We start from the raw sequence: 72,089 nt of genomic DNA on the forward strand, positions 1-72,089 counted from the left end.
CATGAGATGGTTAGAGACTGCACACTGCAGTTTTCTTGACCTTTCTTGCACTAAAGGTGCCAATAATGGCAAACAATAAATTTATATTAATTTAAATTGATGATATTAATTAAAAAGTTGAATATAATACAATTATATATAAAAATATAATTTTTTCAGTATCGATTTCGGTTATCGGCCTAATGCATCCTTCATTTTCAGTATCGGTTTCGGCACCAAAATTTCCATTCGGTGCACCCCTACTAGTAAAACAAAAACAATTTATAATAAAAATGCCATAAATATATCCCCTATATTGTAGATACTATAACATTTGCACAAACCAATCAATAAGCGCTTATTGTGATTTTTTTTTTTACCAAAAATATGTCGAAGAATACATATTGGCCTAAACTGATGAAGAAATTTGTTTTTGTTTTGTTTTTTAAATTTGGAATATTTATTATAGCAAAAAGTTAAAAAAATATTGTTTTTCTTTTTAAAATTGGCGGTCTTTTTTTGTTTATAGCGCAAAAACAAACAAAAAAACAAGGTGATCAAATACCACCAAAATAAATCTTTATTTGTGTTAAAAAATGACATTGATTTTGTTAGGGTAAAGCGTTGCAATTGCCAGTTAAAGTGACGCAGTGCCGTGTCGCCCAAAAGGGCCTGGTCATTAAGGGGGTAAATCCTTCCGGGGCTAAAGTGATTAAAAAAATAAAATAAAATAAAAAGTGTCCTGCGATGTCCATCTATCTTCAATCACGCCGCCCGACGGACCGTAAAAATAGAAAAAATGTAAAAAGCGCTGCCTCCATGCCCAGCGACTGCTGTCTCTTGGCTTTGACATTTTTTCCTTTACAAATTCCATTATTTATGTGGCATCGTTCTCCACATCGCACAGATGCACCACTTTACAGGCAAACTAAAGGGATCCCCATTTTTATTGTTTCACTTTAGGCATTATTGAAATCACTGCTCCTGAAAAAACAGTAGTTTAAAAATGTTTGTTTGCATTGATACCTGTCCCCTGGGTCAATCAGGGCTGGTGCAAGGATTTTTGACACTCTAGGTGAAACCTAATTTTGCTGCCCCCACATTGGCTCCACCAATGACTCCACCCCTTTGCCCTGGCTATGTATACCCCACCTTTTTAATGAAGCGCCCATAAAATGCAGCCCACCAGCGATCAAATGCAGCCTCACCAGCGCCCATCAATGCAGTCTCACCAGCCCCCATCAAATGCAGCCTCATCAGCACCCATCTAATGCATCCTATCAGCACCCATCAATTAATGTTTGCTTGCTTCCATTCATTTGGGAGTCAGGAAACAGACACAGTCCTCCACTGGCGTTGCGCCTCTGACACTATGTGCAAATGGAGTGACGGGTGCCTGCTGATGCTGAGATGTTGGAACACCAGTGGCTTGGCACCCTAGGCGGCTGCCTAGTTTGCCTAGTGGTAGCACTGCCCCTGGGGGCAGTATCCAGGTCCCCATACACTTTTTATGGCAATAATAAGCTTCTAAATTGAGGACTTTTGATTTTTCATGTTTGCGTCCCATAGACTTTAATAGGGTTCACATGTTCACTAGAACTTTTTGGCTGTTTGAGGTGTTCTGGTGCAAACCGAACCGGGGGGTGTTCGGCTCATCCCTAGCCGGGACACTGGTGCTGAAGAACCATTCGAGGATCCTTTGAGCCAGAACAGCTTGTGAGCCAGAACAGCTTGGTTATTCAGAATATGGTCACTAGTCCAGCAGAGACCATCATTTGGTAACATAACTGTCATTTATACTACAGTGGGCTGTACTGATACTGTCTTATGCCGCGTACACACGACCGGACTTCGACAGCAAAGGTCCGACGGAACAAATCCGTCAGACAATTCGATCGTGTGTGGGCTCCATCGGACCTTTGCTGTACAAAAATCTGACGGACTTTAGAAATAGAACATGTTCAAATTTTTTTTGCCGGAATTCCGCCGGAACTGGGTCCCAGTTCCTATTGAGAAATCTGCTCGTCTGTATGCTAGTCCAACGGACAAAAAACTACGCTAGGGCAGCTATTAAGCTACTGGCTATGAACTTCCTTATTGTAGTCCGGTCATACGTCATCACGTTCGAATCCGTCTGACATTGGTGTGATTGTGCGTGGCCAAGTCCGTTCATTTGGAAAGTCCGTCGGAACTCCGCCGAGAGTCCGTCGGGAAGATCGTCGGACCTAGTCCGTAGGAAAGTCCGGTCGTGTGTACGTGGCATAACTCACCAGTGTGCCATAACCTCCTTCCATTTTAAGTGCCGCAATTATAAACTGATATGAAAAAAAAATCCTACAGTGCTAAGACTAGGGTTGCCACTTTTTCTTCAAGCCAAACTCGAACACTTAAGCGGCACACAGTAGCATTTTTCTTTTTGTATACACTATAGGATTGAAACAGCCCTGGGACACCTTTGGGCACTCCAAAGAGGATAGTAATGTGGCGCACATAGTGCCCCCTCACCCTCCTGTCAAGCCCGGTTCCGTGTCACATTGCTGTTTGAATAATATGTGGACTGAAACCCGGACACATGATTCAAATCCCAGACTGTCCGGGTGAATCCTGGACAGGTGGCAACCCTAGCTAAGACCCTGTGTGTGTGTGTGGTTCCTTCCGAGCAGGTACCCATTCTGAAGCCCCATCCACAGATGAGAAAGCTCACAAGTAAGTGACCTTGTTACTTTTCAATGCATGCGCAAAAAACAGGTTCACTTTAAGGGGGCCAACCAAACCCTTTGCATTGGGCTTTCGAGCACATGAAGAGGTCACTTCACTTGCTATGCAATTTTGAGTGACTGAAATAAACTGCTGAAATCAGAGAATCAGAATGACAGACCACATTTTTAGAGGCTAGCTTACGTTCTTCATGTGACTAATTTAGTTATATCCTTCTATTGCCCTTATTGTGTAATGATTACATGTTATTCATTTATTGTGCAGAATCAGCAAAACATGGCTGCTCTATAGATGGAGTGACCGTCCTTCTCCGGACAGTATATTTGGATTATGATGAATTCTTCTCTACCCAGATAGTGAACCAACCGGAGGACAGCACAGAGAGGGTACATCCAAATCTCTGTTTCGTTATGTGTTCAGTAGATGTCACTATTGTAACTGCAGCCTTATCATTAGAAAAAAACACAGTACATAGAATGACTTTCATTATTAAAGGGTCAGTCCACTTAAAGTGTCAATGTCAAGGCAAAATAAACATAAAAAACACACATATGCAGCAATACATGCACATTTACCATATTTTATTCCTTTAGAAGACAAGTATGTTTTTTTGTTTTTTTTTAAAGAATCATACTTACCTAGGTGGATGCAGCATCTGTCGACGGGGGCCTCTAACAATGAGAAGTGAGTGATCGTACACTACTGATCGCTCAGTTCTCAGGGCTCCGTGAGCAGAGAGCTGCTGACTGTCAGTCACAGCTCTCTACTCTGCCCCCTCCTCGCTCACTATAGCACTGGGCTGTGGAGGGGGTGGGAGCGGCTGGCTCAGGTTCTCAGCGATTTGCTGAGAGGCTGAGCCGGGTGTCAGTCCAGGGATCTGGCAGATTCCGACTCTGTGGTCGTGATGACGCGAAGCATGGAGTGACTTCTGTGACGTCAGCCCAATCTCTGCTGAAAATGGGTCACAGGAGTGCAAAAGGAACCGCACTCCTGTGACCCAGAAGAGAAGTACAGCCAAATGAGCCCTCCATTCCTCCTTCTAACACAAATCCCCCTCCATTCCTCCGTCTAGCACAAATCCCCCTCCATTCCTCATTCTAGCACAAATCCCCCTCCATTCCTCATTCTAGCACAAATCCCCCTCCATTCCTCCTTCTAGCACAAATCCCCCCCATTCCTCATTCTAGCACAAATCCCCCCTCCATTCCACCTTCTAGCACAACCCCCCTACATTCCTCCTTCTAGCACAAATCCCCCCCATCCCTCCTTCTAGCACAAATCCCCCCATCCATTCCTCCTTCCAGCACAAATCCCCCCCATCCCTCCTTCTAGCCCAACCCCCCCATCCATTCCTCCATATAGCACAAACCCCCCCTCCATTTCTCCTTCTAGCACAAATCCCCCCTTCATTCCTTCTTCTAGCACAACCCCCCATCCCTCCTAGCACAACCCATCCACCCATTTCTCCTTCTAGCACAAATCCCCCCCTTCCTCATTCTAGCACAAATTCCCCCTCCATTCCTCCTTCTAGCACAAATCCCCCCATTCCTCCTTCTAGCACAAATCCCCCCCATTCCTCATTCTAGCACAAATCCCCCCCCCCCCCCATTCCTCATTCTAGCACAAATCCCCCCTCCATTCCACCTTCTAGCACAAACCCCTCCATTCCTCCTTCTAGCACAGATCCCCCCTTCTAGCACAGTACAGAAAAATACATGTTTTTTTGCCAGAAATGCAGTCAGCTTATAATTTCCTGGTCTGGCCTGACAACACCTTTTGTGCCTTTTCTGTGCCTTTTCTCGACTGAATTGTAGGAAATGCTGTATTTTTTTCTAAATCACACAATCCCTGCCCCTCTCATTATCATAACCAGGGCTGTTTTTTAAGGCAGGGCAAAAGGGGCAGCTGCCCTGGATCCTGTCATTGTTGTGGGGCCCAAAGCAGCTGCCCCATACCTGCCAACTATCCTGGTTTAAATTCCCTCGTCCCTTGAGGTTTTAGTCCTGTGCTGTATCCCAATATCTCAGTGTGAAGGGCTGCTACTAATGTCGCCCAGCTCTGCCCTATTATTGTGTACAGATGACTCACCCGCAGACCCTGTGTTTACATGTCAATTACCGGCATTCATATGTAAATATCGGCAGCCAGCGGCATTGATATGTATGTTAGGCCCCCCTGAGGTCATATGCACAGTAATCTCTAGTAACCAATCAACAAGCAGAAATCATGTGCTGTAACCACTAGCAACTAATCAGTGAGCCGTAATATGTGCTGCAACCTCTAGCAACCAGTCAGAGAGTAGTAATGATACACTGGAACCTCTGGCAACCAAACGCATTAGCTGCCTGATCTGATTCAGTAAACTGATTTTGAGTCTAGCTGCTATTTATTGTATGTCTCAAAGCAGGTGGAGAACAAAACCGCATGGGGGGGGGGCAAGAAAAGTTTTGCCCAGGGTCCAATCAATATTAAAGACAGCCCTGATCATAACATAGAGAGTAATCGTTCTGTAGTCCAGGATAAGAATTAAGAGGGCCGATTAGACTCCTTGGGATAACACAGGAAGTGTGCAGATGACAAGGGACAGCTCTGGATTTCTGACAAGATCAATAGGAATTTTGATGGTATATTAAATTACCCAAAAGGTGCAAATAAGAGATGTTCACTGTTAGCTTTTAGTAGAAAGCAGAAAAGTTTAAACAACTGTTAAGCTATCTACACACAGACAGGAAACCGCCAGAAAAACGTTTGGTTTTTTGGCAGTCCAACATTCAGCTGACAGAAGCCGAATGAGCATGCTGGAAAACCAGCAGCTGATCGGCGCCCAATCAGCGATTTCAGCAAATGGCTGTGAGCCCTGACCGGTGTGTTCTGACGGGTGGGCAGTCCCCCTGTCAGAACACAATTGCTCAGCAGAGAGATCACTGTACTAACATCGCCTAGTTAGTATAGCGATCTCTTCAGTTTTTTTGTTCAGCGTGCTGCTGGGTTGAACAAAAAATAAAAAACTTCCAGTGCGTACCATATATTAGATTATTGAGGCTGTCTGTGTCCCTGTTAAAGTCATTCCTGTCTCTTCCTGTACGAGTGACCACACAGGAAGTATGAGAGAAGGGACAGAGAAAAATAAGGACTTTAATTCACTTAACCACTTCAGCCCCGGAAGGATTTACCCCCTTCCTGACCAGATTGTTTTTTGGGATTCGGCACTGCGTCGATTTAAAGCGATTGTAAAGTGAATAATTTTTTTTTTAAATAACAAACATGTTATACTTACCTCCACTGTGCAGCTCGTTTTGCACAGAGTGGCCCCGAACCTGCTTTTCTGGGGTCCCTCGGCGGCTGTCTCGGCTTCCTCCTGCAGGTACTTCTCACGTTCATGCGAACTCCCTCGCATGGTGAGAAGCACCTGCGGGCGCGCTCCCGTGATACAGCCGGCGGCTATAGCCGCTCGCTGTATCACACAGCCCCGCCCCCCCGGTGCTCCATGTCAGTGGATGTGATTGACAGCAGCGTCAGCCAATGGCTGCGCTGCTTTCCATCCATCCACTCCAGGCAATCAGCAGCCAGGCTGAATGGTGAAAAGGACGGCGCGGGATTTTCGAGGGGTGAGGTAAGTAAAACGGGGTGGGGGGGAGGGCAGTGTCAGATGTTTTTCACATTAATGCATAGAATGCATTAAGGTGAAAAAACATTTACCTTTACAACCCCTTTAACTGACAATTGCACGGTCGTGTGACGTGGCTCCCAAACAAAATTGGCTTCCTTTTTTCCCCACAAATAGAGCTTTCTTTTGGTGGTATTTGATTGCCCCTGCGGATTTTATTTTTTTCGCTATAAACAAAAAAAGAGCGACAATTTTGAAAAAAAACGCATTATTTTTTACTTTTTGCTATAATAAATATCCCCCAAAAATATATAAAAAAAAATGTTTTCTCTCAGTTTAGGCCGATATGTATTCTTCTACATATTTTTGGTAAAAAAAAAATCGCAATAAGCGTTTATTGATTGGTTTGCGCAAAAGTTATAGCGTCTACAAAATAGGGGATAGTTTTATGGCATTTTTATAAAAAAATTTTTGCTAGTAATGGCGGCGATCAGCGATTTTTTTTTTATCGTGACTGCGACATTTTGGCGGACACATCAGACAATTTTGACACATTTTTGCGACCATTGGCATTTATACAGCGATCGATGCTGTAAAATTGCATTGATTACTGTAAAAATGTCACTGGCAGTGAAGGGGTTAACCGCTAGGTGGCAGTGTTGGGGTTAAGTGTTCCTAGGGGCGTGTTTCTAACTGTATTGGGGCGTGGCTGTGTGTGACACACGGATGACAGGGAGCAGATGATCAATGAGCTCCATGACACGATCGCGGGTGTCCCCGCAGCGATCGAGTCCACGGGACCCGCGGCCGCGGTCACTGAGCTCTCGCCAGGCGTGCCCGCGCACGGCAGGAAATTCAAAGTATGGTACGGGTACGTTACTTTGCCCAGCCGTGCCATTCTGTAAACGTATATGTACAGTAGCCGGTCGGGAACCGGTTAAAATATACGTATACTCTCACCTTGTAAAACAACCCATTCAGTTTAAAATAGAAATGAAAGGCAAAACATTTGTATGTATATATATATATATATATATATATATATATATATATATATACTGTATATGTGTATAAGCTGGTCAGGGGAGTGCACATCCAGCAAAAAACAGATTCTTCATGTGCACAGCAGAAAAAGGAGATCACCCAAACTCCAATGTATAGAAAAACAAAAACGTCCAATCTGCAGCACCTTGTAGATTTATTAAGAGAGTTAGGCCTCATGTACACTGCTGCTGGTAAACGCACGTTCAGAGGCAGTTGGACGCTTTTTTCAACTGTCCCTGAACTCCTCCAATGTTATCTTTTGTGTTATCTTTTGTGTACATGTACACAGGTTTGTTTAATGTCGTTTTTAGGCAGTTAGGCTTTTCTTTGAAGGCAAAAAAATGAGTTCAGACGCCAAAGTTTACGTTTTTTTCACCTTAATACATAGGATACATTAGGAGAAAAAACACGAGGGTGTAAATGAGGGTGTAAATGATATCATCAAACAAATTTTATTATTACACAAAGATAACCCGCGTAAATACAAAATGCAGTTTTTAAATTATGATTTAATTTATCAAGGCAAAAAAGCGGTCCAAACCTGTCCAAAGCTTTATGTGAAAAAGTAATTGCCCCCTAAACCTAATAACAGGTTGTGCCACTCTTGGTGGCGGCAACAACTGCAATCAAACGTTTGCGATAACTGGCAACGAGTCCTTCACATTGCTGTGTAGCAATTTTGGCCCACTCTTCTTTGTTTTCATTCAGCCACATTGGAGGGTTTTCCAGCATGAACGGCCTGTGTAATAAGGCCATGATACAGCATCTCAATTGGATTTATTTCCGGGCTTTGACAAGGCCACTCCAAAACCTAAATTTTGCTATGTTTGAACCATTTGGAGGTGGACTTGCTGTTGTGTTTTGGATCATTGTCCTGCTGCATAACTCAAGTTCTCTTGAGCTTGAGGTCACAAACTGATGGCCAGACATTGTCCGATTTTCTTGTACAGGCATACCCCACTTTTAAGCACATAATGGGGTTTATTTACTCAAGCTTGAAAGTGCCAAATCAGGTTCAGTTCTGCATAGACACCAATGAGCTTCTAACCCCAGCTTGTTCAATTAAACTTTGGTAATAAAACCTGGAAGCTCATTGGTTTCTATGCAGAAGTGAGCCTGATTTTGCACTTTCAAGCTTTAGTAAATAAACCCCATTGTGTACTTAAAAGTGGGGTATGCCTGTAGAGCTCAGAATTCATGGTTCCATCAATTATGTTAAGTCGTTCAGGTCCTGAAGCTGCAAAGCAGCCCCAGGCCATCACGCTACCACCACCATGTCTGACTGTTAGTATGATGTTCTTGTTATGAAATGCTGTATTAGTTTTATGCCAGATGTAACGGGACGCACACCTTCCAAAATTTAAATTTTTGACTCATCAGTCCACAGAATATTTGCCTAAAAGTCTTGGGAATAATCAGGATGTTTTTTGGTAAATGTGAGCCTTTTTGGTCAGCTGTGGCTTTGGCCTTGGAACTCTCCTATGGATGCCATTTTTGCCCAGTCTCTTTTTTATTGTTGGAATCATGAACACTGATCTTACCCAAGTCAAGTGAGGCCTGCAGTACTTTAGATGTTGTTCTGGGTTATTTTATGACCTCCTGGATGAGTCGTCGTTGTGCTCTTATGCCGCGTACACGCGGTCAGAATATCGGCCCACAAAAGACCGATGAGAGCTTTTCATCGGAAAATGCGACCGTGTGTATGCTCCATCGGAATTTTGCTGGCCGAATTTCCGCCAGCAAAAGAATGAGAGCAGGTTCTCAATTTTTCCAACGGAAAAAGTTTCTATTGGAAATTCCAATCGTATGTATGCAATTCCGACGTGCAAAAACTCACGCATGCTCAGATTCAACTACGATGAGACGGAAGCTATTGGTGTTCTTGACGGTCAGAATTTGGTGTGACCGTATGTATGCAAGACAGCTTGAGGGAAATCCCGTCAGAATTCCGTCAGGAAAACCATCAGAGCTTTTTCCAACCAAAATTCCGATCGTATGTACGCAGCATTAGAGTCATTTTGGTTGGCCGGCCACTCCTGGTAAGGTTCACCAGTGTTACAAGTTTTCCCAATTTATGGATAATGGCTCTCTGTCGGATTTTTTCATCGATAAAGTCGAAACCATCAGGAAAACAATTTGACAGAAGAAAACATCTAACCTTAGCCATCAAAAACAAAAAGAGGATTTCTACACCAACATTCCACAACCGCCGAAATTTTCACTGACCCCAATTACCGCGGACCCCACAAAAAACATCATCAATAAACTTCGTGACAGTACCTCACCAATTGACATCATCCCCACAAAACTACTGAAAGAATGTTCCGACATTGTGGCTCCCACTATAACGCACCTCATAAACCGATCATTCCAAGAAGGGATCGTTCCTAGCACCTTCAAACAAGGCATCGTCAAACCTCTGCTAAAGAAACCTAACCTCGACCCTCAGGACCCAAACAACCGTAGGCCAATTACAAGCCTTAACACCATTTCGAAGATCATGGAGAAAGCTGTAGTACAACAGTTACAACTTCACCTACACACACAAACTCCTAGACCCGCTGCAATCAGGCTTCCGCCCGGGTCATGGAACAGAAACAGCACTCCTTAAGATTTGGGACGACGCCCTCAAAGCAGCGGATGACGGAGAGTCATGTCTCCTGGTACTGTTAGACCTCAGCGCAGCGTTTGATACAGTAGACCACAATACTCTACTCGTCCGCCTCACAGAGTCCAAGACGCAGATCTCCAATGGTTCGCGTCCTTCCTAGGAAATCATTCACAGACAGTGAAACTAGGAAAATTCTTCTCTGAATCCCAGGCAGTCACCTGCGGAGTCCTTCAAGGATCACCTTTGTCACCAGTTCTCTTCAACATTTACATCCGCCCACTCCTCCAAATCATCAGATGTTCAGACCTTTGCTTCCACTCGTACGCAGACGACACGCAACTTTATTTCCGTATCACTGGACAAAGAGATCACCACCAACAACTAGAAAACTGCCTCAATTCAGTAGAAGACTAGATGACCACCAACTCCCTCAAACTCAAGGAATCAAAGACAGAGCTTCTTATTCTACACCCAAATCATAATTCCGTAACCAAACCCACCGTCTTTGGGCAGACTATCTCCCCAAAGACCAAAGCGAAGAGTCTCGGGGTTATTTTAGACTCACAAATGTCAATGGATGTACAAATAGGAGCAGTAGTCAGTGGATCTCACCATCTGCTGCGCATGCTTCACAGACTCATCCCTTTTATCCCAAAGAATGATAAAGCAGTTGTAGTTGGAACAATCATTAATTCACGACTGGACTACGCAAACTCGCTTTACATAGGATTACCACAATATCAACTTGCGCGATTACAACTGATCCAAAACACAGCAGCAAGGCTGATAACAGGAAAAAAAAACCTGGGAATCCATCTCTCCTTCCCTGAGGAGCTTACATTGGCTAAACGTAAAAAATCTAATCACATTCAAGACCCTCTGCCTCACCCACAAATGCGTGCATAGAGAAGCTCCTCGATACCTACCTGAGAAAATCAATCATTACACACCGAACCGGAGTCTTCGATCAGGCAACAAAAACCTCCTCCTTGTGCCCAAAGCCCGGTACAAATCTAAGGGGGATCGGAGATTCGCTGTCCAAGGACCTCGGCTATGGAATGCTCTACTAATCAACATCCGCCTGGAAGAAAACTACCTGGCTTTTAGGAAAAAACTCAAGACCTTCCTCTTCTAGCTGATGATCAAAGCTCGTCACAGCACCTTGAGGCGATTCAGTTTGCGTTGTGCGCTACAAATATTTCATTCATTCATTCATTCTCTCCCTGGTTTTCTGGCGTCCCAAAGGCTTTGAAATCCTTTCCAGACTTATACATGTCAATGACCTTGTTTCTCATCTGTTCTTGAATTTCTTTAGATCACTGCATGATGTGTTGCCTTTTGAGATCTTTTAGTGTGCTTCTATTTAAGTGATTTTTTGATTCAACAGGTCTGGTAGTAATCAGGCCTGGGTATGGCAAGTGAAAATCACAGTTGGTTAATCACAGTTCATTCATGATTCAGCATGAGAAGGGGAAATTAAAATTTCACATAGGGCCAGGTAAGTTTGAACAGCTTTTTTCCCTTAATAAATGAAATAATAATTTAAAAACTGCATCTTGGATTTACTTGGGTTATCTTTGTGTAATATTAAAATTTATTTGATGATCTGAATCATTTAAGTGTGAGAAATATGCAAAAAAATAAATCAGGGGCAAATACTTTTCCACAGCACTGTATATATTCACTTTTTTTTATAAGTGATTACATAACCTCTGTTCTTGGCTGCATAAGGAGCTCAGAGAGCTGGAGGAGGGGAAAAAGCAGCGGACTGGTCTTCCTGTGCGCTGGAAGGGAGAGGGGGCTTATTACTGTATGTTTGGCATCATGTCTTAGTGTATACAGTTTTCTTAAACAAATCATTTGGTGTATATCTATTGGAAAGTTTCTTACCTGGGGATCCTGCCAGTAACAGCACTTCCTGCTACAAACTGACAGGATTAAGCCCCTGCTTTGAAAATTGCAGCAGCGTTTTCAGCCTGAGGTGTGTGCCTCCTTCAGCTGGCTGTTTGCTTACATATCAGGTCTATCAGATAGGCAGCCTTAAAACCAACTAGAAATCTAATACAACAGGCTAAACACAGCTGCTTATTGCAAGATCTAAGGTTTACATTCTTTAGCATGATTGTCATGATGAGTGACAACAAGACTAGCATGGGGGCTGGAAAATGATAACATCTTCATTGCTTGTAGGCACAGAGCTGCAACAACAAATGTGTAAGCACCCTAAGCCCTTGTACACACGGTCGGAGATTCCGACGGAATGTGTCCTATCGGACCGTTTTGTCGGATAATCCGACTGTGTGTGGTATGCATCAGACTGTTTCCGTCTGAATATCCGTCGGACCCAATTTTCCAACTTGTTGGAAATATTTTCCGACAAACTGGTCCGATCGGACATACTCCGATCATGTGTACAGAATTTTGATCGGACAAAGTACCACGCATGCTCAGATCAAATTCCTACACCAAAGCTATTGGCTACTAGCCTGAACGTAGTCCCGTCGTAACGAAATAACGTCAGCACATTCTGAACGATCGGATTTTCCGACAACTTGGTCCGACCGTGTGTATGCAACAGTTTCAGGCACAATCCGTCGGACAAAATCCGTCGGACAAAATCCAACGAATTTGGTTGGCAGAATGTCCGACCGTGTGTACAAGGGCTAAGACTTGGGGGTAGGGTTGCCACCTGTCCAGTTCACCCGGACAGTTTGGGTTTGGAATCATGTGTCCGGGTTTCAAACTGCCTGAAACCGGACACATTATTCAGACCAGACTCTGGCCTTCCAGTAGGGTTGCTGGCTGCAGTTGTCTAAGCTGAGATTGTCTGTTACACTCTCTTTCACACTGGCCAAAACCAGCGCTAACAATCCCCCAATCAGATGGGAGAGGAGAGAGGGCTTTATCTGCTCTTCTTCCTCCCACCCCTACCCCTCTGTGTCTGCCCAAACTCCAATCCCCAGCGATGTGCCTCAGAAAAGGAAAGTGGGGGCTGGAAATTTGAAGTCCATCAGCTTCAGATACATCTGGATGAGAAGTGCTGACTGCCAAGGGGTGAGTGAGCTCACCATCCATCCCTGTCTGTGACTAAAGTCTCCCTTCTTCTCTCTCCTGCCTCTGAGTGAGTACACTAAGGTAAATCAAGCTTCTCAGAGCACCCCTTATATCACAGTTCCCCTTTACACCAGAGGTCACAGTGTTCCCCCTTACATCAGAGTCCTCACCATGCATCAGAGTTCTTAGTGTTCCCCCTTAAATTAGGGTTCTCAGAGCATCGCTTATGTTAGAGTTCCCAGAGTTCTCCCTTACATCAGAGTCTGCAGAGTCTCGCCTTACAGTGTAAGGGAACTCTGCAGATTCAGATTTAAAAGGGGAACTCTGTGGACTCTGATGTAAAGGGGGACTCTCAAAATATATGTATAGTTTATACTATTAAAATAATTGCTGTGTGCTGCTAAAGTGTTCGGGTTTGACTTGAAGAAAAGGTGGCAACCCTACTTGGGAGGTGGGTATCCCTCAAGACTTCATGATAAATGTGAACTTCCTGAGCATTCACTGGGATAGGCAGAGAAGATAAGTGGGTACAGAGACTGCAAAAAAAACAAATAAAAGTTAGTACGGAGCTGCTTAATGGATTTCTGACAGTATCAAATTTTTTCTGCACTTGCAGCATTTTTTTAAGAAGACAAAACTTGATGAAATGTGCATGCAATGCAAAAGATAAAGGTGAACCTATGGCCAGGCGAAACACATTTACAAATAGTTACATAATCTTAAGAAGCACTAGATGAGCTTTAAAACAAAGCCTTGCCGACCTCTGTAGCTACAGCCACTCTGGAGAAATTAATTCTCAAATTTCACAGCAGAGGCACTCAAATTGAATCTCTTCTCTCCTTGCTCCTTTCCCTAGCAGTGACTTGAAGCCCGCCAGCCAAACAGTAGAAGCTCTAAGGTCTCATTCACGTGTGCATACAGTTAAATTCATATGCGTTTATAAGACATTTCTAAATGCATATAAATATGTATTGACACGGGAGTGACGTCATGAACCTGGAAGAAAGGCTGGGAGGAAGAGGTCCATGTATGGCTGGCTTAAAATGGTATTAAAGGCTTTTTAAAAAAAAATAACAAACATGTCATACTTACCTGCTCTGTATAGTGGGTCCTCCGCTGGCACTTCTAGCCCCTCCCTCCTGTCAAGTGCCCCCACAGCAAGCAGCTTGCTATGGGGGCACCCAAGCAAGCTTGTTTCCAAGCTGTCTCATTGGCTGTGATTGAAAGCCAATGGTTCCGCTGCTCTTAGCCAATGAGGAGGGAGAGTCCCCGAAAAGCTGAGGCTCTCATGCACATCGCTGGATCACAATGGGTCTCAGGTTAAGTATTGGGGGGGCTGCTGCTCACAAGGTTTTTTACCATCATGCATAATCCAGTACTTGGGGGGTGATGGCTACAAACTACTTGAGGCATTGCTCAGAAACATCATAAAAATGTCTATGCCACCCGACTACACCAGCTGCACCATCCGGCGGTTTGGCGTCTTATGTCCGGTCCATTGGAGGCCTGTCCACGTCACTTACCCTTACGGGTTCAACTTGTGGTCTGTCATCCCTTCCAATGGGTGGATGCCCATGTAACATCTGGTGCCTACAAACCTTTTGGTTTCCCCCAGCTCTGGCCTTGATATGCCTGAATCAGCCTGCCGAGGTTAGGGTGAGATCAAGGTTCAAAATCAAGCATAATGTTTAACATTGATTATCTGCTAGTCATACTTTAACCCTTTCCATTCTTGGAATCCTTTGACTTTGATTTTACAATAACTCTTTTTATCACAAACTGTGGCATAGACATTTGTATGACTTTTCTGAGGTATGCCTCAAGTGGCTTGTAGCCATCACCCCCCAGCGCTGGATTAAGAGGTATCAGATGGACTGATTCTGTCTGACCTAGTCTGCTGGAAAGTCCGGTCGTGTGTACGCGGTATTAGAGTTTCTTTGGTGACCTGTAGATGAATTGCTCCAGAGTACATACTGCTTCAGAGGTCAGTGAGGAATCGTTTTAAAGCTCTTTTACATTTTGGTAAGAATACGTAAACACTTGAGACTGACCACAGATGTGGTCAGAGTTATTGAACCACACATGCCCCTGCAATTCACAGGTAGGTTACTGCACTACAGAACACAGCCCCGCCTATCAATATCTCGGAGATATCTCTCAATCAATGTGCAGACCTTCAGTTGAGTAGTAAACACATTTTCAGAGAGGTGTAGGCACATTTGTGGCAGGCAGCCAAGGATGACCCCAAAACCATGACATTAGCACCTGTGGCATTAAGCTTTAGCTCAAACATAACATGAAATGTGAGTTCAGCTGATTTCCAGTAGTGTTTTGTCTTCTGGGTGAAGATGCTGTCGGCAGCAACTGCCGGAGAATCACTGGAGGGAAATCTTCTGTGTGACAGCCTCTCATAATGTATAATGAATGCCTGGGGAACATCTTTATGGTGGCATTCAGATGTGAATTTTACGGGCATAATCTCAGTGGACGAACCGCCAAAGTGACATCACTGTAAGAGAAACAAGAAACTTTCCAGCTCTGTGCCTAATGCTGAATACAGCCATGATCTTATCTGCTACATTGCTTGCAGCTGGATGGCCATTTCCCTATCAGAGGTGATGGTGCACGTAAGAGCAAGGGAGTGATCTTCATCCACTGAGAAAGTATAACTCCGAACATGACTTCTTAGCTTACTGTTGCACAAATACCACTCAAGCTTGGGGGTACATGCACAGAAATCAATTGGTGCTGAGGGGATATGCGATACAAGCAGAATAAGGGAACAAAAAAATAGATGCCAGTGGAAATAGGGGCACAAAAACCAATAGATGGCAGAAGAAATACAGGCACAAAAAACTGGATGCCAGGGGAAATATGGACACAAAAAACACTAGGTATCAGAAGAAATACAGGCACAAAAAAAAAATGGATGCCAGTGGAAATGGCACAAAAACCAATAGATGCCAGAAGAAATACAGACACAAAAAACACTAGTTGCCAGAAGAAATACAGACACCAAAACCAATAGATGCCAGGGGAAATATGGGTACAAAAACCACTAGATACCACAAGAAATAAGGGTGCAAAGCCCACTAGAAGCCAGGGGAAATATTGGTGCAAAACGCACTAGGAGCCAGGGGAAATATGGGCACACAAATCACTAGATACCAGAAGAAATACAGGAATAAAAAAAATGGTCGCCAGGGGAAATATGGGCACAAACCCCTTAGATGCCAAGGGAAATATGGGTGCAAGACCCACTAGCAGCCAGTGGAAATATGGGCACAAAAACCCTAGATGCCAGAGGAAATAAGGGCACAAAAAACACTAGATGCCAGGGAAAATGTGGGCACAAAAAACAATAGATGCCAGAAGAAATACAAGCAGAAAAACCCTGGATGGCAGGGGAAATATGGGCACAAAAACCTTAGCTGCCAGGGGAAATATGGACGCAAGACCCACTAGAAGCCTGGGGAAAGATGGGCACACGAAACCTAGATGCAATGGGAAATACAGGCACAGAAAATACTAACTTCCATAGGAAATATAGGCACAAAAACCGCTAAATGCCAAAAGAAATACTGGCACAAAAATCCAAATACAAGGGGAAATTTGGACACAAAAATCCTAGATGCCAGAGTAAACATAGGTGCTAAAACCACTAGATGTCAAATGAAGGCCTCTTGATCCCTTTAGGGAAAGAGAGCCCTGACTGATGAGGGCATGACCAGGGCTGGGACAGTGATCATGGGGTCACTGGGATTGGTTGGGGGAGAGGACTGGGCTGGGCCTGAACTCAACAAAAATACTGCCCCCAAGAAGTCCAGATCCTTCTGGAAGCGTGGTGTGGAAGAGCTGCTCACCCTCCTGCCCCATTTTCATTGGTATGTCACAGCTTACTACGTTTTTTTGACCTTGCCAGCTTAAAATGGCTGTTATGGGGATATGCTCTTGACGGAAATGGGAAGCGGACGGCTTGTCCAGCACTTATGGTAAGGACAGGCCCCTTCTTATCTCCTTCCCCTCCTTTGGAATTATGTGCTCACAGTATAACTGTGACAGGCACTTTGAAGTATTCAGATGTTATGATGTTATGTGTTGGATTTAAATAAAGCTGTGGCCTTGCCCTTTCCAACTTAAAGTGGTTGTAAACCCTCACAAACCACTTTGACCTACAGGTAAGCCTAGATCAGTGATGGCGAACCTTGGCACCCCAGATGTTTTGAAACTACATTTCCCATGATGCTCATGCACTCTGCAGTGTAGTGGAGCATCATGGGAAATGTAGTTCCAAAACATCTGGGGTGCCAAGGTTCGCCATCACTGGCCTAGATCATGGGTCTTCAAACTACGGCCCTCCAGTTGTTCAGGAACTACAATTCCCATCATGCCTAGTCATGTCTGTGAATGCCAGAGTTTCACAATGCCTCATGGGATGTGTTGTTTTGCAACAGCTGGAGGGCCGTAGTTTGAGGATCCCTGGCCTAGATTAAGGCTTACCTGTAGGTCCAAGAAATATCTCCTAAACCTATACGGTATAGGAGATATTTAACTGAAGAGAGCCACCGCTGTCTACGGCGCATGCACTGTAGACAGCGGGGAGTGCACCGTAGACAGCGGCGCGCAGGCGCACTGGGTAAGCCGCAGATAGGGGCGATATGCCGTGTCAGCTCCCGTGCGCATGCGCGGGAGTGACATCATCGCTGCTCCGGCGAATCACAGCGCCGGAGCAGCAAGACCCACGGAGACCCACCGAGAAGATGGATGCGCCGGACTACAGGGGACAGCGGTGACATCGCTGGCTCCTGTGTCAGGTAAGTGACACATAATGGACTACTATGCGATTCATAGTAGTCCATTATGCTTTACCTTAGCAGGGAATCAAAGAGGAAGTAAACCCATCAGGATTTACTTCCTCTTTAACAGTGGTATGTGTGTTATTCAATGGGATGAAGGGGCAAGGGTTTAAAAGGTGTTTATTCAAATTTATGCTTTATGGCCTGGGCTCATTGCACCTCAGCAGTCAAGAAATACAGGCACAAAAATCCTGATTGTGTCATCACAAAAACCCTAGATGTCAGGGGAAATATAAGCACAAAACCCATAAAAATTCTACAGTGCCTTGAAAAAGAATTCATACTCCTTGACATTTTCCATATTTTGTCATATTACAACCAAAAAATGTAAATGTAAGTGGCACATAATTGTGAAGTCTTTTTTACAAATAAATATCTGAAAAGTGTGGCATGCATTTGTATTCAGCCCACTTTCCTCTGATACCCCTAACTAAAATTGACTGGAACCAATTGCCTTCAGAAGTCACGTAATTAGTATATAGAGTCCACCTGTGTGTAATTTAATCTCAGTATAAATGTTCTGTGAAGCCCTCAGAGATTTGTTAGAGAGCCTTAGTGAACAAACAGCATCATGGAGACAAAGGAACACACCAGACAGGTCAGGGATAAAGTTATGGTGAAGTTTAAAGTAGGGTTAAGTTATAAAAAAAATCCCAAGCTTTCAACATTTCACGGAACACTGTTCAATCCATCATCTGAAAATGGAAAGAGTATGGCATGACTGCAAACCTACCAAGACATGGCCATCTACCTAAACTGATAGGCTGGGCAAGGAGAGCATTAATCAGAGAAGCAGCAAAGAGGCCCATGGTAACTCTGTAGAGATCCACAGCTCAGGTGGGAGAATCTGTCCACAGGACAACTATTAGTTAATTAATTAGCTCCAGACATGACGCTTGCCAGTCAAGCTAAAGAGTTCAATCTTTATTTCATCAGACCAGAGAATTTTGTTTCTCATGGTCTGAGAGTCCTTCTGGTGCCTTTTGGCAAACTCCATGCAGGCTGTCATGTGCCTTTTACTGAGGAGTGGCTTCCGTCTGGCCCCTCTACCATACAGGGTGATTGGTGGAGTGCTGCAGAGATGGTTGTTCTTCTGGAAGGTTCTCCTCTCTCCACAGAGAGATGCTGGAACTCAATCAGAGTGACCATCAGGTTTTGGTCACCTCCCTGACTAAGGTCCTTCTCCCCCGACCGCTCAGTTTGTCCAGACGGCCCGCTCTAGGAAGAGCCCTGGTGGTTCTAAACTTCTTCCATTTACGGATGATGGAGGCCATTGTGTTTATTGAGACCTTCAATGCTGCAGAAATTGTTCTGTACCCTTCCCTAGATTTGTGCCTCGATACAATCCTGTCTCAGAGGTCTACAGACAATTCCTTGGACTTTGTGTGCCTTTCCAAATCATGTCCAATTAACTGAATTTACAACAGATGGACTCCAATCAAGTTGTGGAAACATCTCAAGGATGATCAGTGGAAACAGGATGCACCTGAGCTCAATTTTGAGTGTCATGGCAAAGACTGTGTAATGTACATGTGATTGTTCAGTTTTTTTTATTTTGCATAAATTTGCAACAATTTCAAATTTCCTTCCTTCAAGTTGCCATTATGGGGTATTGTTTGTAGAATTTCGAGGAAACTAATGAATTTAATCCATTTTGGAATAAGGCTGTGACATAACAAAATGTGGAAAAAGCGAAGCGCTGTGAATACTTTCCGGATGCATGTAGGCATCTTTATTATTTAATTAATATGAGGATTTACAACCCCTTTAACATTTACCCAAACCTCACACTAATGTCTAATGTGAGTCAATTATTTTAACACTTTACTGTCACTGCTAAAACATAACCGTAACACTTAAAAAGTGACACTAAGCCCAGGTTCACACTGAGCTACGGGAACGAAGCCGTGCGAGTTCAGCTGATTTCACTCTCGCATGTCAGTCCCAATTTCGGCTGCGATTTCAGAGACATATCTGCAGGTTTCTGCACAGATGTCAATCGCAGCCGAAATTGCAAAAATTAGTACAGAAACGACTTTTTGCAAATGCAGCGTTGCACCGATTAGGACGGTGCCGTTGCCAGCAAGTGCCGCTGATTTCACATGCGATTTATCAAATCTCATGTCAAATCGTACCAATGTGAACCAGGGCTAAGAGCTATTCTTATTCTGGAAAAAAATAATCCATACACATCCACTACTTAATAGCCCTGTAATTTATTTTTCATGAAATAGTTTCTTACTGTGTTTTTTCTGCCTCCTTGTAATGTCCACCATGAGCTCCCAAACCTTTCCTTTTTTACCTAATTTCTGTTTATTTGGAATAGGCAGTGTACAGAATATTCAATTATCGCTGCATTGTATCTATAGGTTGCTGCTTATTGTTGTAAGGGTTAAAGGAGAAGTATGGACAAAGTATGGACAAAGCTTTTTGGCCATACTTCTCTTGGGTATCACAGGAGTGCATTTAAGCACTAAATGGATCGAATTTCGGCCTGTTCAGCAGGGACAGGCTGAGATTCGATCCATCTAGGGCAGGCTGATTGTACCCAAGTTGATCCATCAAATGACTTGGGTACAAACAGCATGTTGGATTGTAGCATGCGATTATTGCCAGCTGGTATAGCCACTAGCAGTAATCACTGTGTTCTCCTGGCAGGAATGGCTCCCAATGCTTCCAAAGCGCTAAAGCCCGCTTTTGGCTGACATCAAAGAGCTGGTTCAGGCTCTGCAGAGATCCCGACAATAATGTTGGGATCTGCCCAGATGTCTGACCAGCAGCTGGCTCAGCCTTTCTTATTGGCTGCTGACCTTTATTTTTTCAAAAGATGGAAGCAGGAAGGAGGACCAGTGGGAATTCTTAGTTCTATGAGACTGGGACAGAGTAGGACCATACTCAGTGAGCTGTAACGCTAAACGTTTGTGGAGTACCCTGGTGGGACCCTGAAACTGGACTGTTACTGTGATGTCATGTTCTCGTGTTTTTGATATTGGCTTCAAATTGAAAATACTGTCCTCCTAGACCTTATTCACCTCTTCATTAAAGGTTTCAACCATATCTCTCCTTTCCCTTTTTTCCTCTAGACCAGTGTTCTCCAAGCTGCGGCCTGTGGGCCGAATGCCGCCCTTTGCCTGCCTTTACTAGACCCTTGGAGCGCTATTCCTCCCATTGACAACAAAGAAGAAGGTGTCCTTCCTTCCACTGACACCAACAATGGGGCAATTTTCTTTCCACTAACACCAACAATGGGGCACTATTCCTCCCAATGACAGAAACAATGGGGCATAATTCCTCCCACTGATATAAACAATTAGGCACTATTCCTCAGATTAATACCAATGATGGAGCACTACTTCTCCGATTAATACCAATGATGGGGCACTACTTCTCCAATTAATACCAATGATGGGGCACTAGTCCTCCAACTAATACCAATAATGGGGCACTATATCTCCAACTAATACCAATGATGGGGCACTATTCCTCCAACTAATACCAATGATGGGGCAGTATTCCTCCAATTAATACCAATGATGGGACACTATTCCTCCTTCTCCTGACTACAGACACTGTGTCATTTTTTTAACTCCCACTGACCCTGAGATGTTTTCTACGCCCACTGGCTACTGCGGCCCCCCTTAAAGAGTAACTCCACTTTTGTTGAGAAAAAAACATTCCCCTCTGAGTGATCTATGTACATTTCAGGGATTTTAACAAACTTTGTTGCAGATTCCTACCTTTTGTTAGTCTGAAGAAATAGCTGAATGTGAATGGGAGGGGCTTTTTAACCACTTACAGACCGGACCATTTTGCTGGTCAAAGACCAGACCACTTTTTGCGATTCGGCACTGCGTCGCTTTAACTGACAATTGCGCGGTCGTGCGACGTGGCTCCCAAACAAAATTGACGGCCTTTTTTTCCCACAAATAGAGCTTTCTTTTGGAGGTATTTGATCACCCCTGCGGTTTTTATTTTTTGCACTATAAACAAAAATAGAGCGACAATTTTGAAAAAAACGCATTATTTTTAACTTTTTGTTATAATAAATATCCCCCAAAAATATATAAAAAAAACATTTTTTTCCCTCAGTTTAGGCCGATACGTATTCTTCTACATATTTTTGGTAAAAAAAATCGCAATAAGCGATTATTCATTGGTTTGTGCAAAAGTTATAGCATTTACAAAATACGGATAGTTTTATGGCATTTTTATTAATAATTTTGCATTATTATTTTTTTACTGGTAATGGCGGCGATCAGCGATTTTTATTGTGACTGCAACATTGTGGGGGACCCATCGGACATTTTTGACACATTTTTGGGACCATTGTCATTTATACAGTAATCACTGCTAAAAAAATGCAGTAATTCCTGTGTAAATGATACTGGCAGTGAAGGGGTTAACCAGTGGGTGGCAGTGTAGGGGTTAAGTGTTCCTAGGGGTGTGTTACTAACTGTGGGGGGGTTGGGCTTTCATTTAGTGAACACTGATCTCTGCTCCAATCACATGGAGCAGAGATCAGCGTCACTAGTTGCTAGGCAGAATGGAGAAATGTTGTTTACACGGCATGTCCTTCATTCAGCCGTCCCATGAGACGATCGCGGGTATGTCCGCGGGTCCCGCGACCGGACTCACGGGGGTCCCGACCAGCGTGGGAGCGTGCCGCTGGTGGCGCGCTCCCGATGGCAGGGCAGCATGGAAGTTTGGACGTACCTGTACGCCAATATGCCTGCCCGTTCCATTCTGTCGACGTACATCGTCGTGCGCTGGTCGGGAACCGGTTAATTATCGTTCCGCTGCTGCAGGGTTCTAATGAAAAAAGTGTCAGGGTCTGCATCCCTTTAGACATGCTTTCCCTTTGGCAGTATGTAACAAAGAAGAAATGGCTGCACATCGATGAAAGTCCAATGCCGTTTAATAAATAAATCACCAGGATGACATCAAAAAGGACACCAACACACGGTCTTGTAGACAGGTTTCACACAGTACAATTAAGCTTAATCATTACATTATATGATTAAGCACAAATGTACTATGTGAAACGTGTCGACAAGACTGTGTGTTGGTGTCCTTTTTGATGTCATGCTGGTGATTTATTAAACGGCATTGGACTTTCACCGATGTGCAGCCATGTCTTCTTTGTTACATATACCCACAGTGGCGAGCCGAGGCTTATACTTGATTCGAATCCTATCAGGCTTAATCCAATCACCTTGAGCGGTGAGTTCTTTATCCCTCCCTTTGGCAGTATCTCAGCAAAAATGACATTTGTGTTGCAGGGGATGTCAAAATCTGACATATATCTTAGTGCAGACTTCTGGGAAAATCAGTGAGCCAATCACACAAGCAGGAAATAACATATCTGGGGGGGCGTTCTGTATACCATTTGTGTGCAGAACACCTCCAGGTAGCCATATTGCATTTTACAGAAATTTACAGAGCAGCAGATTGAAAGGGAAATGTCATTTTTAATATCATTCAATTACAATATGACTTGTGTCACAATTGTATATCCTATTGTGTTTTTGAATTTTTTTAATTTACTTTTTCTTTTTTCTGGAGTTACCCTTTAAGTTTGAAGGACAGTCAATTGGCCCTTTGTTTAGAAAGTTTGGAGGCCCCTTCTGTAGACTGTACAATGCACATATTAGGTTGCTGAAGTCTCTACTTATATGTTTTATCCCTCAGATATTTCACCATTTTTGTTCCCCGTCTCTGCACTTGTTCTACCTTAACTGGTTGCTGACGGCCAGCAGTCAAATGACGGCCAGGCGGCGCACCTATTGTGGCGGGAGGCCGTCATATGACGGCCTCCCGTTTCAACAGGGAATGCACGCGATCGTGCGTGCGCATCCCTGTTTCTTCAGTGGCGGCGTGTCACGGAGACACCACTCGCCATCGAAGGGGGTGAACAGCCATTGGTTATGGCTGTTTACCACGTGATCGGCCATGATGAAGTCACGGCCGATCACAGTTGGTCACACCCCGACTGTGCACGTGAACACACTGTGCGTGCACGTTGGTGGTGGCGTGTTCCCCGGGAACACTGCTCGTCACCGACGCTGGTAAACAGCCATTGGCCGGCTGTTTACCCACGTGATCGGCTGCGATCCTTTCACAGCCTATCACTAAAATGTAAACAAACCGCGGTAACGAGATGTTACCGGGTTCTCCTCCTCACACACCGATCATGTGTGAGGAGGAGATTGCGGTAACATCTCTTTACCCCCTACAGTGTACACCAACCACACTGATTGCCCCCCCCCCAATAAAGAGGACCTGTCACCACCCCTCATAGTACCTGTCAATCACAGTCCATCAGAGTACCTGTCACAGTCCATCAGAGTATTTGAGTACATGTGACAGCCCATCAGAGTACCCGAGTACCTGTCACAGCCCATCAGAGTACCCGAGTACCTGTCACAGTTCACCTGAGTACCCGAGTACCTGTCACAGTTCACCTGAGTACCTGTCACAGTTCACCTGAGTACCTGTCACAGTTCACCTGAGTACCTGTCACAGTCCATATGAGTACCTGTCACCGCCCTTCAGAGTACCCAAATACCAGTCACCAAGCCATCAGAGTACCTGTCACCAGGCCATCAGAGCACCCGAGTACCTGTCACCAGGCCATCAGAGTACCCGAGTACCTGTCACCAGGCCATCAGAGTACCAGAGTACCTATCTCCAGCCCATCAGAGTACCTATCTCCAGCCCATCAGAGTACTCGAGTACCTATTTGCAGCCCATGCCTCATAGAATATAGGTTGGGGTGTTTGCTTTCCAAAATGGGGTCATTTTGTGGGTAATTTCACTGTCCTGGTGGTCCAGGACCTTTAAAAGTGTGATAGGTAGGAATGAAATGAGATGTGTCATTTATGCTCCTAGAACGCCTGAAGGTACTACTTCAATGTTCGGCCTCTCTATGTGACCAGGCTGTGTAAAAGTCCTACACATGTGGTATCGCCATACTCGGGAGGAGTAGCAGAATGTGTTTTGGGGTGTAATTTTTGCTATATACATGCTATGTGTTAGAAATATGTCATAAATTGACAATTTTGTGTAAAATAAAATGCGTTTTAATTTTTTTCCACATATTCCAAAAACGTCTGGAAAAAAATTAACCGTTCAAAAGACTCATTATGCCTCAAAGATTATACGTTGGGGTGTTTGCTTTCCAAAATGGGGTCATTTTATGGGAAATTCCATTGTCCTGGTACTCCAGGGCCTTCAAAAATGTAATAGGTGGTTGAGAAATGAGATGCGTCATTTTTGCTCGTAGAACGTCTGAAGGTACTACATCAATGTTGGTGCTCTGTATGTGGCCAGGCTGTGTAAAAGTCTCACACATGTGGTATCGCCGTACTCGGGAAGAGTAGCAGAATGTATTTTGGGGTGTAATTTGTTGTATGCATATGCTGTGTGTGAGAAATAACCTGATAATATGACAATTTTGTAAAAAAAAATAATAATAAAAAAAAAATCTTCATTTTGCAAAGAATTGTGGGAAAAAATGACAACTTAAAAAAACTCACCATGCTACTTACTTAATACCTTGGAATGTCTACTTTGTAAAAAGGGGTCATTTGGGGGGTATTTGTACTTTCCTGACTTGTTAGTGTCTCAAGAAATGAGGTACACCTGATGTACTGAAGGCCTGATCAGATGTGATCAGTTTTCAGCGATTGGCACCATAGTTTGTAGACTCTATAACTTTCACAAAGACCAAATAATATACACTAATGTGGGTTATTTTTTACCAAAGATATGTAGCAGTATAAATTTTGGCCAAAATGTATGAAGAAAAATTATTAATTAGTAAAAATTTATGACAGAAACAAAAAGGCATTTTTTTCTCAAAATTTACGTTTTATTTTATTTATAGCACAAAAAATAAAAACCCACTAGTGATTAAATACCACTAAAAGAAAGCTCTATTTGTGGGGAAAAAAGGACGCAAGTTTCATATGGGTACAGTGTTGCATGACTGAGTAATTGTCATTCAAACTGTGAGAGCGCTGAAAGCTGAAAATTGGTCTGGTCAGGTGCACTGTATTGAGGTGGTTAAAAATATCTTTTTGTAAGTGAGGTCTCCAGAACTGGACAGAGTATTCTAAATGGGGTCTCACTAAAGATCTATATAGAGCATACCTCCCAACATTTTGAGATGGGAATGAGGGACACCTACTAGCAAACGTATGCAGGCATAGGACACACCCCCTGCCACACCCCCTTAAAGGAGAAGTAACCAAAAAAATGTATTAACTCCACAAGGGCTTTTTTTTTTACCACTACTATTACTTTATATTGACTTTTAAATTTTACAAATGCAGCAATTTAAAATTTGGATGAAAGGACTGGGAAACACTTTTTGATAGATATATATATATAGTGCATTTTATATACAACTATATAGATCAGACCAAAATGAGGGACAAATGAGGAGGAAAGAGGGACAGAGGGACTTTGCTCCAAATCAGGGACAGCCCCTTGAAATCAGGGACAGTTGGGAGCTGTGATAGAGGAATCAGGACTTCCCTCTTCCTGCCGGTGACTTCTCATCCTAGATCTCCATTGGCTTTTCCCTCTGCCTAGCCACATTGTTTGCTTATTTTGTAATCATCTGAAACTACTACCCCCACATTTTTTTTTTCTGTAGGGCTGGCCAACACTGTACCCTCAATGTTGTACTTAGGCCCTGTGTGGAAACCCTCAACAACCAATCAGTTTCCAGTATTTACAAGCCAGGTCAGTAGATGAGAAATTGTGATTGGCGGCCTTTTGTTATATAAACCGGGAAGGCCTGTTATGTCCTCAGATGCAGTGACTTTACTGAGCATAACACATAATTCAGCTTCACCCCTTCTGAATATTGCACCATGTTTCTTTCTACGCAACCCCCAACTCCTCCTTCCCCCACATAACAATGAGCCAATTCAGACTGGCATGGAATACCATGGCAACCTTCACATTGCTGTGCCAGGGTATGCCAACAGAGAGGGCATTGTTAGTGCACAGCACAGTTCTGAGTGTGGCTGGGGATTCTCTGTATACAAAGTGGAGGAGGCTGGAGAGATCTATGTGAAGATCCCCCGTCTGCCTCTACAGAGTCTCCTCAATACCACAACACCGATCAGCACGATGACAGGCTGCTATGTACAGGACAAGGCCCTATGGTGACCCATCTATAGAACACAGCACTAGACTTATTACTATAGTATACTGAGGTCTGATCATTAACAGTGATTGATCATTGGCATAATATTCACTTACAATGTGATCATGATTGATGTGTATATATACTCGATATCATCATGTGATCATTATCGATGTATATATACTCGTATCATTATACAGGTCAATGTGATCATTATCGGTGTATATATACTCAGTATCATTATACAGTGCCATGTGATCATTATCGGTGTTTATACTCGGCATCATTATACAGTGCGGTGTGATCATTATCAGTGTATATATACTCGTATCATACAGTGCGGGGCGATCATTATTGGTGTATATATACTCAATATCATTATTCGGTGTGATGTGATCATTATCAGTGTATATATACTCGGTATCATTATACAGTGCAATGTGATCATTATCGGTGTATATACACTCGGTATCATTATACAGTGCAATGTGATCATTATCAGAGTATATATACTCGGTATCATTATACTGTGCGGTGTGATCATTATCGGTGTATATACACTTGGTATCATTATACGGTGTGGTGTGATCATTATCGGTGTATATATACTCGTATCATTATACGGTGTGGTGTGATCATTATCAGTGTATATACACTCGGTATCATTATACGGGGCGGTATGCTCATTATCGGTGTATATATACTCAGTATCATTATACGGTGTGGTGTGATCATTATCAGTGTATATACACTCGGTATCATTTTACGGTGTGGTGTGATCATTATCAGTGTATATACACTCGGTATCATTATACGGAGCGGTATGATCATAATCGGTGTATATATACTCAGTATCATTATACGGTGTGGTGTGATCATTATTGGAGTATATACACTCGGTATCATTATACGGTGTGGTGTGATCATTATCGGTGTATATATACTCGGTATCATTATACGGTGAGGTGTGATCATTATTGGTGTATATACACTCAGTATCATTATACGGTGTGATGTGATCATTATCAGTGTATATATACTCAGTATCATTATACGGTGTGGTGTGATCATTGATTTATTTTCTGTGAAGTTAAATATAAATGCTAGTAAGTGTTATATAGAGTAGTACAGAGGCCCTGTGACAGCCAGATTTGGGTATCTGGTGTGTCGTCAGCCTGCGCTAAGGACAGGAAGGAGTTACAGAGCAGCAGACATCACGCCAGAGTAGCTGGCATATAGTACCTGATGCTGCCAACCTTGCAGTGCCCAGCGAATCAGAACAAAACATGGCGGAGGGGGGGTGATGCCAGCTGTCTTTTCAGGGCTGTGGGAACCTCAGACTGGCAAGGAGAGACATTTCAGGGCAGGGGAGGGATGGGTGGGAAAAGGGTCAGGGGTCAGACAAGGATTGCCCATGGGCACTGCCCCAGCCAACCTCACAGGGGCAGTGCTAATCCAAAAATGCTGGGACTGTGAGTGAGGATTTGTGCCAGTCTCTGTTGATTTGCTGCTCTCACTTTTTGTTTCTTTTCTCATTTTATTTTTTTATTTTACACATTACGGGTTCTCATTTACTGCAATTTCTGCCAGCGATGCTTCAGTGTCTCTTCTAAGCCGTTCACATATAACTTGGCACTGTTGGTAATGAATAGTCTTCCGAGCTTGTTCATCTACATATATGGTGCCGACTTATTCCATGTTGCTTTATGATGCATGCAAAAAATGCACTTCCATTCCTGTCCCTGCATAACTTACATCAAACAATCACAGATGCATGCAGACTCCATGCAGACAATGTCCGTGCCAAGCACCACTTACATTTCTATCAGTATTGTAGTTCTACTTCAGAATAGGCCAATGAGTTCTCTTTAAGGCTTTTCCTGGTCAAACGTTTTAGTCTGACTGTAAACTTTCCTTACAGTTACATTGAAAAAGTATTCATACCCCTTGAAATTTTCCACATTTTGTCATGTTACAACAAAAAATGTAAATGTATTTTATTGGGATTTCATGTGATAGACCAACACAAAGCAGCACATAATTGTGAAGTGAAAGGAAAATTATAAATCTTTTTTAAAATTTTAACAAATAGGTATGTGAAAAGTGTGGAGTGCATTTCAGCCCCCCTGATACTTTGTAGAACCCCCTTTCACTGCCATTACAGCTGCAAGTCTTTTGGGGGATGTCTCTACCAGCTTTGCACATATAGAAAGTGACGTTTTTGCCCATTATTCTTTGCAAAATAGCTCAAGGTCTGTCAGATTGGATGGAGAGCGTCTGTGAACAGCAATTTTCAAGTCCTGCCACAGATTCTCAATTGGATTTAGGTCTGGACTTTGACTGAGCCATTCTAACACATGAATATGCTTTGATCTAAACCATTTTATTGTAGCTCTGGCTGTATGTTTAGGGGCGTTGTAATGCTGGAAGGTGAACCACCGCACCAGTCTTTTCTTCTAAGATTGCCCTGCATTTGGCTCCATCCATCTTCGCATCAACTCTGATCAGCTTCCCTGTCCCTGCTGAAGGAAAGCATCCCCACTACATAATGCTGCCACCACCATGTTTCACGGTAGGGATGATGTGTTAAGGGTGATGTGCAGTGTTAGTTTTCCACCACACATAGCGTTTTGCTTTTAGACCAAAAAGTTGCAAACAGGACTTCTTATGGTTTTCTTTCAACAATGGCTTTCTTCTTGCCACTCTTCCATAAATGCCAGGTTTGTGGAGTGCACGACTTATAGTTGTCCTCTAGTTAATGCTCTCCTTGCCCAGCCTGTCAGTTTAGGTGGACGGCCATGTCTTGGTAGGTTTTCAGTTGTGCCATACTGTTTATATTTTCGGATGATGGATTGAACAGTGCTCCGTGAGTTGTTCAAAGCTTGGAATATTTTTTTTATAACCTAACCCTGCTTTAAAATTATCCACAACTTTAACCCTGACCTGTCTGGTGTGTTCCTTGGCCTTCATGATGCTGTCTGTTCACTAAGGTTCTCTAGCAAACCTCTGAGGGCTTCACAGAACAGCTGTATTTACACTGAGATTAAATTACACACGGGTGGACTTTATTTACTAATTAGGTGACTGCTGAAGGCAATCGGTTCCAGTAGATTTTAGTTAGGGGTATCAGAGTAAAGGGGGCTGAATACAAATGCACGGCACACTAGGTCCCCCCCCTAGGTCCACATTAGACCCTTATCTGAGCACGCTACCCGGCCGGCCAGGAAAGGGGGAGGGGACGAGCGAGCGCCCCCCCCCTCCTGAGCCGTTCCAGGCCGCGTGCCCTCAACATGGGGGGGTGCCTTGGGGAAGGGGGGGCCGCGCGGCCCCCCCACCCCAAAGCACCTTGTCCCCATGTTGATGAGGACAAGGGCCTCTTCAAGACAACCCTGGCCATTGGTTGTCGGGGTCTGCGGGCGGGGGGCTTATCGGAATCCGGGAGCCCCCTTTAATAAGGGGGCCCCTGGATACCGGCCCCCCACCCTATGTTAATGAGTTTCGGGTACAATGTACCCCTACCCATTCACCTGTGGAAAAAAGTAAAAATAAAACACAACACACAAGGGTTAAAATAGTTTATTGCACAGCTCCGGGGGTCTTCTGTCCGTCTTCTGGGATCTTGTCCCCCTCTTCGGTTCTTCTTGCCGGGCCACCGCGCCTTCTTCTAGCTCTTTTACAGGCGGTGGCCCGGTCTTCTGTCGCCGCTGTCGCCGTCTTCTGTTCTTCTCTTCTTCTCTTCAGATGTTGCCTCGTCGCCTCTGGGACTGTGACATCATAATGGGCAGGGACATCATCCGGCGATGTCCCTATATAAGTCGCCGCTCGCCGCGTCCCCGTCATTGTGAGCGGAGAGAGCGACGAGGCAACATCTGAAGAGAAGAACAGAAGACGGCGACAGCAGCGACAGAAGACTGTAAAAGAGCTAGAAGAAGGCGCTGTGGCCCGGCAAGAAGAACCGATGAGGGGGACGAGACCCCCGAAGTCGGAAGAAGAGGGCGGCGAAGAAGAAAGCCGGGCTCCTCTGCTAGTAAAAGAGCTAGAAGAAGATAGCGGAGGAGTCCGGTGAGAAGACCCCCGAAGACGGACAGAAGACCCCCGGAGCTGTGCAATAAACTATTTTAACCCTTGTGTGTTGTGTTTTATTTTTACTTTTTTCCACAGGTGAATGGGTAGGGGTACATTGTACCCCATACTCATTCACATAGGGTGGGGGGCCGGTATCCAGGGGCCCCCTTATTAAAGGGGGCTCCCGGATTCCGATAAACCCCCCGCCCGCAGACCCCGACAACCAATGGCCAGGGTTGTCTGGAAGGGGCCCTTGTCCTCATCAACATGGGGACAAGGTGCTTTGGGGTGGGGGGGCCTCGCGGCCCCCCCTTCCCCAAGGCACCCCCCCATGTTGAGGGCACACGGCCTGGTACGGCTCAGGGGGGGGACGCTCACTCGTCCCCAACCCCTTTCCTGGCCGGCCGGGTAGCGTGCTCGGATAAGGGTCTAATGTGGACCTGGGGGGACCCCCACGCCGTTTTTTTGGCGTAGGGATTCCCCTTTAATTCCACACCAGGTGACAGGGCCAGCGACGCCTCCTTCGCTGGCCCCGGCTACCTGGATACGTGCTCAAAATTAGCGGACTTTCCTCCGCGTGTGTGGGCGAGTCCGTTCATTTCAAAGGTATGGCGGATAGTCCGGCGGACTTAGTACGCCGTATTAGTCCGCTGAAAAAGTGCCGTGTGTGGGCAAGTAGCTCGTTCGGAAAGTCCGGCGGACAGTCCGGCAGGAAGTCCGTCAGACTAAGTCCGCCGGATAGTTGGCTACGTGTGTACGCGACATTACTCTTACAATCAACTGGGCATCTCATTATTATCCTTATCCCTATCCAAGTTACAATCCCCTCAAAAAAACATAAAAACAAAGTACAAGGACTGCTTCTTGACTACTGAGTGTCTGAAGATTTGTGTGCCTAGCTGTGCAGGTTGAGATGCGGACCACAACTACCAGTAGCCTCTACAGGGTGTAAGCTGGGGGACAGGGAGCCGTTACAAAGCTCCCTGAGATAAGTCTTTCAGGCACAGATACCAAATCCAGTGAGGTAGTGACAAACAGTGCAGTGTTTATTGGTGATATATACAAGGCTTTTATATACAGCTGCTGTACAGTGTTTCAGGAAAATAAACAGAACAAAAATAGCCAAGCAAAAACCTAGCTGTGTCTCGGCAATACCAAATACAGACCCTCACTACCAGGCTGAGCAAGCCTACAGCTTGTCAGCTTCCACAAAACTGCTTAAAAGCTTTCACCAACCTTTTGCTCTCACAGACCGAAGTTGTCTGATTTTCCTCCCTGGTTCACATTGGTGCGATTTGACATGCGATTTGACATGTCAAATCGCATGTCAAACCGGCGGCAATTGCCGGCAATGGCACCGTCCTAATCGGTGCGACGCCACACTTGCGACGCCGTGCTGATTTCAAATAGTAGTTTCTGTACTACTTATTGGGATTTCAGGGTGCCATTTTCATTGACATCTGTGCAGAAACCCGCACATATGTCTGTGAAATCAAGCTGAAATCGGGACTGACATCCGGGAGTGAAATCGTGCGAGTTAAGCTTCATTCCCACAGCTCAGCGTGAACCTGGGCTATCAGGCAGAGAGCACTGGCTGTCTGTCTCAGGTGAGTTTAAATTAGCCTGGGGGGAGAGGACCAAGATCCAAACTGGATCATGGATGAGAGATCCCTGAACGTGTATGAGAGAAGCCTGGGAGACATATAAACCCTGAACAGCTACACAGACATGGTTAATGTGAGGGTTACAGGGATTTGTGGTGCTACCATTGCACATGGAAGGTTGGTGTTGGGGGCTACAGGGCAGGTTACTGAGAGTATGGGTGTTAGGCCGCGTACACACGCGGGGACTGTTCGCTCAACTTTGTCCGTCAAACAGTTTCAGCGGACAGTCCGCTCAAAATTAGCATGGACGGACTTGCCCACACATGACGAACGAACAGTCCGCTGAAACCGTGCGCGATGACGTGAACGGCACGTACGACGGGATGAAAAATACGACGTCCTATACACTGCAATACAACTTTCGGCGTGTAAATCCTTTCTGAGCATGCGCGGAACTTAGTTTGACGAACAAGCCTACACACGAGGGGACTGTTCGCTGAAACAAAGTTTCAGCGGACAGTTTTTCGGAAATTCCGAAAAACTTTGTTCAGCAGACTGTTCGCTGAAACTGTCCGCTGAAAGCCCACACACGAGCGGACTGTCCACCGAAACACTGTTCAGCGGACAAAGTTGAGCGAACAGTCCCCGCGTGTGTACGCGGCCTTAGGGTTACAGAGGGTTAGTGTTATAATTAGTGTTGGGGTTAGAAAGAAAATTAAGGATTAGTGTTAGGGTTACAGGGAAGTTAGTACTGGGGTTAAATGGAGGGCTAGTGTTGGGGTTACTGGAAGGATTGGTGTTAGGGTTATAGGGAAGGTTAGAGTGAGGAGTACAGTGTTGGGCTAGGTCCACACTGTCGCACAGAGCGGCTCACAGCAGGGGTCCTGTGCGTCCCTGTTCAACGTTTTAGGTCCAACTTTACATCCAATTCGTACTAGTGTGAACCCAGCCTAAAGCCGCGTACACATGGGCGGATTGTATGGCCTACTTAGTCCGTCATACAATCCGACGGACAGTCCGTCCTACTTTCGAATGAACGGACTTGACCACACACGGATGCACAAACAGTCCGTCGAAAGCTTGCGCGATGACGTGTACAGCACGTACGACGGGACTAGAAATAGGAAGTCCAATACACAGCAATGCAACCTTTCGCCGTGTAAATCCTTTCTGAGCATGCGCCATTCTTAGTCCGTCGAACTAGCCTACTCACGAGCGGATTGTCCGCTGAAACCAAAGTATGACGGACAGAATTACGGAAATTCCGAAATACTTAGTACGCCAGACTGCACGCTGAAAAAGTCAGCTGAAGCCCACACACGAGCGGACTGTCCGCTGAAATGTGTTTCGACGGACTAAGTAGGCCATACAGTCCGCCCGTGTGTACGCGGCCTTAGTGTTACAGGGAGAGTTGAGATTACAGGGAGGGTTATTGTGTGGGTTACAGGGAAGTTTAGTGTTAAGGCCAGAGAGGGATAGTGTTAGGATTACAGGGAGGGTTATTGTGAGGGCTACGGGGAAGGTTCATGTTAGGGTATTGTGAGGGTTACAGGGAGAATTCATGTAAGTGTTGGAGTATTGTAAGGATTACAGGAAGGGTTAGTGTTGGGGTATTGTAAAGGGGAATAGGGAGGGTTAGTGTCACGGCTGGGATATTGTGAGGGTTACGGGGAGGGTTAGTCTTGGGGTATTATGTGGGTTACAGGGAGGATTTGTGTTAGCTATTGTGAGGGTTACAGGGAGGGTCAGCGTTGGGGTATTGTGAAGGTTACAGAGTGAGTTAGTGGTGGGTTATTGTGAGGGTTACACTGAGGATTAGTGCTGAGTTATTGTTAATGTTACAGGGAGAGTTAGTGCTGGGGTATTGTTAGGGTTACCGGGAGGGTCAATGTTGGGGTATTGTGAAGGATACAGGGTGAGTTAGTGCTGGGGTATTGATTGTTACACTGAGGATTAGTGTTGGGGTATTGTGAAAGCTACAGGGATGGTTAGTGTGACAGTTATTGTGGGGGTTACAGGGAAGATTAGTGTTGGGGTATTGTGGTTACAGGTAGGATTACTGTTGGGTTATTGTATGGGTTACAGGGAGGATTAGTATTTTGGTATTGTGAGGGTTACAGGGAGGATTAGTGTTGGGGTATTGTGTGGGTTACTGGGAGAATTAGTGTTGGGGTATTATGAGAGTTATGCCCCGTACACACGACTGGACTTTTCAACATCAAAAGTCTGACGGAATGATTCCGGCAGACTATTCGATCGTGTGTGGGCTGCAACGGACTTTTGATTCACAAAAGTCTGACAGACTTTAGAAATGGAACATGCTTCAAATTTTTCCGCCAGAACTCTGCCGGACCCAGAAATCCGCTCGTGTGTGTGCTAGTCTGATGGACTAAAACCGACGCTAGGGCAGCTATTGGCTACTGGCTTTGAACTTCCTTATTCTAGTCCAGTCATACGTCATCACGTTCGAATCCGTCGGACTTTGGTGTGATTGTGTGTGGCCAAGTCCGTTCATTCGGAAAGTCCGTCAGAACTCTGTCAGAACTCCGTCAGAACTCCGTCGAAAGTCTGCCGGACTTAAGTCCTGTCGTGTGTATGCGGCATTACAGGGAGGATAAGTGTTGGGTTATTGTGAGGGTTACAGAGACGAATAATGTGAGGGCATTCTGACGGCCTACGGGGAAGGTTAGCTTTAGTGTATTGTGAGGGTTAAAGGGTAGATTAATATTAGGGTAGTTTTAGGGTTACAGGGAGGGTTAGGCAGGCCTACACGTAGTGAAAGCCATTATAGACAGTGATTATTGTTAGCGGCTATACCAGCTGCTAGCGGTAATCACATGCAAAATCCGGCAGGCTGATTGTATCCAGGTTTATCGATCGATCAACTTGGTACCTTCAGCCTGCCCATACATGGTTTGAATCTCGGCTGAGCTTTGACTTTGGTCAAACTTTGGTTGAATTTTGGTGAAAGCTACACAGTTTTTAGCTACACTTATCTGCCTAGGCAGTTTTTTGGTAAGGTTGAACTAACCCATGAAAGCTGTAGAACTACTTGTAACCTCTAATACCTTTTCTGTAATTCTAAAATATCCATTTACTTCCTCTGGCCAGCACTCACCCTTATTACAGTCCATGATTATGCAGCTCTCCCCTTAAAAAAATGAATCATTTTCCTGTGTACTCATAGCTATTGCTGCTCCTTCAGCAAAAAAAGAAGTTTCCAAGGAAATCATAAAAATATTGAAAAGGATGTCAGTGTCCAGAATTCATTGAGAAAATGAAATGTTTCAGGTTCGGAAACATTGGACATTTCTGATAATTTCCGGAGAATTTGTAGTGTGGAGGAGTTACAGGGCTATGGTCAGATGCAGCGCGGAGTGGGAATTTTAATCTAATGTTCTAATTAGTTTTCTGGCTTTAGTGGTTTACCAAGGGCTGAACGTACTTGTGGGTGAGAGGCTTGGGAAGTCTTTAAAAGGGCGGCGCTGAAACAGAAAGTGAGTTCCGTTGACTGCCTGGCACAAGACATTTAAAGAGATCCTGTACTTTAGCCATGCAGGGCAAGCCAGCCAGGTCACTTTAATGAACCTTGACTTCGATCCCCTGGTATCCTGTGGGAGTGAAGAGCATTAGTCCTTAGGGCTGAGGACTCTCTCTCTCTCCAGCATTGGATCAGTGGCAAAACACCAAGCACCAGTGCTGTTTTGTGTGGCAGAGGTAGTGAGTCACAATTCCCACATATGTGGAAATGATGAGTATTTAACTTTTTGGGGAAAATGGAGTGGTGGAGCAGGGAATGAAAGGTACCTGTGCAGGTTTACTTTATAGGTATTGTTCATTTTCAAATATTTTTATTGTTTTAACTAGGTATTTGTCACATACCTGGTTGGTGGCAGATGTGATGAGAGGGATTACCTTGTGGCTTTGGTCCAAACACCCCTGTAACAGGGCTTGTAAGGCACAAAGTAGCATGGGTTGTTTATTGTTGATCTTGGAGGTAGTCAGCAGGGCTATATCTATCTAAGCCCTTGTACACACGGTCAGACATTCCGATGGACAATGTCCGATAGGACCGTGTTGTCAAATAATCCGACAGTGTGTGGGCTCCATCGGACTGTTTCCGTTGGAGTATCCGACGGACCAAGTTTTCCAGCTGGGCTATAAAATTTTCTGATAACATGATCCGATCGGACTTTGTCCAATCATGTGTAGAGAATTCCGATCGGACAAAGTGCCATGCATGCTCAGATCAAATTCCTAGACCAAAGCTTTTGGCTACTAGCCTGAACGTAGTCCCGTCCTAATGAAATAACGTCAGATTTTCTGACAACTTTTTCCGACTGTGTGTATGCAACAGTTTCGGACAAAATCCATCAGACAAAATCCGTCGGACAAAATCCGACGGATTTGATTGTCGGAATGTCCGACCGTGTGTACAAGGGCTTAGAGGAGTTCTGGAGAGGTACTGCAGCTGGTATCCAATACACCTGTAGTGGGATGATGCATGACAAGACCTAGATCTGGAAGGTAGAGGTGTCCACATAGAGGCCAAGCCAAGGCCATACACAGATAAGCAGAAGGAAGTGGAGGAAAAAGACGTTGTCTGGAGCCGAGCCAAGGTCATACACAGGTAACCTGTATAGCTGGAGATTAAAGGTCAAGAGACAGGCCAGGGTCAAACACAGCATATTAAGCAGAAGCAAAGTCTATGAGCCAAGGTCACAACCAGGAGTCAGAGAAAGGGAATGTATCATAGACATTCCACCTGGTCCCCCTGTTTAACCCAGGTTCTGATCCCAAGTGCAAAGCAGTCAGTCACAAGGTAAAACCCCCCCTCCATTCCATAGCTCTCCCTCTGTCTTATCTCACTAACTCTTCTCTTATCTTTATTGCCCCATTGATTTGTATGTGTTTTTTTTGATTTCTCTCTTCTTTCCCTCAGAGGTGTTTTTTTTTTTTTTTTTTTTGTTTTGGTTTTACATTCTGCTTAAAAATTTGTAAATCAGTACTGCTTGGACCTTGAAGAAGGGGACATACCCGAAAGCTTGCCCTGAAAAATTGTATGTTAGTGCAAATAAAAAAAGTATCACGGACAGTACTCAATTTTCTCTGTCACAATTGCACTAATACGGCTACAATCACATTAAGTATGATGGAAGATACTGCATATAGCCGCTTAAAGAAGCAGTTAACCAACCTGATCACAAAGGAAACACAGGTCAACAGTGACATCTTCTTTCTCTCAAAATGCAAAAAGAGGAATCTCATACCACAGGGTCTCCGGATTAAAAATCCTTGTGCAAATACACTGAACTCTCCTTATGCGGAAGGACTCTGCAGACGTACCAGCGAAAGGTTAAGGAACAACCTCATTCATAAACTGTATGGTAAAAGGGAAACAATCCGGAAACAAAAGCAGTTGATGTTTGAAACCTCAGCACCATTGGACCCTACAAGCATCAACCAAATTAAGAATGAAATTGAAACCTTACAAAGACAACTGCAAAAACTTGCCATGAACAGGAAGGCAAAAAAACTCCAAAAGCTACACCAAGAGCAGACCTTTTGGATACAACCTAAACAACAAAAAACAAACACAACTTCTACAACTCCTGCCATCAGCAACTTGAAACCCGATCCTGAATCCCATGGTATCCCTTGTATAAATGCTGACTTGACAGAAAATATGGATATAACAGAGGAACTCGGCATCATAAATTTGTCAAATCATAAACTTTCTACACCAGAAACAACAGTCCTCTCCAAAGGCCTCACATTCTGCCCAACCACCAAATTGGATAATTTACAGGTATGGTCAGATATGGAGGAATTCTTTAGGAGACTAAGGCTCAAAGAATTTTTTCACAGTAATGAAAGGAATCCTAAGACAATAGGAAGTGACAAAAAGAAAAAGAACAGCAATTTTACACCCCCACAAGGACACAACCCCAAACTGGATACCTATATTGACAGCTTCAGGCTACGAGTTACATCCCTGCTATCCACCCAGCAAAAGAAAATATTATACAACCTTTCACCACTGGAGCGAAGAGCTGTACATGATCTGCGCAATAATCAGGCCATAACCATCAAACCAGCAGATAAAGGGGGAGCAGTCGTTGTGATGGATACAGACAAATATATACAAGAGGGCCAGAGGCAGCTGGCAAATACTACTTACTACAAAAAACTGGATTATGATCCGACCCAGGATTTTACTAAGCAATTAAAGGATCTCATTGCGACAATACCAAGCCACCTACATTCAGAACTCATCAATGCAATTCCGGATAATCCAGAAATTGGAGACTTCTACATGCTGCCCAAGATTCACAAGCCAGGAAACCCAGGCAGACCCATTATAACAGGTATGAATACACTTACCGAGCATATCTCAGGCCTTGTAGAAAACATGTTAAAACCTTTAGTCATGAACACTGCGAGTTTCTTACAAGACACCACTGATTTTCTGAACAAGCTTAACAATATACAACAATTACCATCAAATACACTTCTAGTCACCATGGATGTAGAATCTCTGTACAGTAACATCCCTCACAAGGATGGGTTGTCGGCATGTCACAGATTCTTATCATCCTCACCAAACCAGAAATACACTGCTGAGGATGTGACACAGCTCATCGAATTCATTCTTACACACAACTACTTCACTTTCAATAATGACATCTATCTCCAGTGTATGGGTACTGCCATGGGTAGCAAAATGGCACCCCAATATGCAAACTTATTTATGGCTGACCTGGAGGACAAATTTCTGAACAGCATACAACAAAAGCCATACAGATATTATCGCTATATTGATGATATCTTCATGATATGGACTGAAGGTGAAGAAAATCTAAACCAATTCTTCTCATTGATCAACACTTTTCACCCATCTATTAAACTAAAAATGGAGTATTCAAACACACATGTCAACTTCCTAGACACTACAGTATACATCAGGGACCACAAGCTTCACACTTCGATATACAGAAAACCGACTGACCGATGTAGCTATCTTCACAGTTCCAGTTTTCACCCGCAACACACTAAACGGGCCATCATACACAGCCAGGCCATCAGATACCACCGAATTTGTTCAGACCCAGAAGACAGAGATAAACATCTCAGAACACTGGCAGACTCCTTCCACAAGAAAGGTTACAAAGAGAAAACCATCAACAACAGCATAAACACAGCCTTGAAAACCCAAAGAGAAAATCTCCTCCAATACACAGAGAAAAAAACAAATAACCGAGTACCTCTAGTCACCACATACAACCCAACACTAGAAGGGATCAAAAAGATAATCAAAGATTTACAACCCATTATAACAGAGGATGACACTCTGAAAGGAATATTCCAACAACCCCCATTATTGGCTTTCAGACAACCACCCAACCTCAGACACAAACTAATCAGCAGGAAACTTCACTCTGATTATGATGACACAAATAATGGAAGCAAACCCTGCAATAAAAAGCGCTGCAAACTATGCAACCAGATCAATCCATCCAAAAGTGTCACACACACAAATAGGACCTTCAATATCATGGGATCTTACAACTGTACCTCCAGCAATGTTGTATACCTCATCCAATGCAAAAGGTGCAGCAAAGGATCTTATGTTGGTGAAACAGGACAGAAGTTGCAAACGAGGATGAATTTACACAGACACACCATCAAGGAACATAAAGAAGACAGTTTATGTACACCTGTTGGACATCACTTCTCACAACCGGACCACACTATAGAAGACCTCAATGTTTTAGTTCTTAAAGGGAATTTCAGAACTATCCAGGAAAGGAAAACCTTTGAACTAAGAATGATAATTCTTTTTGACACAAAAAATAATGGCCTGAATTTAGATATAGGTTTCCTTACTCATTATACTAAAGTTTTACAACCCCCTCTGTGACTAGCAACCCCTCCTCCATTCCATAGCTCTCCCTCTGTCTTATCTCACTAACTCTTCTCTTATCTTTATTGCCCCATTGATTTGTATGTGTTTTTTTTGTTTTCTCTCTTCTTTCCCTCAGAGGTGTTTTTTTTTTTTTTTTTTTTTTGTTTTGGTTTTACATTCTGCTTAAAAATTTGTAAATCAGTACTGCTTGGACCTTGAAGAAGGGGACATACCCGAAAGCTTGTCCTGAAAAATTGTATGTTAGTGCAAATAAAAAAAGTATCACGGACAGTACTCAATTTTCTCAACCAGGTGAACAGAATTTTTCTCAGTCTTTCACACAGTCAGCAGCCAGATAGTGGAGTTTTTTTTTTTGTAGAAATGGGAAAGAGATTAGTGTGGGCCTTGGGATACCCAGAACTAACAAACTTGGTTGAGGACACTAGCAAAACGTTATCTTTTATAGTCTTCTATGTAGATAAATGTGAACAATTCAATACAGGGGGAATCACACATTGGAAACAACCCTGGTCGGCAGGTCTGGAACAGTCCCTCTAACAAAAAGGGGCACAATAGTCTCTCTCCCAGGATCTCTCTTAGACCCACTCACTGGCTACTTGGATCAGATGCCTCCTTCCAGTATCAGCTGACACTGCATCATGAGCCTCCCAAAAAGATCCTCCCTGGAAGTTGTTTCAGCTGTTCCTGCGACTTTAGAATTATCCTTCAGCTCTCTCCTGAACCAGAACTAACCAGAACCTCTTGCTGACTTTTGGACGGTTTAACAGCACTTCAAGGCTGGGTCACTCTACAGCCGACAAAGGACCCTGCGATTCCATGCTCCAGACCTACAGCTGCAGAGCCCAGAGCAGACCAAATTTATCAAACCCAGCTCTACTGGCTACAGCAAAGCCCAAAAATAACTACATTTTCCTATAAACCCCTTAGCGCCTAACTAGGAGGGTGTTATAGGAAGTCCAGGGGTAAGCGGTGTCAGTAGCAGGCAATCAGAGTAAACCGAGGAATATGGATCACAAACTAGCTGAAGATCATCCACAACTACCCATCACCACTTTTTTCCCTAAATAGGATGTTTAGCACCAATTCTGATGGATGTGCGCATACATGTGTCATCACATGCAGATATCCATGTAACACACGTGTGCACATTACCACGCAAACGCCTGTGCCCAGTACTGACTGAAGTCCTCAATCTGTACATAGGCGCATGTGCATCTCTGCACAGGGTAGTATCCTGACAGTATTAGTATAGATATATTCCATGTGTTGTTTGCCTTCATTTCTATTTATGGGCTCACATATTGCGGCTGCAGTTTGTAGTGTCATGGCTGATCAATTCCCGTATGTCCATCTATTCATTTACCTAGCTTGTCCCTGTTCGCTAAAAGGACAGTCAACTTCTTTTTCCAGGTCACACAACATCCAGTTCATGCCTCATTATTTTCTCTGTGTTGCATCACAAATGTGGGAGTGCTAATGTGATGAAAAATTGTATGGTGATCTCTCTCCTAATTGCTCAGCCTATTTGTTTCAGTGTCAGATCTATTTACTCTGTAACTCTCACCTGGACCAACACTAGACCGAGAGACAAAGTGATTGTGGGATATATAGTTTCTTCACAGGGAGTGTCAGTTCTCAGACTGCAGACAGAGGTCATGCAATAACCTCTGCAGTACCATGCCGCATGCCTCATGTTTGAACACAATGAGAAACTGGAATGCAAAGAATTACTCTACTATTACTATGTGCTTGTGTGTACAGTGTAATAAATGACACCATGAAAACTATATGATCAACACACTATTCTTATGCAGGTGAAAAACACAAGGTGTAGTATACATTTAAAGTGTCTGTGCCACTTCACCCCCCCCCCCCCCCCCTGAAACAAATAAATAAAAAATAAATAAAAAATTTACGCAGTGGCTGTAAATGAACACAGTTAATAATTATATGTCTTACATAGAAACATTGAAGAGTAACAGCAGAAAAAAGACCAAGTGGTCCATCCAGTCTGCCCCTTTTATTTTTTAATGTTTTTATTTCTTTTTTAAACTTATTTTGTCCGAGTATAGACTGAGTATGTCTTGCGGTGATATTTTCTCTTTACGTCTTCCAAGGAGTCTTCTGTATCCATGAGCTCTTTGGTTCCATCCATGAGCACCCCATCTCCTCATGTCGTCATAGGACGTAAGGGCTAGTGGAAGGGAGCACAGCGTGTGGTAGTGGACCAGTCACCAGACACAACTGGGAGGGTGTTGGAGACAAAAGATCCTTTGGAATGTACTAAATGTGTTGACTCAATTCACTAAGAATTACTAAGGGCTCAATCATACATATACAATATTATAATAATATTTTATTTATTTTATTAATATTGTATTTTATTGGTAATGCAATTGTACAACTGTATGAATCCAGAGCTTCAATGTGCATGCACAGTGACATCATCTGCTAGAGCCGGTGTGAATATCCCAAAAAAATTTAGAAGGTATTCCCTTATTTTAAGCTTAATGTAGATACAACTTAAAAACCTGAGTTTACTACCGCTTTAAGGGAAGTTCTAACTCAGTGTCAATGCTGACCTGTCTTCAGCTTGTGTTCTGCATTTTGACTTGTGTCCTACATCTATCTCCTGTTACTGACCAGTGGCAGTCGCTATCACAGGGTGCCGGCCCCATAATCCATGCTCCTGGCCCCTAATCTACATGCAGGGCTCTGGACGCATGGATTTTAATGGGGTTTTTCTTTAGAATAACATAATTGGAGCACAAGGCTCTAATTTACTTCAAGAGGGTTGAGCCCACCTAGTTGTGTGACATTAGCAAATTATTATTCGCTAATGTCTTCCTGCTTCTCCTCCCGGCCAATCAGGAAGTGGGTCCTCAGACCCGATTGGCCAGGAGTCCTAAGCCCAGATTGGCCAAGAAGAGAAGTGACCGTCGGGACTCAAGAGGAGATGCGGGGGGGGGGGGGAGCCGCAGAAGCTGAGACTTGGGTGGGGTAAGTGTGGGGCTGGCAGGCGATCGATGGAGCGACAGGGTGGGGGGAGGGTGATTAGTGGGTAGCCTGCCCCTTCAAAGAAAATTGAGCACCAACCACCACTGTTACTGACCCAGCTCTCCCCTTTTTGGTACCTCTGCTTACCAGTTCCCGACCTTGACATTATCCACGACTCTGATTTGGCTTGTGCTTCTTTACTTTGCCTTCTGTTCACTGCTGACCCCAGCTACCTCATTGACTCTGCTACTGTCTCCGCTACTGAGTGCCAGCTCTGGATGCATCTAGAACCAGCTCCAGTCACGTATGGTTTTTCCTGTTGCCTGCTCGCTGGGATTGTTCGTGAACTCCACCCTTCCGAATCTGCGGCTCAACCTCTGCTGGCTCCTCGTGGTGCTGTTGTTCCCTCAACTCATTCTGCAGGACGGATGTTCTGCTGGATCTTTCGGGTCTGCATCTTCAGTCCAAGGTTCTCTAATGAACACCTACCGGCATTTGTCTTCCTCCTGTCCCTTGGCACTGTCTGTTCCACTTCCAGAGGTGTTTGGGCTGAAGATACAAGAGAGGCCCAACTCGTCATTTCAGTCTCCTATCAGGTTTGTGATAATTTATTCCAGTGACAACTGTCTTACAGGATATTTTCGTTACTTTGGAGAGTTTTTCAGTCACTTCCTGTTGTATCTAAATGACAATAAGTTAAGGGAAAAAGAACCACCCCCTATTCAATCTAAAATAAAAATAAAAGATTAGGCTTTGGGCCTCATTTACAAGGTCCCTGGCACCTGTATATGTGAATGAAGGTTTTTTCCTTCATGCATAGAATGCATAAAGGAAAAAACTTTGAGCCTTTACAACCACTTTAAATTAGAATTTTAGGCAAAACTTTCTCAAACTTTTTCCCAATAGAGTAAAGGAGGGTTATAACCCCTGTCAGCTTTTTTTTTACCATCCGTATCCCACTGGGGAGATTAACAATCACTTCCTGTCCCATAGCCAAAACAGGAAATGAGAGGAAACCCGTGCAAATTAAGGAAATCCATTGGGGCCCCCACCAGGTCACCAGAGCTAGTGTCCCCATTGGAAGATTCTTGTTCTTGGGGCAACCCAAAATTTTTTTTCTTTCATTTTCACTTTGGTGATAACTAGGGATACACCGATACCATTTTTTTTTTACAATGAGTACAAGTGCCGATACTTCTTTTTTAGTACTCACCGATACCAATTACCAATATCTACCGTTTTGTTAACTTCAGCTGTCAGCAATGGTACAAAGAATTGAAAAGGTATTTACAAATGAAATATTATTTTTTTTAATTTAGCACTATTTCAATGTGAAATGTGTAAATATCTGTTAATATATATGTGTAAAATTATTCACTAGCAAAGCAAAAAAAAAAAAAGTTTAATTGTCTATCGTTTATAAAATAGACATGAACAAAAGATAAAAAGCAGGAAGATAATAATTAAATGGAGGAGAACAGGGAGTTAATTAATGCTGATTAGAGTAAATTAAGGGTTATTAAAGCAGAGTTCCACCCACTTCCTTCTGGCGCACCCTCGGCGCCGGACGGAAGATCACCTCTCCCCCTCCCTGTAGGCAATCATCTGGGACACATCACAGGTCCCAGATGATTGCGTGGACAGTCATGGGACGTAGAGTGGCTCGCGCATGCGCAGTGGGTGCCTGGCTGTGAAGCCATAGTTAAAATGCCGGTGCCGCCGAGCGGAGGGGGAGACGAGCAGGGCTTCGTTCCCATGCATCGCTGGACCCTGGGACAGGTAAGTGTCCGATTATTAAAAGTCAGCAGCTGCAGTATTTGTAGCTGCTGACTTTTAATTTATTTATTTTTTTAAGGTGAACTCCGTTTTAAGGGGTTAAACAGAGGAACATTTGTTCATCCCTTTGATCTGCAGATGAAGAAACAAATATACAAAAAGAAACAATGTTTCTTTTTATTTTAGTGTTGCAGTGCTGAGCAATGTTGACAATAAACATTGCCGGTGTCTTGTTGAATACTGTCCCCCATCGGATAGTGTCTGCCCTGTACTGTGCTTGCGCAGTACGGAGGACATAGGAGACGCCGAAGGTCTCCAAAGATGAACGTCACCTGCGCACTTAATAGTAACTTCTGCGCTGAGTCCAAATTCAAGCCCCACCATCCAAGTGGACATAGAGTCAGAATAAAAATAAGTCAAGCGAAGTGAGGCCGTGCCCGAGGCGTGGCGAGCGAAGTGAGCCCGCGAGGGGCCCTGTTATAAAGTGCTGTTTTACATCATCTATGTCCACTTGCATGGTGGGGCTTGAACCTGGCCTTAGGGCAGAAGATACTATTAAGTGCGCAGGCGCCGTTCATCTTTGGAGACGAGACTATAGGCGTCTCCTTGTCCTCTGTACTGCGCAAGCGCTGTGCCTGCGCAATATAGGGCGGACACTATCCGATGGGAGGACACTTCTCGTCAGAACACTGGCTGCTTAACACTGGGGAGACCCACTGACAGCTCAAAGAACCGAGTCTGAAAATATCAGTTTCAGGTGCATTTGCATGAGTACTGATACTTGTGCAAATACTCGATATCGGCACCGATACTGATACTAGTATCGGTGCAACCCTAATGATAACTGTAAACAGGACAAATAGAGAGGGTTACTCTCCCTAATGGGGACACACACAGCAATAAAAACCATTTCTGGGGGCGTGGCCAAGAGCGGCATGTGAGCGGACGTGTCTCACAGAGCTCCCTGTAGATATCCTGTGAACGATCCTTTTCCCGACCGACCCGGGGCTTGAACCGGGCACTGGACCGCACTGCCACCTCCGGGAACCCAGCAGGCACCATCCGGACCCTCCGTTTGCTACGGACTCGCCATGCCGGCCCGAAAACAGCAGAAGGGAGATGAAGGCCTCTCACATGATATCCAAGATGGCGCCGTGTTGCCCCAGCACGCACGAGGGGACAGGAAAGATCAGGGTAAGACGCTCCCTAAAACACCCAAAGCCCAGGGTAAGGATATGGTGTATTATGCACAAAAAAGGTGTGGAGGGACCCCGGGCGGATGAAGCGCTGGATGCTACCCCTGCTATCTTTCATACACAGCAGACAGGGGAATCCTCAAGTTGGGCACAGCAGTTAGTGGTGGAGCACCCTACCCCAGAGATGGATGTGTTGGAGGAAGGGGACCCCGTTGAGCAACCCACTCTGGCTGATATACTGCGAGCGGTGCAAAAATGCACCGCCTCAGTGCAGACACTGCAGGAGCACTTTGGGAGCTTAAAGGAGGAGGTGGGACTGATTAGACATGACATGCAGAAAATCAGAGAGCGTACAACGGCGGTGGAGGGACGGATCAGCGAGGTGGAGGATAGGATGGTGTCAATGGTCAGGGAATTGCAGATCACTGCCAGAATTGCAAACGCTAATGAGCTCAAATATGAGGACATTGAGAATCGCTTGAGAAGGAGCAACATCCACATTGTAGGATTGCCAGAAAAAATGGAAGGCAGAGATCCTACTGAATTTGTGGAGAATTGGCTGTTGGAAGTTTTCGGCCGCGAGGCGTTTTCCCCTTTTTACTCAATTGAGAGGGCGCACCGGGTCCCTCCCAGGCCCTTACCACCGGGCAATCCGCCGCGCACCATGCTGGCAAAACTACTCAATTATAAGGACAAAGAGATTATACTGCGTTTGGCCAGGGAGAAGAGAAGTGTTCAATATAATGGGGCGAGAGTCTCCTTTTACCCCGATTTTTCAGCGGAAGTTCAGAGGCGCAGAGCGAAATTTGGGGATGTGAAAAGAAGGCTGCAATGTCTGGGAGCCAAATACGCATGTTATACCCTGCTAAGCTCCGCGTGATAGCGGGGGGGTCGGGCGCAATTCTTTGAATCTGCTGCAGAGGCTTCTGCGTGGTTGGAGGCGAATGAACATCTCCTTCACCAGGATGGAAGACATGAGGAGGAGGCAGACTGATCCTACGAAATATTTGATTGTGGCCCCTACTGGAACCCTGTGGATTACAAAAAATACTCCTATTTGAGGACTCTTAGGACTATTGGCTGTTTTGAGGTTAGGAGTATGTTCGGTCGGGAGACATATATACCGTATTGACAGACTGGGAGCGCACTCCAAGTTTTCGATGAGAGTACCCCTACGGGTGGAGTACAACCCATGTGGTGAGACACCGGTCACGGTATGCCTGTTGCAACAGGGGCCGGTGTGGGTTTTTGTTTACACCCAAAGGTTCTTTTTTGTTCAGTTTCTGAAGGTTGTTTTTCTCTCCTATACTGATATTTTCGCTCCTGCGGGGAGTAAGGGGACATTGAAACAGCATCATGGACGAATCGCAAAGATGAGTGCAACGGGTCAAGCCCAGAAGAAGGACTACCACACAGCATTTGGGTGGGGGGGCTCGGGTTCAGCTATTATCTACAGTTGGGGGTACTATTTGATCTCTGAGCTACTCCGGGACTGTACTTCATGGTATCCCCGAAACGGGGTCAGGAGGGGGTCCGGGGTGTGTAAGAACTGGATATATCGAGTAAAGTATAATATGTTTCTAGAGAAAAAATTCTGTAATACCCATTCAGTTGATATGATATGATGGCGTGTATTCCTATAATTTCATGGAACGTGAGGGGCCTTGGGGACCCCCTCAAGCGTACTATGGTCTCCACGGCCATTAGAAAACATCTGCCGGGTATTTGTGTGCTGCAGGAGACACACCTGACTCCGGAAACGGTGTCGTGTTTGGGGTTTGCATGGGTGGGGTGGGCGTACCATTCCACCCACACCTCCTATTCAAGGGGGTGAGTGTGATGGTGCATCATACCCTCGACTTTCAGATGATTGATTTGGTGGTTGATCAGGAGGGGAGATATGTATTTTTGATGTGTAGAGTTTCGCAGTTACAATTTATTCTTGCAGCGGTGTATATACCCCCTCCATTTAGTCCCCTAGTTTTACGTGCCCTGTTAACGTTTCAATTAGCTAACCCGGGGACTCCATTGGTGGTGGTGGGTGATCTAAATGGTGTTATAGATCCTAGTTTGGATAAACACCCTCCTCCTCCAGGGGGTGGTAGTACAAACATTACGGCCTTGGCGAGGTTTATGGGAGAGGTAGGTTTTTCATGCTTCTCTAAGACACATTCTTCCTTATCTAGAATTGACCTGTGCATGTGCTCGGCCTCAGCATTTCAGCATGTGGAAAGGGTACAGTACCTAACTAGAAGTATCTCTGATCACTCCCCTTTGTTGGTTCATGTAACGGTTAAACCGGCCTCCACTTTGCAGAGAGCCCCATGGAAGCTTAATGCCTTTTGGTTGCACCTTCTCCCTCCCACCAACACAATTGAAATGGACATTGTGGCTTACTGGCAGAGACATGCAGAGTATCCTGATTCGAATGCCGCCTGGGACGCTTTTAAAGCCTTCCTGCGGGGGCTGTTCATAACTGAGGTCAATGCCATTAAGCACAATATGTCTGCCCAGAGGGAACAAGCTGACCAGTTGGTCAGACGCCCGGAGGCGGAGTATATTGCTGACTCGGGTGGGACCACCCGGGAAGCATGGATAGCTGCACAGGATGCCATTAATAGAATGGATGCTTCCAAAGCAAATCAAAAAAGGTTTTTTAATAAGTTGGCTTTTTATGAGGAGGGAGAGCAGATGGGCAAGCTATTGGCAACGATAGTGCACTCTCAACGATCTTCCCCATCTATTGGGGCTTTGCGCAACAAGTCAGGTAGGCTGGTTAATACCCCTGATTTGGTGGTGCAGGAGTTGGTGGACTTCTACTCTGAGCTCTATGAGTCCAAGTTGACATGTACTATGGAGGAGGTTCGGGAATTTCTACAGGGGATAGAGCTACCGTGCTTAGCGGAGCCCCAGGTGGAATTTCTTGAGGCGCCCATTACGATAGAGGAAATGTTGATAGCTACCAACTCGTTCCCCAATTCTAAAGCCCCGGGGGATGACGGCATTCCGATAGAGGTGTATAAACAGTTTGGAGATGTACTACTGCCTCAATTGCTCCGCACCCTAAACTTAGCAAGGGAGTCACACTGCCTCCCGGAGTCGATGAGAAGAGCCAGCATTGTACTGCTTCTCAAACCAGGGAAAGACCCGCTAGACCCCGGTTCGTATAGGTCGATTTCGCTCTTACAGAATGATATTAAAATTCTTGCCAAAGTGCTAGCCCGGAGACTAAATACTGTGATATCCTCTATCATCCATCCGGATCAATCCGCCGCTTATTTCTTAATGTGCAGTCCCGCGCAGACAATGTGGGAGACAGGGCGCTGCTATCGCTAGACGCCCATAAGGCTTTTGATAGCATTGAATGGAGGTACCTATGGGTGACTCTTGAGAAATTTGGGTTTGGACCTGGCTTTTTATCATGGGTACAACTATTATATAATTCCCCCTCTGCAGTAATAAGGAAAGCGGGAAGGGTGTCAGCTCCTTTTCCTTTATTTAGAGGGACTAGACAGGGCTGCCCTCTGTCTCCTTTACTTTTTGCTATTGCCATTGAGCCCATGGCAGCCTTGGTGAGATGTAACCCCTTGATAACTGGTTTTAAATATGGGCAGCTGCACGAAAAATTAATGTTATATGCTGACGATGCCATGCTGCTACTGGGGGATACGTCTGGGTCCCTGGTTGAGGCCATGAAAGTGGTTAAGAACTTTGGGTCGTTCTCAGGTCTAGTGATTAATTGGACCAAATCACACATTATGTTACTAGATTCTTCCTCCCCGCAGGATCCCACACTACACGATATCCCGGTTGCTATAAAATTTAAATACCTTGGGATATGGGTCACCCCACGGCCAAGCGAATACATACCACTGAATCTCTCCCCGTTATTGAGTAGGATTAGAGATAAAACGAAAGTTTGGGCTAAATTAAAAATGTCGCTGATAGGCAGAGTAAACCTTATCAAAATGATTTTTATGCCACAATTATTGTATATTTTACATAACACGCCAATAGTAATTCCACTTAAAATATTTAGAATTATTAACTCCTTATTTAGAGCATTCATTTGGCTTAACAAACCCCCCAGAATAAGACTGGAACAGCTTCAGAAACCCAAGGAGGCGGGAGGGCTGGCCCTTCCCAACCCGTGGCTTTATTATTTAGCTCCACAGCTGCAACATATTGCCCGTGCCATAGCAAACGGACGGGAGACTGGGGGAGGGGAGGGTGATCCCGCCACTGCTCTCCTAAAACACATCACGGGCTCGGGCGGGGTAGTGGCCGGCCTGGAAACCTTATCGTTCGCCAAGTCTAACAAGCTGTTCCCAACGTATGCCCTAATTCAAAAAATATGGAATAAAACACGTCAATTACAAAATGTGGAGGGCTTCACGGAGTATAGTCCGATATGGAATAATAGGTATTATGGGGAGCTGCTTGGTCTGACTTGTGCTGAACGTTGGAGACGATACGGAGTGACTCTCCTGACTCATATTTTTTCTGGGGGTAAACTGCTCTCTTTTGCAGAGTTGAGGGAAAGATATGGCGTCCCCTGGGGTATGTATTTCTATTATTTGCAACTGAGACATGCCGTTAAGGCACAGGCAGGAAATAATCCCTGGATACAATCTCCCACCCCAATCTTTCGGTATGTGACAGAAGTTACCAGTTTCAAGGGTTTTATATCCAGTACATACAGTATGTTACTAAATGCATTTGTGCCTGGTTTCCCCGCAAGGGTAATTGCCTTATGAGAAAGGGATGTGGGAGCATTTGAGGAGGACCAATGGGCTGAGGCCCTACAGGCAATACAGGGTTGCTCGCTGAACACGGCACAGCGATTATCACAACTGTACATTGTAATGAGGGTGCACCGTACGCCGGTTAGACTGTATAAGATGGGGATTGGGGAGGGGGACCAATGTACCAGGTGCGCCAGGGACAGGGGAGACCTCATTCATTTGCTATGGCGCTGTCCCAAATTGCATATATATTGGTCAGGTGTCATTGATACTCTCAATGGGGCCTTCCGGGTAAAGATGCCACAGGATCCAAAGGTTTGCCTTTTGGGTATAATGGACGATCTCCCGTTGGAGGTGCCTTTTAAGGAGGCCATAGGTAGAGCTCTTTTTCAAGCACGTAAACTTATCCTTCAACACTGGAGAGCGAGCGACCCCCCCGAGGTTGAAGGAATGGATAACTCTGATGGGGAACATGTTAAGCATGGAAAAGTACATTTAGCAACAGAGGGGCCGGGCGGGAAGATTTGAACGACTATGGGGTCCCTGGCTTGATACCCCCGGGCTGTCACCCCTGGAGCTGGTTATGGGTAGGTTGTTTATTTAGGAAGTGTAAGGGGAGATATAACGGGGAATATAGAGTTATAGAGATACAACAACTGACGTGGTAAGGGCAGGCCAGGTTGCACAGGGGCTGTGGCCCGAATGGACCGTACTCATTTTTACATGTGGTATGCTGTTAAAATAGGGAGATAACTTTTAACAATTGTGGTGCATGACATTGCTAAGTGAAAAGTGCCTTTATCTGTATGCTGCTTGAACATGTATGTTGTGCTGATTCTGTGATGGACTTTGTGTATTTTTGTACCAATAAAATCCGTTTTGAGTCAAAAAAAAAAAAAAACATTTCTAATCCCTCTCCACTGTGTCCAAAACTAAAAAAAAAAACAGTTTTGCCCTCAGTTATACTTTAACATATATTTATAGTCTTAAAACAGTCCATAGACTCCCTTCCCTGGTCTAACCACAGTAGAAATGAAACCTGATTGGCTGTGATGTGATTCTGCACTATAAACATCATCGCCGTTCTTTGCGCTGCTTAATCGACACGTCTGATGGAATCTAGGTTGCCGCGGGCAACTCCGAGAGTTCTCATTTCAGGCACTTTGATACACAAGGCTGAGGGAGGTCCTCAACGGAGGAAATCCACAACTGTTTTGTCGTTTCTACCTTCTCCCTGTGCCAGATGTGCTGAAATGTACACCCTTTCACAGCAGCTCTCATCAATATGTATGAGCAGAGGGAGGGCTGCACATGTTTCAGGCATCTGGAACACGCAAATGTATGTTGTGTTATTGTGCCTTGAGGATGAGCGCCGCATACTGCGCTCCACTCAGGAGATAAGAAATCACACAAGGGCGGATGACCTCCCTCTCCTAAGGAAAGAAGGGCAATTTCTGCACGGACCATGAATTCCGTATAGGAAAGAAAAATGCAATGTATTTTTTTTTTTTACGTTATTTTCTATTTTACATATTTATTGTATTGTCTTCTGTAATTTTATATACAGTGGGAAAAGTTAAGGTGACACTGAATGATATCCTTATCCTCCAAAAATGACCCATTCACATCTTAATGACCCTGAATTCTATTTTTCATGAACTCATTACTTACATTACTATTTTTCTGCCTCCTTGTAACGTCCTCCGTTTTCCCTTCACTTCCATGTGTTTGGAATGAGCAGTGCACATTAGTGGCGGTCGTGTACACTGCTCTATATACACTACACATCCTATCTATTTAAGCTCCAGACGATTTTACCCCCTTCATGAACAGGCCATGTTTTGCTATCCGGCACTGCGCTACTTTAACTGGTGATTGCGTAGTTATGCAATGCTGTATGCAAACAAAATAATATCCCCCCCAAATAGAGCGTTATTTTACTTTATTTTGGTGGTATTTGATCATCTAGGTTTTTTTTTTTCTTTGCGCTATAAATGAAAAAAGAGCATACATTTTGAAAAAAAAAAAAAAAAATTTTTTTTTACTTTCTGTTATAAAACATATGCAATTAAAGTTTTAAAAATCAAATTTGTTCATAAATTTAGGCCAAAATGCATTCTGCTACATGTCTTCCCCAATACGTGTACATACCTCCCAACATTTTGAGATGGGAATGAGGGACATCTACTGGCAAACGTATGTAGGCATAGGACACACCCCCTGCCACACCCTCTTAAAGGAGAATTAACCAAAGAAAAGGTTAATTAAATCCACAAGTGCTTTTTTTTACCACTACTATTCCTTTATAATGGCTTTAAAAATGTATGTGCACTATTTAACCAGGCCGTGAAGCTCCAAGGTTTCACTTCCTGATTCCCTTACTAGCAATGCAGGCACCTCCACCCGCAGCTGAGGGATGGGTCGGCTCCAGGTGAGGACATCGCGGACACCCTGGACAGGTAAGTCTCCTTATTTTAAAAGTCAGCAACTGCAGTGTTTGTAGCTGCTGACTTTTAATTTTTTTTTTGTTTGCTGGAACTCTGCTTTAGTGCATAGAATGCAATAAAACTGAGTTCCGGCCTCTAAACAAAAAAAATCTAAGTCAACAACTGCAAATAATTTTGTTTTTAATATAAGGACACTTATCTGTCCAGGGATCCCCAAAGCCGGCTCAGGTGCAGGCACCGGCATTGCCTTCAGGCTTCACAGCCAGTTTCCTACTGCACATGCACGAGTTGCACTGCGGTTTCTGAATGGCCATCATCTTCTGGGACACACACAGGTCCCAGAAGGCAATGGAGGGTAGCAAGAGGGGCCAATGCAAATGCAGAGATTACTTATCTCCAGATGGAGAAATACAACAAAAGACACAAAACCACCAAAAAATTATCCTAGAGCTACTTTCATTTTGGCTTGGAACTCTGCTTTAGGGGAAAAACCTTAAGGCTTTAGAGCCACTTTAATATTAAGAATGTTTATTTCAGTTCACAGGTGCTGAGTAAAGCCAACACGTTTCAGGACAAGTGCCTTTGCCTTCATCAGGGCTGTGATGGTGAGTGTAGTCTTGACCGACTCGCAACTGGAGGTAAAGTACAGCACAAACCCTTTAGGTGCTGTCAAAAGTTGGAGAGGCGGAATGGTCATTTTCAACCACATTCACCATTATAGCCCTGATGAAGGGGGAGGCACCTCCTCTGAAACACATTGGATTTACTCAGCATCTGTTAACTGTAAACTTCAATAAATACCTCCAGTGTTACAACCTTTCATACTGAGCGTGCCTCTACACTCATTCAAATCTATCTTGTACACCGCCTCTTGTCGCTACCAGAGAGGCAGCAGCCGAGACCCTAACGAGGCTCACCCATGTCTTACCTTCATCGGCCCAGGTGCCCCCTTGAAGGACAACATATCCAGGATCACCTCCAGGGACACAAGTCTACATTCTGGCCCAGCGCTGTCACACACGCACATTGTGGTACTTCATTCATATCTCTGCGCTGTAGTGCGGTGCAGTGCACTGCTGTGCAGTGGCATACAGGATTTACGAAAGGCAAAAGTTTAGTAAATGAGGGGAAGCTCTGCTGACTTCCATCATCCAATCAGGTGCTACAAAAATTTATTTTTTTAGTTTCCTTGCATCTGACTGGGTATTCTTTGCAAAGCGGAGCTTCATTTTGTTTACTGATCTCCGGAGCATCTGCACTTACAAAGTGCAGTTTGCTTTTAGTGAATCCACTCCTAAATGCCTTCCTGTGCGCTATGGTAAAAGACTACATGTCTACATTTTACCGCAGCTCACTGGACTGCACCTCCAGGCTACATTGCAGTGTGAGTAGGGCGCATAGAACACAATTGTTTTCTATGTGCCGTAGCATTGTATCCCCTGCAGAAAATCGCCTGTCACTTTACTGTGTGAACGAGCCCTAAAGTATTTTCTAGCTTGGAGAGGAACAAAAGCAGACGCTTGAAATCATGGTAATCCAAAGAATAATAGAGACCTACTGAAAATAATAAATTCTCACCTGCTGTTCTTATGGTGTAACATCAGATAAGAATGAATAAACTCGCAGTATACTGCACATAAATCTAAAATCCAGGAGGATCTCATGTGCCAGTGATTTGCAGGCAATCCTCAGTGTAGTGTCTCCTGCTCATAAAAGAAATTACTTCCACTAACGACAGTTTTTTGTTTCTCTTAGGATCCATTCCCCAATGAGTGATACATGTAATACTCTAAAGTGTGCTATATACAAAATTGCCTTAAAAAACAAAACATATTTTATTCTTTCATTCTTTGTTGCTTTTCAGTGCTGCTGATCCCCTGTAGACTCTTAGCAGTCACTTTCTGTCTACATCTCCATGTACTCCAGTGATGACTGCATGGGATTCTCAAGGCAGGATTCATCATCAGAGTGACAACAGTGCAATGCCTATAACAGAAAGTGCCTGAACATTGACCTTCATGGCAGGATCACCAGATGTTAGGGCCCTTTCACACGTGCGGACCGATCGGATCCGCCGGTCGTTTCTTTCAGGTTGCTTCATACATCTCTATGGAGCGACGGATGTCAGCGGTGACATGTCCACTGACATACGATCCGCCCCAAACCACTCCACTAAATCCAGGCGGATGGAAACCCTATTTTCAATCTGTCTGGTGGATCGGATTGGATGAAAATGGACAGGTGGTCCATTTTCATCCGAACCCCCCCATAGAGGAGAGCAGTTTAGTGCATGCTCCAGCTTTAAAAATTTTATAAATTTACGTTAACGTGTTAGAACTTGACACTGATATTTTAGTAATTGGATTCACATAGATATTATCCCTTGCAAACACGGTCGGACATTCCAACAACAAAATCCGTCGGATTTTGTCCGAAACTGGTGTTGCATACACACGGTCGGACAAAGTTGTCGGAAAATCCGATCGTTCATAAGGCGATGACGTTATTTAGTTACGACGGGACTACGTTCAGGCTAGTAGCCAATAGCTTTGGTCTAGGAATTTGATCTGAGCATGCGTGGCACTTTGTCCGATCGGAATTCTCTACAAACATGTTCATGATCATGTTGTCGGAAAATTTTATAGCCCAGCTCTAAGCCCCTGTACACACGGTCGGACATTCTGCCAACCAAATCCGTTGGATTTTGTCCGACGGATTTTGTCCGACGGATTGTGTCCGACGGATTGTGTCCGAAACTGTTGCATACACATGGTTGGACCCAGTTGTCGGAAAATCTGATCGTTCAGAACGTGATGACCTTATTTCGTTACAACGGGACTACGTTCACGCTAGTAGCCAATAGCTTTGGTCTAGGAATTTGATCTGAGCATGCGTGGCATTTTGTCCGATCGGAATTCTCTACAAACATGTTCATGATCATGTTGTCGGAAAATTTTATAGCCCAGCTCTAAGCCCCTGTACACACCGTCGGACATTCTGCCAACCAAATCCGTTGGATTTTGTCCGACGGATTTTGTCCGACGGATTGTGTCCGACGGATTGTGTCCGAAACTGTTGCATACACATGGTTGGACCCAGTTGTCGGAAAATCCGATCGTTCAGAACGTGATGACGTTATTTCGTTACAACGGGACTAAGTTCACGCTAGTAGCCAATTGCTTTGGTGTAGGAATTTGATCTGAGCATGCGTGGCACTTTGTCCGATCAAAATTCTCTACACATGATCGGAGTATGTCCGATCGGACCAGTTTGTCGGAAAATATTTCCAACAAGTTGGAAAATTGGGTCCGACGGATATTCCGACGGAAACAGTCCGATGCATACCACACACAGTCGGATTATCAGACAAAACGCTCCGATAGGACACATTTCGTCGGAATCTCCGATCGTGTGTACAAGGGCTAAAACTTTGTTGGTCGGATATTCCGACGGAAACAGTCCGATGGAGCCCACACACGGTCGGATTATCCGACAACATGGTCCGATCGGACATTTTCCGTCGGAATGCCCGACCGTGTGTAAAAGGGCTTAGGTAGCACAGTCTTCTCAGATTGGCTGAGCTGAATTTCTGCATAGCTCACATAGGACATGGCCTAGAACCATAGGGTTACAGTCAGTACCACATAAACTGTGTACCATAAAAGAATCTAGACCAACCTTTTTACCCCATAGGAACCCTTCCAAATTTTTTCAGGTCTCTTGGAACCCCTGTGACAACCAATTGATTAGGGGTCAGTGAAAAAAATGAAGCTTACATTGGTGGCCATGGGGAATAATGCCCCCCTTACTGTGGTGGTCAGAATGTCATCCCCAGAGACAGCTAAAAAGATGATTGGTGTCATTCAGCTGGCTCTGCCAAGTGGCACTGGCCCTGGAACTATGCAGGCACTATAAGATGGGGGGTCATCCAGCCACAGTTTAAAGTGGAACACGACCCATAACAACTTGATAAAAATAATGTTCTTTAGCAAGGAACATACATTCCACATTAACAATAATGCCGTGTACACACGACCGGACTCTCCGGGAGACTAGGTCCGACAGTCTTCCCGACGGACTTTCGGCAGAGTTCCGTCGGACCTCCGAACGAACGGACTTGCCCACACACGAACAGACTAAGTCCGTTTGAAAGTCCATTCGTTTTGAACGTGATGACGTAAGATGGGACTAAAAAAGGAAGTTCAATAGCCAGTAGCCAATAGCTTCCCCTGTGTCACATTTGGTCCGTCGGTCCAGCATTCAGACAAACGGTTTTCCCGATAGGAATTGAGTCCATCGGACAGATTTGAAACATGTACTATTTCTAGGTCCGTCAGATTTTGCTGAAGCCCAGAGCCGCTGAACAGAAGTAAATCATAAAGCGGAACTAAACCCATCGATTTAACACTTTCAAAAATGAATATTCTTGGAATGCTGTGATTTCTATCAGATTTGTTTATTTCCTCAACCAAACTGTCAAACCATCAAATAGCTGGTGTCATAACTGATCACATGTGTAGCACCATGGCATTTACAGATCAAACAGAAGCAGCTTTCTTGGCTGTAAAGGATAGGAGGGCTTTATTCCGCTTTAAGGCTGCCAGCAGATCGGCCTCTACAAATTCAGCAGTCCCTAAAAAATTTAATTATATTCGTTACAATGACCTTAAAGTGGTTGTAAACCCTGTTACACCACTTTTACCTACATGTAAGCCTATAACAAGCCTTACCTGTAGGTACATTGAATATCTCCTAAACTTGCACAGTTTAGGAGATATTCAGTATATGCACTGCTGCCGACGTCATCGGCGCATGCACACTGAAGAAATGTGCTGCTGGTGTAGTTTCTTTAGGAGTCGTGCCGTGACCGGCACCTCCCACCCGCATGCGCGGGATTGATGTCATCGCGGCTCTGCCCAATCACAGTGCCGAAGCAGTGGACCCGGAAGATGTCCACGCTGTACTCGGAGGGCCGACGCGGATCCAGGGCATCGTTCTAAGGTAAATATTTCATAATGCATACCTCCCAACTTTCTGAAATGGTAATGAGGGACATCTATTAACAAAAGTATGTAGGCATAGGACACAACCCCTGCCACACCCTCCTTAAAGGAGAATTGTATAAAAAAAAATGATTGGTTAAACCCACACATGCTTTTTACCACTACTATTCCCTTATATTGGCTTTTGGTATTTACAAATGCAGCAATTTAGAAATTGGATGAAAGGTTTAGAACTGGGATACCCTTTTTGAAAGATAAAAAGTGCATTTTATATACATCTATATAGATCAGACCAAAATGAGGGACAAATGAGGAGGAAAGAGTAACAGAGGGACATTGCTCCAAATCAGGGACAGTTGGAAGCTATGCATAATGAGCTAGTATGCAATGCATACTAGCTCATTATACCTTTGTCTTGCAGGGGGGGGGGGGGGGGGGGTCCGAGGTTTACAACCTCTTTAAGGTGTAATTGTTGGTTTTAGAGTATCTCTTGCTAAACCCTTTTTCTTTAGTTTTGGATAGAAAAGAAAACAGTTGAAATCTTTAGCAGTTTTTTTTTTTAACACTTTTGCTTCACTTCCTGTCCTGGTGACAATATTGTTTTGGATGTAGGAAGTGTGTGGAAATATCAAACAATAAAAACAGATGTATCAGCCTTCTTCTACCCTAATAATAAAATGTGCTTTGTTGGCATTGTGTTCCTTCTAGATTTCTCTTCACTTCCTGTCCAGATGACAACATTGTGACAGACACAGACAGATCCCACTAGGGTTGCCACCTCATCCCTTTAAACCCGAACACATATTAATTACACAAGTTCTGAGGCTAATTGAATGCAGGTAAGGCAGGTAAGTGAGTTTAATTACCACCTTAATCAGCCACAAAACCTCTGTAATTAATATGTGATTAAAGTGACAAGCCTAGATCCCACACAGCAACAACAAATATTTAGGTTGGCCATAGATGGTTAGTTATTTTTGTTCAGTCAGTGAACTGAAAGGGAAGAAAAAACAAACAGGTTCCTCCATGCATACAAACAAGGTAGATGGCGGAATCCCCTCCGCTGGGACATTGTATTCTGACAGTGGCACATGCTGCTGCCAGAATACACTGATTCGTGGCTAAAGGAAGTTGCAGGTTTTCCTCCAACCTGTAGGTGGAGCTGCGTCATTGCCACAGGTGGAGTGGAATGTTATAAGGGAATTGTCTTCTTATGGACCCTATCAGGATCTCAGAAAAATCAGCTATCTGACTGGAGGCTGCAACCTTTGGAGATCTGAGGCAGTCAACTTAACCAGGAAACTTATATATAGGGTCTCCTGCTTCATTCGGGAGCTCCTAGAGTGCGTGGTTGGTCAGGGACAGAGGCCCCACTGGCTGGGGAAAGAAATTGGTGCAGGGAAAGGTTCCTGGAAAGCTTCAGGGCAGGGAAAATGCCTGCAGAAAAGGCACATCCCGATAGCCAGAAAAGTGATGTAGGGTGCTTCCTAGCAGCATTACAGTACCGTCCCCATGTGCTACAAATCACCACCCCTCCAGCAGAAGCTGTTCTCTGGTAATACAGGCCCAAGCCTGGCAACACTGTAAACACAAACTGTTGCATTGCCTTATATCAGTGCCTTCCAGAACTGTTTCCACAATTCATTACTGCTCCCTGACTAGGTACCTTGCACATTGGGCCCACACACACATTGATCGACAAAAGTTTTCTATCATGTTGTGTAGCCAAGTGCTGGCTGTGTTGTTACCTTCACTCAGGGACACTCCTTCGGGGGCTATACATGGAGCTCTTTCCCCCTACTGCTCAACATGAGGAATAATCACATCACTTCCTGACTGCAGAGGAGAAGCCACTCACTGATAACAGAGGATGGTGGGACATGTAGTCCAGTCACCTGGATTTACACTAAACTTAATACTGTTTAAAATTAGAAATTTCAGTGTGCTAAAAAACCAAGGAATTCTGGGCAAGCAGATAAATTGGACTGTCCTGGGCAAGATCGCTATCTCGGGATACGGGATTCAGAACTGTTGGAGCTGGAGGATGTTACCCAGGATGCTATTGGTGGGCACTGCGGCTAAGGCAGAGCTGGTACCTCTCATCCTGAGGACTGCAACTCTGGGCGCAGGTCGCTGCCGCTGTCATTGCATCGGCTGCATTGCTAATCGGGTTCACACCCATGCAGTCATACACCCATGCAGTCATCGCTGGATTTCTGGACCTACAGGTTGCCAGTTGGGCACCTCCCAACTCGCTGCTGACATTCAAGAGCCTGTAAAAGGACATCCTGCTTCCCAGGACCCTTGTATCAGCCAGACTGGTGAGCAGACAGAAGCCCATCTTATCTCTGACACTTTACCTAAAGACACTGCATGCAGACACCTGACCTGTTGAAAGGTATTTTCTGGGGAAAATACAACATCTATTCTATTCAGAATCAAGAATCAAAGTGAGGTAGGGTGGGACTTTGTGTGCACCTATGTAGGGTTTAAATAAAGATATATACCACAAATTTAGAAAAAGTGTATTTAAACTTTATTTTCCATCTATTAGTTAAGAACATATTACAGTTGTAAAAATACAGTTACTGTTAATTGAGTCCAGGACGTGCTGATTCTGGTACGATGCATCAAAAATATGGCCTACGTGTTTCGCAGGAAGCGCCGCTTCATCAGGGCATTAGAATAGCATGAATACAAGAAGAATATTGCAGTAACCTAAGAATACAATGTTAACAGAATTATAAATCGGTATTAGCAAATATTGACATTCTTTATAAGAAACATATAACATTTCCAAAGCATTGACATTAAGAATGTATGAGATAGTCACAATTGCTCAAACATTTTTATAGTAAAATTGGTAAAACAACAAATTTTCTGTCGAAACAGAATTGCGTACAGCTTATTTGATATCCAACAATATCTAATGAACCAGGGGCAAGCCAAGGAGACTTTGTCTTATCTATTCATTTACCTTCAAACTGTGAAACTTGACATGCTGATCCAATGGGAGAGGAAGCCTGGGGAGCCCGTGGGGATAACCTCCCTGTACTCGCCGGGGGAAGCAGGGCGGACTCCTATATGTATTTAATTATATCATAAATATTTATTTATGCTGATGCTGTGTTTGTAAAGATGAGTATGCAAACAGAAGGTGTTATTAAAGTAAAATAATTAAATGTTAAAGGATCTCACCTGATGTTAACAAGGAGATACCAATATACTTGCAAATGTTCCAAGGTAACAAATGCACATATTGAGACTGACCAGCTTTGTGTCAAACTACTCCTTCTTGCCCCCTGACGCCACAACCCCACAATGAACACAGATATTAAAGAATGTTTCAACAGACTATACAAAAAATATAAGACCAGGCTCTGAGAGTTCCTTAAAGATATGGGTAAATGCGGTACGGAATGTCCCTTTGGGGGGGGGGGGGGTGGGATGGGGTAAGAGGAGTCCTTGTGGTTGCAGGTGTTCTGTGTCTACAAGGGGCCCAGCACATTTCTTGGACAGTAACATCCAATGATGTATCAGCAAATGCAAAGTGTCTCCTGAATGAAGCTTTAGTGAGAGGAGCAAGGTAAAGGTGTCTGCATGCAGTGTCTTTTAGGTTGCCAAGAGGGTTGGCTTCTGCCCACTCACCAATAAAAGATGATACCAGGCTTGAAAGAATGGTGGAAAGGTCCTGAAGCTGGCTCCTGCGAATACTGTGATCAGGGAAGGGCGTGCTCGAACGCCCACCTTGTGGCCATAATGATTCAGCCAGATCTGTACTGCGGACAATGAGAGTGGCCTCCCGATGGTCACAAACCAAGTTTCCTGATGATGGATGCGTCTATACACTCTCACCGGAGGCTTCCATCCCCTGCTGCCTAGGCCCCAGCACCAACTTGCACTCCTTTGACCCTCTGGGTCACTACTTCCAGCCGAAGACCATGGTACCAAGAGGCCAACTCCTCCCCAAAACAGGCCATTTATCCCCTCTCCCAGCATTCTGTTCTCACTCTTCAGTCAGCTGAAACGTGTAGTCCACGACAATCATCCCCAGTGTAAGTCTTAGCTCTTTAGACTATATGTCCCAAGATCCTCTGCTCTTCTGTAAGTTCTCACTCACTTTTGCGGTCAGAATGAGACAAAACAGAGTCTAGGCTGAGCACTAGAGGGGACAGCCTCCCTGTGACAGATGCTGCAAAGTGTCCCCTAACAACGCAGGCAATTTAGCCAGCTCCTGGCTACACTTGCTAATCATTGGTGTCTTTACATTTGCATGTTCAGCTTGAAGTATGTCAGAACCCAGAGTGTCAGAGGTGTCAGGGGGCATGCAAGGTCAGGGCAAGACTGGGGACAAGCAACTTTCAGAGGTTCTTGCAAGTGTAACGCTATAGTCGCTTTGCCAGAATTGATCAAATGATTGACTTCTGTCAACTGGGGACAAACACACTGATTGGAATTTGGCCAGTTCCTGCTGAACTGGACAATTTTTCAACAGTGTAAGACCAGCTTTAGGCATTGTAACAATTAATAAAAAAAAAAAGAAAAGAAAACAATTGCCAAAAGATGCATTGTAAAGACAAAATGTCTTTATCTAGCGAATTATGTGAAATTTAGATCAAGATTAGAATGTAACATTTTTGTGTCTTCATTTTCGTTGTGGGAAAACTGTGATAGTGACTCAGACCAAGTCATTCAGTATCCTAGCAAGAAGTGGTTTAGCACACTGCATACATGCCAGGGATCTGTCAGGATTGATCCATGAACTCAGAATTTTCAGGTGTGTTTCGGGAGTTCACATTTCATTTTCTTCAGTGTTTACAGTCTGACCTGTGCATGCCCTCAGGAAGCCTCCATCAGCGTAGTAGTGGTCCTACCAAAGAGATGGGCGCCAGTGACAAGTAAGTGGGGTGACAGAGCACTAATCCAAACAGCAGACGTCTGATGATTTGTTTTTCTGGTACAGTTTAGGAGTTTGTAAGTCAGCTTTTGTCACTCATTTTATTTCACCGATACTTAGGCATGAAGTTTGCCGGAAATGGACATTAGCCAGGAAATGTGTTTGGTTGCCTGTCCACTTGCTCTGTGTCAGCACATTATTTAAAGCAGTATTAAACCCAAAAACATAACATATTGCAGCTGACTAGTCTTTAGATGTGGTGGCTGCATTACTTTTGTTTTTTAGGCTTTTTGGGGAACCCTACTACCGTGTGTTACATGATAGCAGGCCACTGGCCCAATCAGCTGCAGATGTGGAGTTTTTTGAAAGAACAACAGCAATCTGCTTACATACTGTGACTGTGTATATGCATTATACCTATCTATCCAACAGGTGGCGCTGTAGTATATTAGTGTGTTATCTATGATAAGGTAATCAGAGGAAGTACCATCCTTATTGTGTTATATACACTTGTTTGTGTTCATCTGTTCTATGAAAAAAGGCATGTAACGTGTTTGTCCATGAAAGTAGTGGTGTTCTGCTGCATACAACAAGCTTCCAGTGCATGATTCAATAACCTGCTAATAGAATTCCCCTCAGCCGCACGTAAAAAAGGGATGGGGATGCTATTGACATTGTTGATCTAATATGACCACGTAGCCAACAACATTGTCAAAATATGGCCATATTAGGTCAATGATGTCACCAGCATCCCTGCCCTAATGTATTTCTCCATGAAAGTAAAGATGTTCCGCTGCATACAACAAGCTTCCAGCGCAAAATAATTCAATAACCTGCTAATAGATTATGGGTCTCAGGCACAGCCAGCAAACCCAGCAGCACCCAGGCACTGGAAAAATAATTCTGCAAGTCTGTGAGTATTGTATGCAAGCAGCTGAAAGATGGCAAGCAGTTCAGATGTGAAGTTTACAATTGCAAAACTGAACAATGCCAATTACCAGCTGTGGAAGTTTAAACTAGAAATTATTGTAGGCAAGAATGACTTATGGCAAGTGCTGAATACAGACAGACCCACAGACAGAGAGATGGAGGACTGGTATAGGAAGGATAAGCAGGCAAAAGCGACTATAAGCTTGATAGGGAGGATGACCACCTTATCCACATAAGAACAGAGAAAACGGTCAAAGGTATGTGGACTTCATTACAAAAACTGCATGAGCATTCAAGCCTAAACAGCTAACTGCTAACAGCTAAAAAGAGAGGCTTATCAGAAGATTTGACAATAGCGCATTGCAAAGTGCTCATGAAATGCAAGTGCTTTATAGAAGCAAAAACCACATGTGCTCTCCTTCCACAGGCTTCTCAAAGAAAGATTACCCACCCTCTACAGCTCATACACAGTGACATATGCGGTCTAATGAAAACTCCCACGTCAGGTGGAATATCTACTGGCTTTCATTGAAGACTATTCCAGGTACACAACTACTTATCTGATGAAAGATCAGAGAAACTTCAAGAGTTTATTGACATGTCTAGCAACAAATTCCAATGGAAATCAGGAATAATATGCACCGACAATGTTACATAAGCAAAGAAATGGCCTCATACCGCAAGAGACAAGGAATAGTACACCAGACAACCACACCATACACTGCTGAACAAAATGGTGTAGCAGAAAGGAAAAATCGCACTCTTATTGAAATGGCCAGGTGCATGTTGTCGGATGCCATTGTACCTCACAAGTACTGGGGAGAAGAAGTCATGACTGCAAACTACCTACAGAACAGACTACGCTCAAGAGCCATTAAAAGTACTCAATTCGAAATGTGGCATGAATCATAGCCTAGCATAGGGCACATCAGAGTGTTTGGATGTAAAGCATATGTCTATATTCCAAGTGAAAGGCAATCCAAGCTGGAGAACAGAGCCATAGAGGGCATTCTAGTAGGCTACAGAATCCTACACCCAAAGACTGACAAAATGACAATAAGCAATAGTGTTTATTTTGATGAGAGCCCATCATCAGGAACACAGATCCCTGAATGCTGTGAAGTGAATATTCCCAGCAAACCAGAAGAAAAGGTCGACCAAAGTGAATCTGTGCAGGAGTCAGAAAAAGAGGTGGAACTCACAATGCCTAAATCAAGTTCCCACCAGATACTGCTGAACTGCCTGAAATAAGAAGATCCACTTGGACTACAAAGGGGATACCACCCCGCAAGCTGTCTTACACTGTCAAAACACACATCATACTTAAACCAACATCCTGGGAAGACATAGAAAAACTGCCAAAACATGAAGCCAATAAATGGAGAAGGCAGCAGAAGAAGTGTTAAAGTCACTTCAAGAAAATAAAACCTTGGACACTCACAGAGCTCCCTCCTAACCGCAAAACTATAGGAAGTAAGTGGACTTTCAAAGTAAAGTCAGATGAACAAGGTTATATCTACAAATACAAAGCCAGACTAGTTGCCAAGGGTTACACACAGAAATTCAGTGAAGATTACGATGAAAAATTCGCTCCCGTCGCAAAACACTCCACCATCAAAGCGCTTCTTAGCGTTGCAGCCAGGAAGGGCATGCAACTCAAACACCCAGACGTTAAAACTGCTTTCCTATATGGAGACATTAAGGAAGATCTCTACATGGAGCAACCACCAGGGTTTGAGGAAAGAGACAACGTTGTGTGTAAACTTCAGAAGAGCATCTACAGTCTTAAACAATCTACAAGGATTTGGAATGAGAAAGTGAATGAAGTACTTACCAGAGAGGGATTCCCAATAAGTAAAGCAGATCCCTGTCTCTACTCCAAGAATCAAGAAGACAGATGGATATACATCCTTATCTATGTTGATGACATTTTAACTTGTTTTGAACAGGAATGGGATTATAATCAGATAGTTCACAAGCTGAAAGAAAATTTTGAAATCAAAGAGCTTGCAAATATTAGCTATTATCTGGGAATCCAAATAGATAGATAAGAAGATGGAAGTTATCTTCTCCCCCAATCTCATAAAATCTCCAAAATCTTGGAACAATTCCATATGCAAGATGCAAATTAAGTGAAAACTCCTATGGAACCAGGCTATCAAAAGAGCAATGAAGCAGATAACCTACTACCCAACAATGACATGTATCGCAGAGCAATCAGTAAGCTGCTATATGTTGCCACTGTGACAAGACCAGACATAGCCACAGCAGTGGACATACTATGCAGAAAAGTTTCAGCTCCCTGTCAGCATGACTGGAACACAGTGAAGAGAATGATACAATACCTCAAAGGAACAATTCAGATGAAGTTACGGTTAGCAGCAACATCCAATCCAAAATTGGTCACATATGTGAATGCTGATTGGGACGGGGACTGCACAGACCACAAATCCACAAGTAGATTCATCTTCCAGTATGGGGAAGGAACCATAAGTTGGTCTAGTCAAAAACAAGCAACTGTCGCTCTATCTTAAACTGAAGCAGAGTACATTGCAGCAGCACACGCGTGTCAAGAAGCGATATGGATTTGTCAACTTTTTGAGGACATTGAGATAGACATGTCAAAACTGACTCCCATTTTTGAAGACAACCAGGGTTGTATAAAGCTTACACAATCAGAAAGGGTCAATCCTAGGGCCAAACAAATCAATGTTAAGTATCACCTACTGAGGGACAATCAAGAGCAAGGTGTTATTGACATTCAATACTGCCCGTCAGAGGAGATGACTGCTGATGCACTCACCAAGCCTTTGTTGAAGGAACGTCATATTTTTTTCCAGAAGAAGCTGAATATAATGTGACAAAGCACATGCTGTTGAGAAGGGGCGTTGGAAGAACAACAGCAATCAGCATACATACTGTTACTGTGTATATGCATTATACCTATCTATCCAGCAGGTGGCAGTGTAGTATAGTAATGTGTTATCTATGGTAAGGTAATCAGAGGAAGTACCATCCTTAATGTGTTATATGCACTTGCTTGTGTTCTCTGTTCTATGATAAAAGGCATTTAATATATTTCTCCATGAAAGTAAAGGTGATAGATACAACAAGCATCCAGTGCATTATGATTCAATAACCTGTTAACAGAATTGCCCTCAGCCACACTTAAAAAAGGGGTGGGGATGCTATTGACATTGTTGATCTAATATGGCCACATAGCCAACAACATTGTCAAAATATGGCCATATTAGGTCAATGATGTCACCAGCATCCCTGCCCTTTTGTTCCATGCAGTTGCAGGGAGCAGAATTCTCTAATCCGATTGGGCCAGCGGCCTGCTATGTGAGAGTGTTTCGCTCAGTTTGGCTGGAACCTTAGCTCCTCCCTATTGAAGACAGAAAGGTGACCTAAATATGCTGCTTAATTGCACTGGAGAAACTAGCAACCATGCATATATTTCAACCAACTATTTAGCTACAGTTCTTCTTTAAAGCATATTTTTAGCAATGTAGCTGAGTAATACACATGCTAAAGCCAGGAATAGTACACTAATAAAGCAATAAAAAGAGTTGAGGTGGAACCAAATTTTAGTAATCACTATTTGGAGAAATGTCTATCACTGCCACAATCATATGTATATTTCCCAGCTATGACTATGTACTTTCCTTCATTGATGAGCCTACAGCATCTGTTCCCATACAGTCAGTAATGTCTACACCTTTCTCTGTATTTCAGGGCTCATTGTAGGCCTCTGCTTGAATGCTTGCAGACCGGACAGCTGGATTTCAGCCAAAGCAGAACGCCCCAGAAGCCAGAACTGCGAGGAACGAGGACTTAATCCCTGTCTTACCGCTTTCATAGTGGAAGAATCCAATTTTCCACTACTGAGGGGGGAACACAATAAGTTTCAATGTACGGGTGTATCCAAACTGAAAGAATGGCCTATAAAAATTCTAACCACTTTCACCTGTTTTTCTTCCACCAAATGCACTAATTTCCCTTCTTTGTCAATTTTATGCGCTTTGTCCAAATGATCCAGATAATAATGTCAGATTAGCCACGCAGACTCGAGTTGGACTGTACTAGATAAATTGTGAAGGTATTTTCAATGTGGTTTAACCCTTGAGGTTGATGGCCAACATAGCAGTTAGCGGTATGTAAGGTGTTGGGCTATAGTTTAACCCCTTCTGTCTTGTTTTGCTGAAAGTAAAGGAAGCATAAGTAAATGGATATGAATTTGGTCCTCGGGGTTTTGTGCATGTGAAGGAGGAACTGTCCTTGTTCCCTATAACAACCAGATTTTTATTTTAATATCACATACTTTAAGTTCCTACCCTGAAAGACACCAGCATGAAAAACCTGGCTCCTCCACAAAAAAGAGATAAATAAGTGACAAATACGGCCATTAGAAAGCAAAAGTTTTATTGATATTGAACTCCAGAAAAAAACTTTTTTTTCGATTTGGATAGATTGGGTGAGGGCCCGGACCTCTTTCAGGTTTTGGGTGAAGGCCAGAACCTCCTTCAGCTTTTCACTGCTGACTTAGTCCTTGCTAAGAACATCCCCTTTCACTTCCCAGTTTCACCGCCATTGGGACAGGAATTGAGGAGACTCTCCCCAAAAGGGAAGCAGACAAAGATAAAGCCCGACAGAAACTCATACCCTTCTCAACTCCACCAAAATAGCATGTTTATGCTGTCTTCTGATTGCATGCTTGAGAGATTTCTTCTTCTTAATTCATGTAAAAGTGGTCAATGGCATTGGAAAAGGAACTGTAGCATATCCACAGAAACCCACCAGAACCTAACCTAAGTTTAAAGACCAACTCCAGTATGGGGGACCCCCATCACCTTTCTAGTTTTACTTTTTACATTGATATACACTGTACATTATTTCCTTTTGTTTTCAGTCCAGTCATGTGGCATCACCAATCTATTTCCTGTGGCAATAAGCAGTCCTGAATGCTGCAGAGAGTGGTGCCATGTAATGACACAAGGCCAGGGATGGGTCCTTGATGACCTGAGCTCAACCTGAAAGAAAACTTTCACTGGATCATAGAGCAGTGAGTCTGTGGATGACAGAGCCAGAGACAGGGTGAGTAATGCAGTAAGAGCTGTTTTTTTATTTTTACTGCTGGGCAATTAATTAAAAGAAAAGTGTAGCTGAACTTACTCGGGCTTTCAAGTATTTATATATTCTTAACAAGCCCTCACTAACCTATATAGCCACAGGCACTGTGGGGAAATTCATCCTCAAAGTTTACAGCAGAAGCACTGAAGTACTTCTGGGCTCACTTTCTCCTTCAGCTCAACTCTCCCTGCACCTCTCAACAGTGATTCACCTCTGTTCCTCCTCCCAGAGCTCCTGCTATGAGTTTAAATTAACCACTTGACCACTGGGCACTTAAACACCCTTAATAACCACACCAATTTTCAGCTTTCGGTGCTCTCACATTTTAAATGACAATTACTCAGTCATGCAACACTGTACTGTATTTTTTCACACAAATAGAGCTTTCTTTTGGTGGTATTTAATCACCGCTGGGTTTTTTATTTTTTGTGCTATAAAATAAAAAAAAACGAAAATTCTGTAAAAAAAAGATTTTTTCTTTGTTTCTGTTATAAAATTTAGCAGATTAGTCATTTTTCTTCATACATTTTGGCCAAAATTTATACTACTACATATCTTTGGTAAAAATAAGTACAAATTGGTGGATATTATTTGTTTTTTGTGAAAGTTATAGAGTCCACAAGCATTGGTGCCAATATCTGAAAATTTATCACATCCGAAGGACTGACGGCCTATCTCATTTCTTGAGACCATAACATGCCAGAAAAGTACAAATACCCCCCAAATGACCCCTTTTTGGAAAGAAGACATTCCAAGGTATTTAGTAAGAGGCATGGTAAGGTTTTTGAAGTTGTCATTTTTTCCTACAATTCTTTGCAAAATCAAGATTTTTTTCCTTTTTTTTTTACAAAATTGTCATATTATCAGGTTATTTCTCACACACAGCATATGCATACCACAAATTACACCCCAAAACACATTCTGCTATTACTCCCAAGTATGGCAATACCACATGTGTGAGACTTTTACACAGCACAGCCACATACAGAGGCCCAACATGCAGGGAATGTAAACTCTTTACAGTGAGATATAGGGTCAATAAGACCCCACATCTCACCTCTAGGCTGGGAAGCCTGAAATAAAAAAATTAAAAATGGCAGGGTATTGCAGAGTATTGGCAGGGTATTGCAGAGTATTGGCAGGGTATTGGATATTGCAGAGTATTGGCGGGTATTGCAGAGTATTGGCGGGTATTGCAGAGTATTGGCGGGTATTGCAGAGTATTGGCAGGGTATTGCAGAGTATTGGCAGGGTGTTGGTGCGTATTGCAGAGTATTGGCGGGTATTGCAGAGTATTGGCAGGTATTGCAGGGTATTGGCAGGGTATTGCAGAGTATTGGCAGGGTATGGCAGGGTATTGCAGAGTGTTGGCAGGGTATTGCAGAGTATTGGCAGGGTATTGGGTATTGCAGAGTATTGGCAGGGTATTGCAGAGTATTGGCAGGGTATTGCAGAGTATTGGCAGGGTATTGCAGAGTATTGGCAGGGTATTGGCAGGGTATTGCAGAGTATTGGCAGGGTATTGGCAGGGTATTGCAGAGTATTGGCAGGGTATTGCAGAGTATTGGCAGGGAATTGAGGGGTTAATTTTCGGTGAACAGCACTGTGGTCACTGCAGATGCAGCCCACATCGCTGCTGACACCGATCTCTTCCCCCTTCGCTGTACCGATCGGTACACAGAGGGGAGGGAGGAACCGGGGGCATAACACGACGCTGGTTTGTTTTAGTGATCGCTCCGTCACGTGGTAAACGGCTGCGATGGACCCAGCGGTCACGGATGCTCTCGAGTGCGTGCCCCAGGGGGCGCGCGAGAGCGAAATTCTCAGAGTTAAACAACCGCCCTGAAGCCGTTAATCGGCTATAGTAAGAGATGTGTGAGACTTTTACACAGCACGGCCACATACAGAGGCCCAACATGCAGGGAATGTAAACTCTTTACAGTGAGATATAGGGTCAATAAGACCCCACATCTCACCTCTAGGCTGGGAAGCCTGAAATAAAAAAATTAAAAATGGCAGGGTATTGCAGAGTATTGGCAGGGTATTGGATATTGCAGAGTATTGGCGGGTATTGCAGAGTATTGGCGGGTATTACATAGTATCGGCGGGTATTGCAGAGTATTGGCAGGGTATTGCAGAGTATTGGCAGGGTATTGGTGCGTATTGCAGAGTATTGGCAGGTATTGCAGAGTATTGGCGGGTATTGCAGGGTATTGGCAGGGTATTGCAGAGTATTGGCAGGGTATGGCAGGGTATTGCAGAGTGTTGGCAGGGTATTGCAGAGTATTGGCAGGGTATTGGGTATTGCAGAGTATTGGCAGGGAATTGAGGGGTTAATTTTCG

Source organism: Lithobates pipiens, unplaced genomic scaffold, assembly GCF_037356315.1.
Source record: "Lithobates pipiens isolate NorthernLeopardFrog02 unplaced genomic scaffold, aLitPip1_a1.2 Scaffold_8, whole genome shotgun sequence".
Classification (NCBI taxonomy): Eukaryota; Metazoa; Chordata; class Amphibia; order Anura; family Ranidae; genus Lithobates; species Lithobates pipiens.